Raw genomic sequence first — 72,089 nt, 5'->3', positions numbered from 1 at the left:
ATCAAAGGAGAGACTACTGTCCACCTGGGTCCCTAGGTCTCTTATCACACATTTGGCGTTAAGTAGGCTGCCATTTATGTGGTAGTTCATGGGTACAGAGTTTTTACCAAAGGTGATGACAATGCACTTTTTGGCATTGAGCTTGAGGCCATGCCTCTGACACCAGGTATCTGTCTCAGTGAAGCCCTTCTGTAGGATGTCCACACCATTTGGGGACTCGACTATGGCTCCTAGTTTGCAGTCATCTGTGAACTTCATTAGCCAGAGGCCTTCTGTGTTACCTTGTACTTCAGAGAAGTAGATACCAAACAGGAGAGGTCCCAGGACTGAACCCTGTGGTACTCCACCTGATACTGGTTTGAAGTCAGATTTGGAGTCTACAATTTTTACAGTGCGCATTCTGTCAGTGAGCCAGTTGACCAACCCATCTTGTGACATAGGAATTTATACCTAGTTTAGTGAGTTTAGCTATAATTCCAGAATGGGGGATGGTGTTGAAAGCCTTGGCGAGGTCAAGATAGGCTGTGTGAACCACCTTACCCTTGTCTACAGCTTTGGTGACTGCTTCAAAGAAGTCGATCAGGTTCAGAAGGCATGATTTGCCTTTCACAAACCCGAACTGGGTGGGGTCCAGAGTTTGGAGGTCACCAATGTTTTTGTTTATGAGTTCCATGATGATACGTTCCATAGTCTTGCAGACCAGGCTCATCAGGCAAATAGGGCGATAGTTCCCAGGATCAGTGGTGGCTCCCCCTTTATGGAGTGGGATAACTGTTGCTGTGTACCATTCAGTGGGCACAAAGCCTGATGTGAGACTATAATTGAACATGGTGTTTAGGTGAGGAGCCATTTCATTCTGAAGTTCATGAAAATGCAGCCTGGGATGTTGTCTGGTTCCATGGATGCTGTGTTTTTGGTTTTAGAGAGTGCAGCTTATACCTGCATAGATGTGATTACAGGGACTCTGCATTCTTCATGTATAGATATGGGCCCTTTAGGGGGTGAGAGGGGGGTAAATTTAGCACTGAGCCAGGATGTTGGCAATATCTGTTGCTTCTGTAATTTTCGTGCCGTTGTGCTGTAACTCAGAGCAGAACTGGGTGTTGCCATTGAGATTATTGACATAGCTATAGAATGCTTTGTGGTTGCCCTTAGAATCAGTGGCAATTTTGTTTTCATAGCTAGCTTTGGAGGATCTTATAAGGGATCTCAGCTTCTTACTGAGGCTGACCAGGCAGCTCCTCCACTCATGGGATTTTACTCTCTTTTGCAACAGTTTCTTCCTTCTGTTGTAGAGTTTGGTTATGGCAGGGGACCACCAGATTGGCTTCCTTTTTTTGGAGGATAGCATCTTGGTTCTGTTTGGGATAGCACGATCCATGCACTCATGTAAGTGCTTATAGAGTGCATTTGTGTAGGATTCAGCAGTCGTAACTGTATTGTCCATCTGCATGGTTGTCATGACATTCACCACTTCTGTCTTAAGAAGCATGAAGCTGGCTTTGGAGAAATCTTTTACCATGGTTTCCTTAATGGTGGGTGAGAGCAGGATGTGGATAGCTAGGGTGATTAGTTTATGGTCAGATCTGACCAACGAGGAGTTGATTTCAGGTGAGGAACACTGGTCACACATGTTGGTAAATAACTAGGTCTAGGATATTGTTGCCCCTGGTGGGGGTGTGGATAAGTTGATCCAGGGCATTGGAATTTATGAATTCCAGAAAGCGTTGATCAAAGGAGTTGGTACATGAGTAGTTTTCCCAGCTAATGGTGGGGTAGTTGAAATCACCTATTATTAGGATGTTTGGCTGAACCCTAATATTTTCCAGTATATCAAGAAAAGAGAAGTGGGAATCCTGGGGCATGGTGGGGGACCTGAAGCAAGCTATTTATTTATTTATTTATTTTACATTTGTTAACCGGGCTAGTCTAGCTGGATATATGTCCATTTTCAGTAGAGGCCCGGGGAGAAAACCTCCACAAAAAGACAATAATATAGAACACTTGTTATACAGAAGGAACTATTTTACAAATGGATAAGTAGTATATAACTATTTCATAAGTAGTATATAACTATTTCATAAGCATAATCAAGAAAATCCAATAGGTGCCTTTTTTTTGTGTCTATCTCAGTGGAATTAATAAATAGAGAGTAGAAAAACAAAAGTACTGTAGTAACCTAGTAAAGATTAGAAAGTTTAGGAAAAGGTAGAGGAGAAAAGAAAAGTTTAGTCAGGGTTAGTATAAGGGCAGAGCCATTGGGAAGTAAGCAAAGTTTTTAGATGCTTCTTGAAAGTTGGTAAAGAGGTAATTGCAGTAAGTTCACTTGGAAGCTTGTTCCAGATAGGTGCAGTACAGTTGGAGAACAGACTGTCTCCAGCTTTGTTGTTGGATTTATAGGAGGCAGCTAGAAGCTTGGTGGCAGAGCGTAAGGAAGAGATGTTTTTATAAGGAGTAATACGGGAACTAAGTATAGTGGTATTAGAAAGCTGTTGGATTGCAGTTTTGCCCAGAGTTAGTTGCACTTGGATAACCTCTGATGCATTATGCTGCTCAACTAGCCTGGAGGTGTGGATATCCTTAATGAATATGGACACACCTCCGCCTTTGGTGTTCCGGTCCAGGTAAGATGGCCAAAAAGTGTGGAATGCGTTATAGCCTGGTAATGCAGGGGTGCTCTCTAGAGCCTTGAACCAGGTCTCAGTCACTGCACAGACATCAATGTTCTCCATTTTAAAGAGTGCCTTGAGTGAGTGCATTTTGAGATTTAGAATTCTAGCATTGAGTAGCATTACTCTAAGTTTTTGCTTGCCTGTTGCTGTTACGGTGGTGAATTTGTCATTTGAACCTTGCCTAAAAAAGGCACTATAGGGGTGGCAAAAGCCTTAACCAGTATTCAGAATCCCAGGGGCAACAGGTGCAGGCCATCTCTGGCAAAGCATTGTGGTCTGCTGACCATATCATCCCAGGCAGACAGATACTGGATCCCCTTAGACTGACACCAGAAGCTTAGCCAATTGCTGAAGTCAATCATTTTGTTCTTGTACTGCAGTATCATTCTGGGTGATGGCAGGATGCTACTCAGGGCTAGGGTCATACCTTCCTGGGCTACAAGATCAGAGAGCTCTTCCATGTCTCTTTTCATGTAGTCCAGGGAGATACATTTCAGGTCGTTCACATCAACATGGACAATGACAGAGTCATATCTGTACTTTTTCTGGAGTGCCCTGAGTGCATGGGTTATGTGACGGATCCTGGCACCTGACAGGCAGCTGACAGTAACATTCTTCTTGTTTAGCCTGATGAGTGGGACATCAGTGTGCCTGACTATAGAGTCACCTATGACTAGTTTGTTGGGTAGTTCATTTACCTTATGGGCTGTGGTTTATTGGCACAATGAGTCTGTGGGCTAGGTATCATTTGGGTTGTGTTGGGAGATGGAGGTTGCTTGCCTTTCTGCTTTGGAGGTTTCTGTTGCTTGAGCAGATTATTAATGAGAGCCTCTGTGAATGTTTTTGTGTTTCTATGTGTGGATTTTGGTGGTGTAGGTTTAGTGGGACTATGTGATGAGTGTGGTGTGGTGCAAGTGCTTACCTTCTCCTCTTGACTGTCAAGTTCAGTCTTGATTGGAGAGAGCTTTACCTCCAGTTTGACTAGATAAGTGCATCTCTCACAGGTTGTGGTGTTGGGTGGTAGGAGGAGATGGTTATCTGTGTATGAGGCAATTGCTACATTGCCTCAAGATGCCCAGATTCATCAGATAGACAGGAGAGAACACTGGGAGCTGACTCTTGGGCATGCCTGAATAAAAAACTACTTTTTTCTAGACAAGTGAGGAAAGTGAGTATATGAGCTGTTTTTCTCTAAGCAAGTGAGGAAAGTAAGTACAAAAGCTGTTTTCCTCTAGGTAAAGAGGAAGGTTGAGTGCTGCAGTAATTTGTAGCTTATTTAGTGCTAACAACAAGTTCTGAACAAGTGCTGAGCACGAATAAGCAAATTCAAGTGCTAAAACTAAGAATATGTACCTGGATCTTGTGGTAGATAGGCTACCGAGTGCTTACCTCTCCCACTGATAAGCTAGATTGCTTCTCTCCAACATAGAAAGGCTTGGAGGCTCAGAAACTTACAAACAGTCCTGGATACAGCAAATCTGTATCTGGACTAGACTAGTTACAGAAAGGTGGGAAATAAGCTCAAACACAGGCTTTTAAACCAGAAAGTTGAAAGAGATGGAAAAACTGCCAAACGTTCAATAAACTACAATTTCTGGGTCAGAAACCACTCTTGTGGTAGATAGGCCACCTAGTGCTTACCATTCCCACTGATAAGCTAGAAAGCTTCCCTCCAACATAGAATGGCTTGCAGGGCTCAGAAGCTTACAAACAGTCCTGGATACAGCAAATCTATATCTGGACTAGACTAGTGACAGGAAAGGTGGGAAACAAGCACAAATGCAAGCTTTTAAACCAGAAAGTTGAAAGAGATGGAAAAACTGCCCAAACGGCCAAAAACTACAATTTCTGGACCAGAAACCACTCTTGTGGTAGATAGGCTACTTAGTGCTTACCACTCCCACTAATAAACTAGAAGGCTTCCCTCAAACACAGAAGGCTTGGGGGCTCAGAAGCTTACAAACAGTCCTGGATACAGCAAATCTGTATCTGGGCTAGACTAGTTGCAGGAAAGGTGAGAAACAAGAGCAAATGCAAGCTTTTAAATCAGAAAGTTGAAAGAGATGGAAAAACTGCCCAAATAGCCAATAAACTACAATTTCTGGGCCAGAAACAACTCTTATGGTAGATAGGCTACCCAGTGCTTACCTCTCCCACTGATAAGCTAGAAGGCTTCTCTCCAACACAGAAAGGCTTGGGGGGCTCAGAAGCTTACAAACAGTCCTGGATAAAGCAAATCTGTATCTGGACTAGACTAGTTACAGGAAAGGTGGGAAACAAGCATGTCATATAGACAAAGTCTGGAATGTAGGTGGAGGACAGAGGCTGGAACACAAGCCCATGTGAAACAGTGTTGTCATACACTAAGCAAGTTGCTGGTGTTACAGGATAGTCTACAACATATCCTCAGTCAGGAAAATGAAGTCAGAAACACAAATGGATGTAGCTATGTACTGATAGCAATCAACACACACATTACCAGTGATATATCTGACACAAGACCTGTGTGGTGGACAGGCAAAACATAACAGGCACACCTCTAGCCATCAAGTGGATAGGTACACAATTGAGACCTATGCAGACAGACTGCAGTCCATGTTAAACTAGTATGTGCACACAAACCCTGTAATGCTGGTGCTATGCAATGCATACAACAACACTACTTACACTCTGTTTGTAGTTCTGGAACCTCATACAAATATGTAACTGGCCTGAGTGTGCAAGTTCTCTTGTAAGAGGTATTGCAACCTGCTATCTCTAACACTGCTGCCCACACACACAGTAAGGATGTCCACCATACAGGAAAGGTAAAGAGACCATGCCCGCATGATGTACAAATTTATAGTAGTGGGTTGCCATGACAGTGGTAATTGGAAGTACTACACAGCATGCTGCATGCAGGTAGCAAGTGGAGGACACTGATTGGTGCAGAGGCCATCACCTGATCATGTGCATCACCTACAAAAGCCATGCTGCAATCTATTCCAAGCAGCTCAATCCATTTACTGGAGAGAGAGAGACAGAGAAAGAGAATGAGAAAGAGAAAACAGACCCACAACCAAAACCAGAGCCACAACCAAACCAAAAACAGAAACAAAGGAAGCAGGTTAAGGACCTAGCCATGGAGAGAAAAAACTCCTATAAGGACACCATTCACAACAGACCTCATTCCCACCACAGGTATGTGAAGTATATATGCATGTAACTGACTGTAGTACTTGGTCCATAATACTGAGGTAAATGATGTGGAGTGATATATATGTGCCATCAGGTGTTGCTGTTGTAATGATGTTCAGCTGAACAACTGCTATGGACATTAGAGTCTGTCCCTGTGGGTAGTGGGCCATACCCATCAACTGTGCAGAGCAGCACAGACTGACAAGATGTAAGCCAACATAGTGTGTGTTGTGCAATGGAAAGGATGTATATTACTGTGGCCAATAGCTGGTGGTGGAAGTAATGCCATAATTAGGAACACATGGGTTCCAAAGCCCACCACTTTCTGGGCACTCAGGTTAACATGTATTGTAGCATGCTGAAATGCCATAGGTGTGTAATTGGCTTACCTACAATCCGGCCCTATAAATACCCCCCTAATGTTAGTCTGTGTCCATATGTGGCACCTGTCTTTGTTGTAGCAAGGCAGAACAGTGCAGCTGTGCAGGAAGGAGAGTTAGAGATTGTGGACCTGATGTCTGAATGTGCCACATATATAGGTATGCATATGTGTATATCTATCCATCTATATATATATATATATATATATATATATATATATATATATATATATGTGTGTGTGTGTGTGTGTGTATGTATGTGTGTGTATATATATATATATATATATATATATATATATATATATATATATATATATATATATATATATATATATTTATTTATCTACATGTATGTCTACAGATATACAGATATCCATATGTAGACATACATATATAAATACATATATACAACATAATCTATATCTACACACACACGCACACACACACACACACACACACACACACACACACACACACACATATATATATATGTATCTATATATGTGTATGTGTGTGTATATGTCTACATATATACAAACACATACATATATGTATGTAAATACATGACCCCTATATTACCACCACAGTGCTGTATGCTATGTGTGAGGGAACAGCACACATAGCAATGCACACAGATATATAAAGCTGTAACTCTGTGCAACATGGACAGGTACATCACATGTGAACCCCTTGTCGGGAGCACATTGCCATTGTCTATGAAGTAGGGAATGGGAATATGGGAAAGGATAGCAGGTATATTTGTGGAGGTGGTTTGGGTTGGTAGATATAAAGGGCAGCCTACAGGAGTGGTATATGACACATGTGGTGGGTAAACACCCTGAATGGTGTGTGTGGTCTGTAATGTAGAAGCCCTTGAGCCCACATATGGAAACAATGGGAACAAGGCCCCCACCCATTGCTACTCACAACAGCAGCCCTGAAGATGCCTGGCCTGGAGGCTGAGCAGGAGGAGCATGTGGATCCTTTGAATGTGTACTGTGTGCCTTAGGGTGCTGCAGCACATCCCACAAGTGTCCGTGGAGCCCCATATGGAACAGACCCTGGACCTTACCTCGGGTGACAGGATCATATCTGTGTGTGCCCCAAGGGGGGGGCACCATCCCCTGAGGTAGTTCCACCTGAAGGTAGTGCTGGACCAGTAGATGAGGAGGCCCCAGGGTGAGTCCCACATGTGATGTGGCCTGGTAACATGGCCAGATGAGGTGGGAGAAGTGGCTTTGTTGGCAACTATTCCGTAAACATGCTATTGTGTCACTGTAATAGAACATATGTGGGTAGTAATAGTCCACACAATCCCAGAACATGTCCAACAGCATGCATAGATATCCCCCAATAACACAGAATGAGTGATGTGCAGCAATCACATAGCAAGCATATCACATGCATATATAGAACCATAGTGGCCCTGATAATGGCATGCAGGTGAAATGGTCCATAACAGGCCAGTAATGATAGTGTCCACACAGGGAATATGGCTACAAACATATAGCACAAAGTGTGGTACAATACAATATATGTCGCAATGTTAGGTAAGCTATAGCCATACCTATTGAGTTGTGTGAACAGTTCATTATCGCTGATATAGTGGGGGGTGACAGAGATGTGTATTAAGAACTATGGTAACCTTGCTGTATGAGTTGCTCAGACCTGTTTCCATCTTTATGTCTTTCAGGCAAGATGTCTCACGGCTGTCTACCTGTGTATTCAGTGGCAGAAAATGAGGTTGTGTTGAACCACCTAATACAGCCCTATCCGGTTCTGTTTGGCAGTGCCGCCCATGAGCAGCAGGAGTGGACCACCCTGCGGAACAATCTAGTCCACAGGGTCAATGATGGCCTGCATAACCACAGTTATGAGCAGGTCTGGCATCATAGTTCTGACCTGCTTCACAATGCCCGTCAATGTGCTGCTGCAGTCTGGGGGGATCACTTTGCAATGGGGGGGGCATGCTGTCCATCCCCCCGACACGTGTTGAGGAGCTCCTCACCAGCCTCATGGCACCTGCCTGCCCACACACCCAACAACTGGCAGAGACCATTGTGGAGGAGGGTGCTACCCAGACACTGGCTGAGGAGCATGCAGGTAATGCCACAGGGCACATCAGTAGGGGTTCCTATTGCATGATCAAAAATTGTAAATAGCGAACGCGTATTGAGCAACCTCGATTGGTCAAAACTTTGAAATGTTGCACGCGTAACATGGAAATCCCTGTAGGGAATATTTTCCCTTTACTTCAATGCAGTGCAATCTCAGAGTAGGAATATTTAAGTAGCGGGGTGTGGGGGGCACAGCCCCCCACATGGGGGGAGCAGGGGGGGGTTCCCCCCTGCCTACAGCATTTAGGTAAGTATAGTTTTTTATTTTTATTTTTTTATTATATTTTTGAAATTTCAAACATTGTTCATATGGTGTCAACCATACGGTGTTCGATATTTGAAACTTTCGAAAATATAATATAGACCCCATCAGTAGACCACTGTTGCATATGCCTCCACATCTGTACAGGTAGATCATGCATATGTGAGATGTTATTTTTATATATATATATATATATATATATATATATATATATATATATATATATATATATAGTCTGTTGCTGCATAGTAGTAATAAACAGATGTGCATAAGCGGTAGTATTGTGGACTTGTACTGTTGATGTACTGTAATGCTGCACCCACCCTGTAGCAATGCCACAGCTGTGGCCACTGACATTGCATCTCTCACACTCTTATGTAGGTCCCTCTGGTATACCATCAAGGCAGCAGCCTGTAGCTGGTGAGTATGGTTTATGCTGATGCTTGCCAATGCACCGGGCATGTAGTGGTTATGGTATATTCCATGCACACATCTGACACACCTACCCATAATGCATGCTGTACATGTTCATGTATTGTTGCTGTTAAATGCACTGCATCACAGTGGTGACCATGTTGGGGTGCATCTGAAGGGTCTGTCAGACACCTGCAAGATAACTAACATCCTGTCATTGTGAAATGTGTCCACAGGGATGAATATAGGTTCATAGGTAGGTACTAGGCTATCTGCCTGAGGGCATTTATAGGCCTAGCCAGAGTGTGTCGACATTCACCACCCATTGGTTAATTAACTGATCCCCTGTCAAGCAGAGCCAATGAAGTGATCCCAGGGGTGTATTTTCTGTTACCCAACCACTCGTCAAGGTTTCTCTTGAAGAGTGTTAGTGAGGGGCTCTGCCTTATGTAGTTTGGAATTTTGTTCCAAAGCATGGGGAGTCTCTGTGACAGGAATCTGTCCCTCCAGCATGTTCTATCTATTGTTGTGGAGAGGTTTAGCTCACTAGACCTTGTGACTCGCAGTGACTTGAATTTCTTTAGGTGAAGCATGTCCATCAATTCTGAGTTAGACATGACTTTGTAAATCAGGCAGAGATCTCTGAGTAAGTGATATGCTGTTAGAGAAATGTGTATTTGAATATATGAGAAATGCTAGTTTAAAAGCAAAGTAGTATATAATGCATTTTATTCTATTAATCATATAACAGTAAGGATTAATTCATGTGTAAATGTAAGTAGTTTTGAAACTGCAGTGTGGCTTGAAGCAAAGCTGATCTTTGACCCTGGCAGAATGCTAGCTTAGCAAGTTTTAATGTTTATGCTTTTCACAAGTGATAGTAATATTTGCACAAGAAATGGCTAGCAACCTGGCAGGGTTTACCCCACTGGGAGGTAGTCAAATTCTACTTTACGTAGATGACATCTTGCTAGCAGCCCCCACCCAGCAACAGTGCAGGGAGGATACTGTAGCATTATTGAAATTTTTAGCAACACAAGGACACAAAGTAATCAAAAGTAAGTTACAACTTTGGAGAAAACAAGTTAGATACTTGAGATATGTAATATCCAATGAAGGTAGAATACTAGATGAGGAAAGAAAAACAGCAATTTTGCAAGCACCTAAACTAGCAACCAAGAAGGAAATGATGTCTTTCTTAGGTACAACTAATTTTTGTCAGAGCTGGATACCAAATTATGCTTTGGAATCTGCTCCACTGACTGGCTTGATATATAAGACACCAATGGCAGCACAAGATATCTTACAATGGACACCCGAAGCAGAAACGGCTTTCTGCAGGTTGAAGCAGTTGATAGCTTCTTCATTAGTTTTAGGACTTCCAAATGATTACAAACATTTTTTTCAGACTGTAGATTGTAAGCAAGGATATATGACATCAGTACTGATGCAATAACATGGGGATAAGCAACGCCCCATAGCCTATTATTCATCACAGTTAGACCCAGTGGCGCGATCTTTGCCTCACTGTGTACAAGCAGTAGTTGCAGCTGCAATGGCAGTACAGGCTTCGGCCTCAGTGGTGTTATTCCACCCTCTCACATTGAGAGTGCCTCATGCAGTTGCAATAGTTTTACTGCAAGAAAAAGTGGCATACCTTTCCCCTGCTAGACATCTTTCGTGTATGACTATACTGCTGAGCCAACCTCATATGACAATTGAATGATGTACGACATTAAATCCATCAACACTACTCCCAACTCCTGCGGATGGCACACCACACAGCTGCCTGCAGGAAATTGAACAGTTAGCTTTACCTAGACAAGATCTCACAGATATGCCCTTGGATAATGCCGAGGTGACATATTATGTGGACGGCTCATGCAGAAGGGGTCCTACAGGGAAGAATCTGGTAGGGTATGCAGTAGTTACAGACACTGAAATTTTAGAAGCTCAATCCTTACCACACAACTTATCTGCACAAGCAGCAGAATTGATAGCTTTGACGAGGGCATGTACTTTAGCAAAAAACAAGTGTGTGAACATATATACTGATAGTCAGTATGCTTTTCTACAGTACATGTATTTGCACAACAATGGAAAAATAGAGGAATGATAACATCTAGTGGAAAACCTATTAATCATGTGCAATTTGTTTTGGAGTTATTAGAATCTATTCAGTTACTTACCAAAGTAGCTATTTGTAAATGTGTAGCTCATACAAAACAGCAGGATAAGATTTCAAAAGGCAATGCACGAGCTGATGCAGCTGCAAAGCAAGCAGCCTCAGACTCAGAAACTTTACTTTTAAATGAGGAATTACAACCCTCTGAGATTTTAGATTTAGACATGTTAAAAACAATGCAGATGCTTACTACAAAAGCAGAGAAACAAAAATGGGTAAAACGAGGTGCAATTCTTGAGAATGGACTGTACATTTCCAAAGAAAGAAAACCGATATTGCCGTCTAATTTATTTAGATATGCAGCTTTGTTGAGCCATGGGCAGTGCCATGTCTCAACAGGGGGGATGGTACAGTTAGTAAACCAAATATTCCAAACATATGGATACACAAACTACACAAAAAACTTTTGTGCAGCTTGTCATACTTGTAACAAGCACCATGCACAAGGAGCATTTAAAACCAAGCAAGGAAGTTTTCCTATACCACCATACCCATTCCATACTATTTGTATGGATTTCATAGAATTGAATAAATGTGAAGGGAAAAAGTTTTATTTAGTTATTGTAGACATGTTTTCTAAATGGGTAGAAGCTTTTCCAACCAAAAACCCGGATGCAGCAACAGTGGCGAAAGCCCTGATAAAAGAAGTAATCCCTAGATTTGGCATTCTGGAAAGGATTTATAGTGACAACGGCACACATTTTGTAAACCAGACAATCTACCAACTTGGTAGATTTTTTGGTATCTCCTTAAAGAACCATTGTGCCTACCACCCACAGTCAGCAGGACTGATGGAAAGGTACAATGGTACCCTAAAAAGTAAACTTAGGAAGTTAGTAGAGGAGACCCAAAAGAATTGGATATACTGTCTGCCTTTAGCACTGCTGAGTATGAGAACGGTTCCAAATGTAAAGGGTTTGACTCCCTTTGAAATGGTTTTTGGGAGAGCATATTATGTGCCTCAGTGGAAAGCTCTCATGCCTGCAGAGCAAGAGGCTGACAGTTCATTAGCTAGTTATATGAGGAAACTGTTAACAAATAAATCTGTTTTGCAGTTTAACTCTTTTTCAGATAAGGAACAGACCAGACCGGTGGAAGCAGTCTTGGCCCCAGGGTCGTTTGGCTGAAAGTGACGAAAAGGAAGACTTGGGCGAGTCCAAAGTGGGAGGGACCATACCAGGTTCTGTTGGCAATGCCTACTGCAGTTAGAGTGGCCGAGAGGATGTCCTGGGTTCATTTGACACATTGTAAACTGGTAAAGAACTTTCAACTTGATAAAAACTTTGCGACTGATACACAACCAGACCAAGATGGCCAAAAACAAAGCGAACAGAAATTTAGATCAACCCCAGAGATGTTGCATAATCATTTTGTTGAGTGTACATTTATTGACTGTAATTGTGACAATTTTCCTCTTGTTGTGGTTTATCCTACAAACAACCACACAAGTGAAAGTGGGAAGGCATGATGAAACGTCTATAGACTGGCATCCAAATTTTAACACATACCTAGCCATGAAACGTGTATATGCAGAGACTATGAACATTTCAAATTGCTGGGTTTGTACAGCTATACCAACAGCATATGGAGGACTGATAATGTCCGCTGTCCCTTTGGGGATAAATGAGACTTGGGAGAATTTACTTTTCGATACAGGAACTGTGAGATCACAGGACAAAATAGCTTTATTTTTACCTGTCACACAAAAAGGAGTTGTATGTTTTTATAAAAATGACACCCTCCAGGTGGGCTGGAGCAATTGTAATATAACCATATCTTACCAATGTTATATTAAGAATGGTAATGGCAATACTTTTTGCAATACTAATTATGACTCATATTGGAACTCATTGAAAACAACTATGAATGACATTCACAAAAATGCAGTTTTGTTTAAACAACTGTCAGTTATAGATCAGAAAATGTTTCATGCAGGGCTGATGCGTATTAGTACTAAAGTAGAAAACTGTTATTTTATTTGTGGGAAAAAGGCATATAAATGGTTACCTGAGAATTGGTCCGGCAGTTGTTTTTTGGGTTATTTGGTTCCGGCAATAAGACATACTGCAGAATTACCTTTGGGTAAGATACGAAACGTGAGCGAAGCAGCCCGAAAACCCGAAGGTCCAGTTGAAAAACCTGTGAATCCAGTTGGAAAGATCGAAGCTGGCTGGAAAAACCACAATTCAGTGAAAGACAAAAGCGAATTGACTCATATGGACTTGAGTGACAGTGTTATACCTTGGGCAGGAATATTCCCAGCCTATGGAGCAGTCAAATCGATCTGGGAGCTGAGGAAGTTGTCGAAACTTCTCGAAGTAATGAGTAATGCAACTTTTTCTGCCCTAGAACTGGTAACTGATGAACTGAATGCAATGAGAACTGTTGTGCTACAAAATCGAATGGCTCTTGACTTTACCCTAGTGGCGAGAGGTGGTACGTGCGTGCTTATCAAAGAAGAATGCTGTGCTTATATTCCTGACAATCGTTATGATATCAATAACCACCTAGAGGTAATTCAGCAAGTATCAGCCATGACTGAACCAGGCCCAAACCCACTGACGGACATTTTCCAGAATCTATTTGGGGGGTGGGGTTCCATCCTAATGAATATTCTGATTGCCATTTGTGTGGGTATACTCCTACTAGGAGCATGTGTTTGCTGTGGAATTCCCTGCATGAAAAGATTAATCAAAGATTTTATTGATGTATCTGTTACTGAAACTTTGTACCAAGATATTGAGATTGAAAGATTGATCTCAGATGACATTTTTTCTGAAGTATAGATTGAATGACTCACCTAGCTGAAAATCCTAAGTGGAAAAGGCTAGGAGATGAAATGACACTATGCATACTTCAAAATAGAATAAAAAGTATTACTAGGGGGGAAAATGTTAGAGAAATGTGTATTTGAATATATGAGAAATGCTAGTTTAAAAGCAAAGTAGTATATAATGCATTTTATTCTATTAATCATATAACAGTAAGGATTAATTCATGTGTAAATGTAAGTAGTTTTGAAACTGCAGTGTGGCTTGAAGCAAAGCTGATCTTTGACCCTGGCAGAATGCTAGCTTAGCAAGTTTTAATGTTTATGCTTTTCACAAGTGATTCTCTGCTGGGTCAGGAAATTAAATGTGTGAAATAATGAAATCTTCTGCTCTTTCCTGTTGGAATGATTTGGCCTTGTATATGTGTTACTGAGATAGCAGCTGTGTGAGAAAGTGTAACAGAGAACAAAGACGTGTATTAAAAGACTGAAGCTGCTATTGTATTCGAACTGATATGAATCCTTGAAGAAGTAACTTTACAGAAAGACATTATGTCTGACCAGCTGGATAGCAAGGCCGTATTGTATCTAGAGGAAAAGTTTTTTTTTAAATATACAGCATCAACAGCTTTAGGAATAACAGACTGTAAGCTAAAAGTGATGTAGATGCCCTGTGACATATCACGTCAGTAAGGTGGGCATAGCTTAAATGTTAAACCTATATAAAATTGTGTGCTTCCTGTTTCATGTCAGACAAAATTCTGTACTTGTACGTTTTTTGCCTCCTGGTGTACACTAGTAAACTTTTTAAACTGAACCTCCTGTGTATTGAAATCTTATTTTTATTTAACATATGCCAATGAGTACAGCTGGAGTTTTTTCAGTTGAGCTGCATAGGGCATGTGTTTGAGGCCAGTAATCCTTTTGGTGAGGTACTTTTGTGGTCTTTCCAGCTGTTGGAAGTGTCTTGTGAGGTACATCCCAAATGGGGCATTGAACTCTATGATGAGACTGAAGACTGACAAGTAGAGGGGCCCTATAACTTCTTTATTTCTAGATGCGAACACATTAGCAATTAGATGGTCCACATAGAAGGATTTCCTAACTACTTTGGCAATATGATTGTCAAAGGAGAGATTACTATCCCCAGATCTCTTATTACCTCTTCTATATTAAGGGGACTGCCACCTATGTGGTAATTCGTGGGTGTTTTGTTTTTCCCAAATGGGATGACTATGCATTTTTTGGCATTTAGCTTGAGGCCATGACTTTAACACCAGGTGTCTGTCTCAGTAAGACCTGTTTGGAGGATGTCTGTGTCAGCCGGAGAGTCAATTATGGTTCCCAGTTTGCAGTCATTGGCAAACTTAGTTAGCCATAGTCCTCCTGTGTTTGCCTGTACTTCTGAGAGGTATACACCAAACAGTAGGGGTCCCAGAACCGAGCCTTGCGGGACACCACTTGTTACTGGTCTAGAGTCGGACCTGGAGCTCGCTATTCTTACCGTGTGAGTTCTGTCTGTAAGCCAGTTGTCAACCCTTCTCATAACATAGGGGTTTATGTTCAGGCTGGAGTGTCTGTAATACCGGAGTGAGGAATGGTGTCAAAAGCCGTGGCGAGGTCAAGGTAGGCTGTGTGAATCACCTTTCCCTTGTCTATGGCCTTGGTGACTGTCTCAAAGAAGTCAACTAGGTTTAGTAAGCATGATCTGCCCTTAACAAAGCCAAACTTGGTCGGGTCAAGTGTTTGGAGGTTCCCAATGTCTTTGTTAATGAGTTCCATGATGATGCACTCCATAGCCTTGCAGACCAGGCTAGTCAGGCTTATGGGGTGATAGTTACCAGGGTCACTTGTGACCCCTCCTTTGTGGAGAGGAAAAACCATTGCTGTGCCCCATTCTATGGGCATATAGCCTGTGGAGAGGCTGAGGTTGAACAGCGTGTTTAGGTGGGGGGTTAGTTCATTCTGTAGTGCATGCAAGATGCAGCCTGGGACACCATCTGGCCCCATTGGTGCTGTGTTTTTGGCTTTTGAAAAGGCTGTTTTCACCTGTGCGTCTGTGATTTCTGGGGCACTACACTTTTCCGGTTATGTTGTGGGCCCTTTTGGGGATGAGAGGGGGGTGAAGTTTGCATTGAATCTATCTGCCAGGATGTTGGCAATATCAGTAGGTTCAGTACATTTTGTACTATTTTGCACTAGTTCAGTGCATATCTGCAAGTTGCCACTTAAATTCTTAACATAGCTAAAGAAGGCTTTGTGGTTATCTTTTGAATCCTTGGCTATTTTTTCTTTCGAAGTTAGCCTTGGATGATTTTATGAGGGACCTTAGTTTCTTACTGATACTAATCAGAGATGTCTTTCCTTCTTGGGATTTGCTTTTTTTCTGAACTAGTTTTCTCCTTCTGTTGTATAGCCTGTTTATGGCAGGGGTCCACCAAACTGGTTTCCTTCTCTTAGAGGAGTGAGTCTTGGTTTTGCTAGGGATGGCATGATCCATGCATCCTTGTAGGTGCTCATAGAGTGCATTTGTAAACGTTTCTGCATCTTGGGCAGCGTTATCCTTTAGCGTGGGGGCTGTGAAACTTAAGGTGAAGTTTGCTTTAGAAAAGGAAGGGTAGGTTTGCCCCAATTTTGGGGAAAACATCTCCCCAAAAAGGAAAAGAAGAAAAATCGAGTACTGGGTTAGGCAAAGAGTTTAACTCAGGGTTTGTCACCACCTACGATGGTCAGTCTGGTGTTGTGAGAAGGATAATAGACAGGGAATGGGATAATTTTTCTAAGGTTTCAGATTTGAAATTTATTTTTGATGAATCTTTAATACATATTTATCGTAGGGGGAGGACTACTAAAAACTTTCTAGAAAGGGGCTCCAACAAATCTAAGGAAGGAATGTCCACCAGGGAGAAGAAAGGGTTGTATAAATGTGGTAGGTGTAATTACTGTGCCTTCCTTAAAACTGGTGATTCCTATTATTTGGAAGCTAGAAGAAGGAATGTATTGTTACACACCTATGTTCATTGTAATACCAAGGGGATTATATATTTAGTTACCTGTAAGGAATGTGAATCCTTTTATGTGGTTAAATCTGAGAGAAAATTAAAACAGAGAATTTACGAACATCTTTATGATATTAGGAACAAATGTGAAAATAATGCATTGTACAAGCATAGTATGACATGTAAAACAACAGGATTTCAGTTTTTTGTACTTGAGGTAGTTCCCTTGGATCCCAGGGGTGGCATGTGGGAGACCTTGGTTGAGTACAGAGAACTATACTGGCAGCTAATTTTGGAAGCTAATAGACCTCCTTGCCTAAATGATATGATTTCTTTAGCGCCAGTATTGAAATTAAGATTTGCTAAACTATAATTGCCCTTTATTCCATGTTTATTATGTTTTTATCATTTTTAGAGTAATTATATATACTTACATATACATACTTTTAATATTTTTTTAGATACAAGAGGGAGCCCAAGACTACTTTATTATTTAATGCTTTAGACTAACTTTATTAGTGGTTTTTAAATATTTTTTAATATCTAGATATTTATGACAAGGATAGAACATTTATGGGAAATGTTATTCATTGTTTCAATACTGGTGTAATTTATGAATTTTAGTGTTTTATATATACAAATATATATATTTATTCATATATATTTTTTTAGATGAGAGGGAAGATCATTTGTTACCTATTAATTACTTCTGTTTTTTTATTGGATGTTTGATGGGATGAAGTAATATATAAAGGGGAAGTGTGGGATGTTTTAGCCATCTGAAGAAGTTGAAGATGAAAACGTTTTGTGTGTGTTATGCATTTATGTGGATTGCTTTCTTATTTTTATTAAACAGAGTTAGTGCATCCAACTTGGTTTGTGGTGATACGTTCCTGGTTATTGGTTTTTATCAGTATCATCGATCCTTTGTTTGGTTGCTTTAGAAAAGTGTTTTACTGTGGTTTCTTTAGTTGGGGGTGGTGGTGGGGTGTGGACATCCAGAGTGATTAGTTTATGGTCTGATCTAACCAGTGACGGGTTGACCTCCGGTGTGGAACACCTGTCGCCCATGTTGGTGATGACCAGGTCCAATATATTTTCACCTCTGTTTGGGGAGTTTACCAGCTGATCCAAGGCATTTGAGTTGATGAATTCCAGGAAGTGCTGGACCTGGGAGTTTGTACTTGAGTAGTTTTCCCTGTGAATGATAGGGTAATTGAAATTGCCCAATATCAGGGTGTTCGGTAGGACCTTCATGTTTTCCAGTGTCTCCAGAAAGGTGGAGTGGCGGTCCTGGGTCATGGAGGGTGATCTGTAGCAGTCCACAATTTGCATTGCAGATTTGCCCAATGTTAGTTGCACATGGATGATCTCAGAGGTATCATGCTGTGCCACTAACCTGGAGGTGTAGGTATCCTTGATGAATATGGATACACCCCCTCCTTTTGTGTTTCGGTCCATGTTCTGTGGCCGAAATGTGTGGTATGAGTTGTAGCCCAGTAGTGCTGGGGGGGTCTCTGGAGCCTTGAACCAGGTTTCAGTTACTGCACAGATGTCGACATTTTCCATACTGAGGAGTGCTTTGAGCATGTGCATTTTGAGATTTAAACTCCTGACATTGAGTAGCATAGCCCTCAGTTTTTTGTTAATTGTGCTGTTTACGGAGGTGGGTTTGACTATTGAGCCTTGCCTAAAAAGGGCACTATGGGGGCAGCAAGAACCTTGGCCAGGGGTGACAGATGCAAGCCATCTCTTGCGAAGCAATGCGGCTTGTTGAGCATGTCGTCCCAGGCTGACAGACACTGGATCCCCTTTGAATGACACCAGATTTAACCAATTGTTAAAATTGATCATTTTTTCTTTATACTGAGGTATCATTCTTTGTGAGGGCAGGATGCTACTCAGGGTCAGGGTCATACCAGCCTGGACTACATGATCAGATAGCTCGTCCATGTCTCTTTTCATGTAGTCCAGGGAGATATGTCTCAGGTCATTCTCACCAACATGAACAATGACAGAGTCATATTTGTACTTGTTCTAGAGTGACCTGAGTGCTTGTGTTATATGGCAGATTCTGGCTACTGACAGGCAGCTAACAGTAGCCTTCTGCTTGTCCAGCCTAGTGAGAGGGACGTCAGTGTGCCTGATTATAGAGTCAGCTATTACTAGTGTGTTAGGTATGTTAGTTCGCCTTAAGGGCTGGGATTGTGTGGCACACTGATTTTGTGTTTTATGTGTTGTCTGGTTTGTGACGGGAGGTGCAAGTTGTTTAGGTGTGTGCTTTGGAGGTCTCTGATGCTTTTGCAGGTTTCTATTTAGAGCCTCCAAGCATGATTTTGTGTATTTATGTGTATTTTTTGCCAGTGCTGTTTTAGTAGGTCTATGTGTGGGTGGAGGTGTGGTGCAAGTGTTAACCTTTTCCTCTTGACTGTCTGTTCCAGTCTTGGGTGGAGACAGCTTAGCTTCCAGTTTGGCTGTATAATTTTTTTATTCTGTTGTATAACAATCATTCTTTGTTTACGGATTTTATTTTTTCTGTTGCACAATAAATTTCTTAAATTCGTGGAAGTGATTGCTGGTTTTCGTTTACTACATACACCATTTCTGAGGTGACCGGACACTTATTGGTGACTCCTTGGCTGCAAAAGCATTTAGAGGAATGATACATTAATGACTGGTATTAATAAGTGTATGTTACCAAATGTAATGCAGGATTGGGAACTTATGTGAATAAACATGGGACTGTTTATAAAATCAGGGACAGGTAGGTATTAAGATGGAATGTGTGTGTGTGTGTGTGTGTGTGTGTGTGTGTGTGTGTGTGTGTGTGTGTGTGTGTGTGTGTGTGTGTGTGTGTGTGTGTGTGTGTGTACTGTTACAATGTTTTATGTTTTCCCCCACAGGTGGCAAGGTGGGTCACGGTCCCTCCTGCATGCAATCTGATGTTGGTGTCAATACAGACACCAAAGATCATTATAGTCCTGTTGAGGCACAGATGGGGTTGTCAGGGGCTGAAACTGCATCATCATTTGACATCCCCCTTTTAGCCACCCCAATGCCACACACAGTTACAGCGCCTATACATACCACATCACAAGTTGCCATAGCAGAGGGACAGTTGGCGGTTTGTGGCAGTGCACAGGACAGTGTGGTATCTATGCCTACTGTGTCTGTTCATAGCAGGCATAGCTGGATGTCTGGCAAGGCACCACATAGGCAGATGTACCGGGGTGCTCAAGGTAGGGCCACTGGTCATCATGCCCCTGGTAGAAGCGCCACAACTGGTACCACCATGCGCATGTTTCAGATTGTCATGGGGGTGCAGGCTTGTATGGAACTGTACATCAGACAGGGCCTGAGGCTGCAGAGGGCTGCTCTCACATATGTAAGCAGCAACTTCCATGAACTTCCTGGTGCCCTACATGATTACACCGAGGTCATGGATAGATGGTTGGCTGAAATGGTGGGGCTCATTGACAGTGGTTTGTGCGTGCTTGAACATGTGGTGGGAGTGCAGTGACAGCAGCGTGGATGTAGGTCAGCAACACCAACAGCTTGTGGTCAATGTGGATGTGCTATGACATCAAGGTGCTCCTGTAGTGGCAGTACCAGCCCCAGCACTGCAGAGGGGGGTGTTGTCCACACCACACCACAGCAGAACACGTGCACGTGGCCCTGGCCAGTCTCAGGAGGGGCCTGGTTCCAGCAAACATCTTTCATCATCAGGGGAGAGTAGCACATTGAGGGCTGTACCTGGACGTGCCCATGGAACCCCTGGCAGGCACAGTCCACGTGTCTATGGCTGGAGGCAGTGAACTGCACACCCTGCCAGGTATGGTCTGCAGCTGTCCAAGGAAACACCTGTATAGGGCAGCAACATGGCAGAACTTTGTGCATGCATACCCACACACTATATGAACACACCTAGGGCAACCCCATACCTACACACACCACATCACCATGCCCATTTTAACTAATTACACCCCTCACCCACACACATGGTGTCAAACGTATAGCTCAGCCTTGGTCTCTGCAAACCAACAACACACCCTGTGCATATGATGATACCTGTGCCACATCCCTGTCATCCATAACATTGATGCAGGGACAGGCTAATATGATTCTGATGCACATGGTGACTGTACTACAGTGTATCAATATACTGCAGTGTAACATGTTGTAAGGAGTAATGTTTAATGCATACATGTCAGGTAGTGCAGCTGTCTAGCAATGATGCATTATAGCTGTTAGTAACACTGGATGATTGTGGTCTCCATAATATTATCCATTTTTTGTCGTAGCTGTACATGTGTCAGCAGGACACACACACACGCACACACTCTCTGATGTGTACCCATTACACATGCCAGATGACAGCACCTTAGCATTAAATTGCTGCACTCTACTAAAGTCACCATATGCATCAGACCCATATTACCATGTCCCTGCATTGATGGTATGGATGGCATGGATGTGGCTCAGGTATCATGATATGCACAGGGTGTTGTTTGGGTTTGCCAGAAGCCTAGGCTGGGCCATATGGTTGACATCATGTGTGTGTGCTTGGGGGCTGTTCATTAAATGGGCTGTGCAGGGGTGGTGTGTGTGTGTGTGTGTGTGTGTGTGTGTGTGTGTGTGTGTGTGTGTGTGTGTGTGTGTGTGTGTAGGTGACTTATCTGATGGTGATGTGTGTGTGTTTGTATGCACACAGTCATGCCCTGTGGGTGCCCTACACAGGGGTATTTTGGACAGCTGTGGGCCATACAGGGCAGGGTGTAGAGTTCACCATCTCTGGCCATGGACACAGGAACTGGGCCTACCAAGGGTATCACTGGCACCACCAGGGCCAAGTCCAGATGCAGTACTACACCCCGATGGTAACTGCTGCCTGCTGGATCCATGTCCCTGTTGGGACCAGCCAGCATCATGTGCTATGGCCTACTGCATTGTGGCATGGACAACACACCCCCTTCAGTAGTGCTGGTGGTACTGCCAGTATGGAAACATGATGGTGCACGGCCACGTAGACCCTCAGCTGATCGTGGTGCTGCCCTACAGCCACATGGCTGCTGGCCATCACCTGCCAAATGCTCAAGCACAGATATTCCATGGTCAAGGAGTGCCAAGGTCACCACCCACTGTCTATCCATGACCTCAGTACACTCATGGATGGCTGCAGTGAGTTCACTAATATCATCATGGACACCAGGGACATGCTTATCCATTACCCTGTGTATATGTCTGGTATTACCTGGGCCACCCCAACACCCGCCAACTGTCCATTATCTACGACCACTAGTGATAGGGTATGTGTGGGCATTCTGTGTGCAGGGATGGGTTTGACAATAGTGAGATGCCAACCGATGACACATAATTCAGCCGCTGACAACCCCACCTGTGCCTCAATATGAGTATCATCATGGTCAGAATCTGCAGACACACTGACATCAGTATCAGAGTGGGTGGGACTGCAGCCACCATGTCCACCTGTGAGGGAAAAACAACATATGAAAATTACTACTGGAACTATAAGGTTTTCTGGCACACACACACACACACACACACACACACACACACACACACACACACACACACACACACACACACACAAACACACACACACACACACACACACACACACACACACACACACATACACACACACACACACACACACACACACGCGCGCACATACACATACAGGTGAGGTGCCTAAAAAGGCATTACACAGACCTCACATTAGCTGACTGGGGGCATTCATCATGCACAGTCAGACAATAACATACACACTCTGGACAGATCCTCAGCATCATGCAGTGCAGCCCTTTTCAGTTACTGGTACTACTAATATACATCTGGGATATGTGAGTTGTGTTAGTAGGTGATGGCCCTTCACCTACCACACACTGCACTCATGTAAATTATTGCTGTTGACCTGTATAGCACTGTGGTATCTCCTACAAAACATACCTCCCAACTGTACAGGGTTTTGCTGAATGTCTACATGTGTGACTCATATGTTTGGTCTGTTCTCCATAACTCATGTGCTTGTCTGATACCTTAATGGGTTGACCTGTGTATTGGTGCCACTAATTAATGTCCTAATTTGAGGTACAGACTGCATAACCTACAGTACATGTATGTTAAAACAAAGCCGGTTATGCAAACAAGTTCCCAAGCGTACTGTGGAGATAGTAAGTGTACACACACCTGTTAACATGCCAGGTTTTTGTGATATATCACATGAGACCTCAGAAATCAGGTCATAACATTGCCATCATTTCATATGACATATAATTTTATTTATTTATTTATTTATTTTACATTTGTTAACCGGGATGGTCTGACTGGATACATGTCCTTTTTCAGCGGAGGCCCGGGGAGAAAAGCTCCAACAGAGTTACATTGATAATTAGGTACAGTAAATGAGCTGAAAGAACTTAACAAAAACATAGGCTATTTACATACAAGTACAAGACTGCCATTACTATTTCTGAGATTACTACAAATGTAACATTAATAGCATATTAGCAAGGATGGTAGGCAGTATAATGACATAGAGTTAGACAGGATACAATCACAGTATACAAAGTACTTATCATCTTAGCTAGTTGTTTATGTTTTAGTTAATGGCACAGAGCTAGTCTGGGTTTGAGCAAGGACATAGCCAGTGTGACTTGAAGTGGAGTTTTAGACTATTTTTGAATTGACTTAGAGAAGTTGCAAGCGTGATGTTATTTGGGAGAGAGAGTTCCATATTTTACCAGTGGTGTTGGCAAATAGCGCGTCACCACCTAGGTTGAGAGATTTAGTTGTTTGGACAAGGAGTCTGTTTGCTGAGTGAAGGCAGCTTAGATTGGAGTAGGGAGTCATTAAGTTTTTTAGTGCTGGGGTATTCTCAGGTTGTTTAAGGATTTTGAAGGCCTCTATGAGTTGGGACTGGTGAAGAAGGTGTGGGAATTCTATCCATCCAAGCTTTTTCAGGTTAGTACAGTGGTGTGTTTTGTAGGGTAGGCCTGTAACGAACCTGGCAATGTGATTATAGCAGGATGAGAGCTTGGCCAGATCAGATTTGTTAAGGTGAGTGAGGACAGGAGAGGCATATAGTAGGGTAGAGAGAAGGTGTGAACGGGCTGTGGCTGCCCTGGCATTCGGGGTAAGGAAGGCTTTAATTCTATATAGGGTCCCAAGTTTCTTGTTGACTGACTTAATGGCTTGGTTGATATGTATATCAAATCTGAGTTTATTGTCAATGTTTACTCCTAATAGCTTTGTATAGGTGTCTGGGGAGATGATGGTCCCATTATTGGATTTTATAGTGAAGTTTTCAGTCGGAGATCTATTGGTTGGGTAGAAGAGAAGTAACTTGGTTTTGTTTGGATTTAAGATCAGGAGATGGTTGGCAAGCCAGTTTTCGACTTTGGTGAAGCTATGTTGGGTGGTAGTTAGTAGATTTGCAAGAGAGGCATTGGAACATATTATAGTCGAGTCATCTGCATATTGAATGCAGGTGGCTTCAGGGATGACTGTTTGGATGTCGTTTATGAAGACTGAAAAGAGGAGAGGTCCTAATATGGAACCTTGAGGAACTCCTATGGTATTTGGTAGTAGGCAGGAGAGCTTGTTTTGCCACATTACTGCTTGTTGTCTCCCAGTGAGGTAAGCTTGAAACCAGTCAAGGGCTGGAGTATCTAGATACAGGGTTTTTAAAGTATATAGAAGTAGCTGATGGTTTACCATATCGAAGGCTTTCGATAGGTCCAGGAAGAGAGCGGAGGATATTTTTTTATTATTCCGGTTAAGATTAATGTTTTCAGTAAAAGAGAGGAGGGCAGTGGTTGTACTATGATGGGGTCTGAATCCATGTTGAGATGCTGTGAGTAGTTTATTTTGGGTTAGATAGAGCATTAGTTGGTTGTGCATGCACTTTTCCATAATTTTGGCAAGTGGTGATAGTATGGCTATAGGTCTATAGTTGGTTAGTTCTGTGGATGAACCTCCTTTGTGGAGTGGAATAACATAGGATATTTTCCAAATTGAGGGGATTGAGGCCTCGGTTATGGTTCTGTTAATTAGGATTGAGATAGGGTAGGCTACGACATCTGCAGCAATTTGCAGGTATTCAGCCGGCAGAAGATCAGCTGAAAGGGTGGTTGGCTTCAGTTTTTTCAAAAGGGATCTGATAAAGGATGTGGACACTGGCTGGAAGTTAAAAGAGAGTGGTGAGTCACGTATAGTGTTTACAGAAGTGTGGGGAGGAGAAAGTTGGTTAGCTATTGACTGGATGGTTTCTGTGAAGAAAGTATTGAATGAATTGACTATATCTTCTTGGCTCTTGTCAGATAATGTTCCTGGGGTCAGAGTAGTGGATTTGCCTGGTTGGAAAAGTTTATTTATGCCTGCCCAGTACTTTTGAGGGTTATTCTGATGTTTATGTTGCAGATTGTAGAAGTAATTTTTCTTATCTAGTATGATGGCTTTTTTAGTCTCATTTCTAAGTTGTTGGAATTTGATACGATCTAGGGGTAGTTTGGTAGTGCACCATTTATCCCACGCTTTGTCTCTAGTTGTTATTTTGGTTTTGGTGTCTGTTGTTAGCCAGGGTGCTAGTTGAGTTTTAATTCTTGTTGAGCGTTTAGGGGCATGAGAGTCAAGTATAGTAAGGAATGAATTGTTAAATGATGACACTGCCTCATCAAGGGGAAGGAACTTTAGTTTTGTCCAGTTACATGATTTGAGTTCAAGTTGAAATTTAGTTGGGTCAAAGTTTTTCTTGGATCTGATAGACCTATAAATAGGTAAACTTGTACAATTAATTTTGTCTTTCATGATGTATGTGAGCAGGTGATCACTAAGATCATTAGGGAGAGTTCCAGACATATAGTTCTGGGGATGACTGTTGGTGAGTATCCAGTCTAGTATACTCTCTTTTTGGTTATTGTTACCTGTACGTGTGGTAGATGATATTATCTGAGAGAATCCATGTAGGTTAACAGGGATGGGGTTGGACTGTGCTGTGCATTGGTTCCAGTCAATATTAAAATCGCCCAGGACAATGGTTTCTTGAGGGTAGTTGGTGGCTATCCAATGTAGAATGACCTCTAGTGTTTCTACATTGTTCCCAGGGGGAATATAGGTGACAATTAGGTTAATGCCCTAATGATTATTTAGTAGAATTTTTAGAGCTAGTATTTCAGCGTTAGAGACCTGGGGTGGTTGTATAGGTTTAGTTATGATGTTAAGTGTGCTATTATATAAGACGGCTATTCCACCTCCTCTTTTCTTTACTCTATCTGCCCTAAGTATATTGTAACCAGGAGGCAGGATCTCATTGTCTTTGGCTGATGGCCGGAGCCATGTTTCAGATAGACACATTATGTTGGGGAGGTATGTGGCTAGTACAGCATGCAGGCTATGTATCTTATTGTTTAGGCTTCTAATGTTTAAGTGGCATATTAGGAGGGAGTTGACCAGTCGGTGGGAGAGTGGTGGGCTGGTAGGATTTTGAGTTAAGGTTGGGCCTGGATTAGGATGGATGTCCCCATCTTTGGTTATGTTTTTTCTTAAATACGCTAGTAGTCTAATAACTTTGAATAGCAGTTTTAGTTCATATTTGGATTTTGGTGTTGATTGGAGTGGTTTTTTTAGAAGCAAGTGGTTGGAATTTATAATTTTTGGGGTAGTGTAGTAGTGGGCAAGTTCCACAGTGGAGGTAGAGGGGTCTTGGTTTGGCATTTTGGATAAGAGAAACCTACGAATGTGAGATTTTCATAGCTAGTAAGAAAGTATGGCAGAATTAAGAGTGGTAAGATAAGAGGAAGGAGTTTATAATTATTTATAGACATGTTATATGTCATCAATGGGTGGGGTCAATGTGCTTCAGAGGAATAGTAGTGGTTAAACAGTAAAGTGGTGGGGGAGGAAATTGGAGAGGAAGTTGTGTAGGTTGGAGAAGAAGTAGGCCTGTGGCGTAGTGGCTATATAAGCAGACGGAGTGGGGGGCGGTGGGATAAGGGGCAGGGAGGGGAGAAGCAAGCCCGAGCGAGGGCTTAAGCGGGGCTAACCCAGTCCCAGTTTTTGGTCCTATGAGTGGGGTAAATAGTCTGATAGTGTAAGTAAGCAGATTGGAGTACAGGCTTGAAATTCAACATAAACATATACAGTTGTAAAATGTCTAGTACAATTCAACATAAATAGGCATTTACAGTTGTAAAACACTTACTGGAGAGACACTGAGCCTTCATGGGGCCTGTAGCAGAGTGGATTGTAGTTTTACAAATGGTGCCTGCCACAGGTAATATTTATTAACTCTGGGATTGTCTTAGGGTAATAAACAGGGAAGGGGAGGGGAGAACAAGGGTGTGAGCAGGCAGTTCTTTGTACTGCTGCTAATGAGCCAAAGCAAGACAAGTATGTGTTAAGAACAATCACAATTGACCAAGGACTGCTCTGAAACTGTAAGTCTTGTCTTAATTTCTCAGGTGGAAAACCAGGATATCCTTGTATCAGTAGGCTACTGTGGTATAGTTTAAATAAACAAACACACAGTATTGATCAGTTATTGATACTATTTGCTAACATAAGGGAATAAGAGAAAGTGGAAGATGTGTGTGTGTGTGTGTGTGGTGGTGGTGGTGGGGGCTGCTTACAGCCAAAGCACAGTGCTCTCCAGGGGAAAATGAAGATTGGCTCAAACAGTTAGACACATACTCAAAGTTAACTGTAGCTGTTTGCAGACAGTTCAGACCCGGACTGCACTTTTCTTATAGGAATGTTAAAGGTGGTACCGGAGTTGAATACTTAAGAGTGGTGTTAGGTTCAAAGTTAACTGTAGCTGTTTGCAGACAGTTCAGACCCGGACTGCACTTTTCTTATAGGAATGTTAAAGGTGGTACCGGAGTTGAATACTTAAGAGTAGTGTTAGGTTCAAAGTTAACTGTAGCTGTTTGCAGACAGTTCAGACCCGGACTGCACTTTTCTTATAGGAATGTTAAAGGTGGTATCGGAGTTGAATACTTAAGAGTGGTGTTAGGTTCAAAGTTAACTGTAGCTGTTTGCAGACAGTTCGCCAAACATATAATCTATGCAATCCAACTGAAGAACATACACATCAGTTACAGGTAACATATGGGTTGCATGAGTGTGCACACCCTTAAATTAATACTCTGTTAAAGCACCTTTTGATTTATTCACAGCATGCAGTCTGCTTGGGAAGGTGTCTATCAGGATGGCACATCTTGACTTGCCAATGTTTGCACACTCTCCCTTGCAAAACACCTCCAACTATGTCAGATTGCAAGGGCATCCCCTGTGCAATGCCTTCTTCACGTCACCCTGCATATATCCTATTGGACATAGGTGTTGGCTCTGACTCTGCCAGTGCAGAATGTTGCATGTGTTCTGGAGAATCCATTCTTTTGTTGATTTGAATGTATGGTTTGGGCCATTGTTGTGTGGAAAAGTGGAATTCTTCACCATCCACAACTAAGTGTCAGACACCAGAAGGATTGGAGCCACAAAGGACCAGTGTTTGGAAATGTTCATAATCCCTCTCTAACTTGGCTACAGCCCCAGTTCCAGCTTGTGAACAGTAACCACAAACAGGACACTGCCATCACCATGCTTCACCATGGGGGTGTTGTTGTTGTGGTGATGTGCAGTGGTGTTATTGCGCCAAACACACCTGTCAGAATTGTGGCCAAAGAGTTCAGGCGTGGTCCCATATTACCATAACACATTTTTCCACTTGCTTCTTGAAGACCTGATGTATTGTTTTCAGACTTTCACCAGGCCTGGATATTGTTTGGTGTGAGGAACTTCTGCCATCTTCCAACCCTACCCTATAGGCAGGACATATGGAGACCATGGAAGATTGTTGTGACATGTAGTACACACCCAGTACTTGCTGGAGATTCCTGCTACTCCTTCACTGTTGATGTAGGGCTCCTGTCAGCCTCCCTGACCAGTTTTGGTCTTGTATTCTCATAGACTTTAGTGGGATGCCCACTCCTTTGCAATGTCTCACTAGCCCCATATTTTCACCACCTTTTGATGACTGTCTACACTGTGTTCTATGGTATGTGCAATGCTGTAGAAATGTTTTGGTACCCTTCTCCAGGCTGATACATCTCAAACAAGTGGTCCCTTAGCAGCTTCGCATCTCTATGTGAACCATGGCTGTTGCTGTAGCAGGCAACTGGATATATGGTAGGATAATCCTGGTAGGACAGCTGACCATTATTTGCTGTTAATCAAAGAATCTCTGTAATTGATGGCAGGTGTGTACCCAATAAGATGTACTGCTGTAGTTATATCGAAAGCTGCCTAAACACAGTACTAGCTTCAAGGCTGTGCACACATATGCAGCTAAGTTGTTGTACTATTGTTATGTGTCATTATTGTTCCCCTAACAGATTTGTTTGCTTTACAATTGAATTGTACACGTGATAGATCACATGAAAGGTTGGCACTATTTTGAACTTGTCTATTGTGCTGTCGTTTTTGTATATCAGAAATACCTGGCATTCTAACAAGTGTGTGCAGCATTTATAGGTACTGTATACCACTAATTTATACAATATAACCCTAATTTTGGGACTTTGTCCCCCCATTTTGTCAGTCTTTGTCCAGATATCCTGCAATGACAGGTTGTGAGGTATGGTACAGATATGTGACATCTCCTGTAAATATACCCCTGTGATGACCACCGTGCTGCAATGCAGTAAACACCACCATGAGTGAACATGCAGATATTGCCAAAAGGCTGGGTGTAACAACTGTGTGCATGGTGTGAGGTCCAGTCGCTCCCAAAGGTAACCTGCAGCACAATGACCAATAAGTATCACAGTCAATTTCCACAGATAGCACAGAAGAAATGGAGAATACCACGAACTAAAATTCCATACCGTTTATTAACAAATGAAGCACACAAACACGTACTTGACCTAGGTTTCGTCCGTACACCACAGACTTCTTCAGAATAATATGATGTAAAACATAACCACTTAAATACTCATTGTATCATTCAATTAAGCACTAAATTGATAATTAACCAAATTCATTGACTGACATCATCATAAAGGTATCCACGCCATATAATACATCCATAATAAAAGTGTTCATAATAAAATTGCTGGTGATGTTGCCCTGTAACATATAAATATTCCAGTGCATGAATAAATATAATATAAAACAAATACAAAATATAATATTTAATATATAATGTATAATATAAAATGTATATAAAAAATGTATGAAAATTGTATGTATATTTATATAGATGTTAATTATTTTATTTTAATTATGAACACATATCTGTAGATATATGTCTAAGAAATATATATATATATATATATATATATATATATATATATATATATATATATATAAATTTGTCATGAAATAAAAAATGTCCACATGTAAATAAATAAAAATTATTATATATAAAATGAGATGTATATACTGTTGCACAAACAGATTAATATTGTTGAATAGTGTAAATAATAATGATGTAAATATGAATGTATATGAAATATATATATACATATAATACATATTTAAGGTCCTTTGGTGTGTCTCAATTTCAACAAAGGCTTAATACTACAAAATTCATTCAACCCGGGTTGATATTGTGCATTTAAGTAAATTTGCCATTTTAATTCACTTACATCCAAGTCAAACTCAATTGTTTTACCTTGAGAATCTGTTATGACTTGATTCACTACACAAAACCTAAATTCATGATCACCATGGTCCAATGTATGCCTTGCCAGAGCATTTGTGGTTTTAAGATGTTTAATGTCCAACAAATGCTCCTTGATTCTATCCCTGAAATGTCTACTGGTCTTGCCCACATAAAAGGCCTTACACTTTTGGCACAAGGCCAAATAAATCACATTAGATGTGTAACAATTATAATGGCCTTTAATTCTAATGTGACATTGATTGACAATGAAATTGTCACCAGTAGTATAAATGTATGGGCATGTCAAACATCTACCACACTTAAAATTACCTTTTGGTCTGTTTGTAATAATGATGCCACCATATTTTTCATTTTCAAAAATGTTTTTAAGAGATGCATCCTTCCTATATACATAATTTAGTTTGCCCCAAAATATTTGTGCCATTTCATTATTCAATTTAAATATACTCCAATTTTTTGCTATTATATCTTGTATATGATAAGAAATGTCATTATAAGTGGTAATATAAGACAATTTCATCCTATTTAATCATTTATCCCTCATTCCTATGCCTTCCATTTCTTCAGATGTACATCCATCAAAGATTAATATGGCTTTATATGTACCTATTATTCTCTTGTGTTTAACTTCCTCTAATATTTGAGAACACAACTCATGTGGGTAACCTCTATTTAAAAACAAGGTCATTATAAAGGATAATTCGTTAAAAAATTCTTCATCCTTACTGACCATTCTGGCCGCCCTGACCATCTGGCCCTTAACAATGGCCTTCTTCTGATGGTCAGGGTGCCAACTCCCATAATGGAGATAAGAATTCGAAAATGTGGGTTTCCTATATATATTGGATTTTAGTACTCCATCAACATTGTCAAAAGTTAACCTCACATCCAAATAAGTTATAGTTTCATAACTAAATTCATGAGTGAATTTCAAAAACTGTGTGCATGGTCACATGCATTAACTTTAGCATGCCTGGGGTACTGGTGAGCCACAACAGGAAAATCTCATACTTACTGGCTTCAGGCTGCTGTCCCATGTGCAGACCAGTGGGACCTATGTAGTGGCTGTTTTGTGTAGAGATAATTTAAGCTCTAGAGTACATTGCATGTATATAGCAATACTGTACAAAGCCACTCCAAATAAGCCTTGCTGCTCAGTCACACTTATCATTTGGATAATAATACTGCACAGTAATAATTGGACACCCTTTGGTAAGGGCCTTTTTGGTAGCTGATAAGTAAGGGTCTTGGTGGCAATGATTACTACCTTATAGCCTGGACAGAAGGGGCACAGCTAGTGAACCTGTGCCAGCCTTCCCTAGGAGTGCCTGTGTGGTTGCAAATAAATCATATCTCAAAGTGTGTATGCATATGTGTGTGTGTGTGTGTGTGTGTGTGTGTGTGTGTGTGTGTGTGTGTGTGTGTGTGTGTGTGTGTGTGTGGGCCCATCCCCTGAGGTGGTTCCACCCAAAAGTAGTGCAGCACCAGCAGACAAAGAGTTCCCAGGTTATGTCCCAGATGTGCTGGGGCCTGGTGCCACAGCCAGTTGAGGTGGGAGAGGCAGATCCGTTGTGATCGGGCTTCCCAGTCGTGCTATGGTGTTGAGATTTTACAACATATGTTGGTTAGTCATGAACAACACATTCCATGATTATAGCAACATGCATGGGTGTTTCCATTAACCAAAAACAACATATCTGAAACAGTTGCATAGCAAACAGAACACATGCATATATGGAACCAGAGTGGGAATTATAACAGCATGCAGGTTACACTGGCAGCAATAGGCCACCAATGATAGTATTTGAACAGGGAACGTTAATAATCAAATGTTTAAATATTTGTAGAACAGCAGGTTTGGTGAAAAACATACCTGTTGACTTATGGGTTTAGATTATTGGCGCAGATAGGGTGGGGAGAGAGACAGATGTCAATTAACAACTGCATAGGCTTCAATTGCTCAAAACTTTAATGATTATTGCTCTAATTATTACTCTAAAGGTATTACCTCACTTTACATCGACCTATGACCTTGGGTTGGGCAGTGGTATCTTTGTACACAGTGTATAAGTACAGCCGTCTTACAACTAATTTATACCTTTTCTTACCTGACAGACCTGTGAAGGAAATTTCTGTTAACACTACCTGACGGTTTCTACCCATATTCACATAGCAAGGTTACATATGTGCACCCATAATGTGTGTGTGTGTGTGTGTGTGTGTGTGTGTGTGTGTGTGTGTGTGTGTGTGTGTGTGTGTGTGCTATTGCCATACTCCTCCTTGATTTCTATCAGTCATCCTGGGTGTTGGTGGCAGTGACCACTAGCTGTGACAGTGTGACAATTGAGGGACATTTCATGGAGAAGACTACTTGGTGTATGTACTTACCTTGCTGTCATTTGCAGCCTTGGGTTTGGACAGTGGGTGTTGTACACAGTGTATAATTATAGCCTTCTTACAACTCATTTATACCTTTTCATACCTCTTGGACCTGTGAAGGAAATTTCTGTTAACAATACCTGACTGTTTCTAGCCATATTCACATAGTCAAGGTTACATATGTGCACCCGTACTGTGTGCGTGTGTGCGTGTGTGCGTGTGTGCGTGTGTGTGTGTGTGTGTGTGTGTGTGTGTGTGTGTGTGTGTGTGTGTGTGTGTGTGTTCTACTGCCATACACTTCCTTGATTTCTATTGGTCATCCTGGGTGTCGGTGGCAGTGACCACTAGCTGTAACAGTGTGACACTTGAGGGACATTTCTTGGAGGAGACTACTTGGTGTATGTACTTATCTTGGTGTAATTTGCAGCCTTGGGGTTGGACAGTGGGTGTTGTACACAGTGTATAATTACAGCCTTCTTATATCTCGTTTATACCTTTTCTTACCCGATGGACCTGTGGAGGAAATTTCTGTTAACAATACCTGACTGTTTCTACACATATTCACATATTCTTAGGTGAGGTTATGCAGATAGCTTAATACCACTCCCAGGATTTGAAGCATGCCTGTTAATGCAAAAAGATACAACAAGGTTGTGTTGGATCAGAATGAGCTATTGGGGAACTGCTGTTTTTTTCTTGACTGTTTTCTGCATAATATTCTCTTGTTTGGACAATCTGCCTTGTAATTCTGACATTCATGCATGGCTGATAGTTTTTATACTGTGTATTCATACCTTGACATATTACAGTATGGAAAACAATGGTTAACACAACATTACTATTCAGGGATCAGATCTAGGTTCATGGAACATTTCTTATAGTTAATCTGTTTTACAACTCCACAATCTTTGTCAGATGAACCTCAATTAATTAATGCTGTCAGAGCCATAGTTGCTGTGCAGAACTTGTACACATTTAGATTCATACTACCACTACCAAAGTAAACACAACAGTCTAGGGGTTTAAGTTTTATTGACAGGTACTGACACTTTTATTGATATGTATGCTATACGTCACTATTACTCTGCTAATGTCTTGTTTATTCAGTACAAACAATACACATTCTAACTACTGGCAGCCTTTCTATTTATTTGCCCTGACTACTGCAAGCTAGATTTGTACTCACTAGCCTCACGATGCAGCCTTAGCAGCCTGCTGGCATGAGCATCCAGATTCGCAGCCCTCTCATTTGCAGCTGTACAGAAGATAGAGAAACATTTATGCATACCTAGTCATCTCATACGTAGGCTGGGCTTTGTTACACAATAATTGATACTGATACTTACACACTGCTGGGACAATCTGTCCATGAATGTCTTGGATCCACTGATCCAAGAGGTCCCTCTTCCTACTCTTCAGGTCAGCATAAAAGTGCTGGACCTGGTCACCAGTCCAAGAGATACCAGTAGCACTGGTGAGGTCATGTGCGAGATGGTTCCATGGTTCCGCTTTGTATTGAGAGCCCTGGTACTAGTCCTGCAGCAGTCTCCCATCATGCTTTTTTATGAGGAGACCAACCATGACCCTGGACTCCTGAATGCTCCAACACTGTGCCCGAAAGCACACACCCTGACCAACACCAGCCTTAGTGCCTGCAGTGATCGACTACTACTGGTTATGGTTGTATTCCTGCCTGCGGGGTTTAAATAGGGCTGGGATTGGCCAATTTTGAATATGCTGAGCTAAGCTAAGTGATGGGCAAACCTGCTTAGCAAAGGTAAGCATTGCTTAAAGGGGTAGATGCTAAGCACTGCTTACCAGTGCGCAAATCCCTTTAGCTACACTAATTATTGCTAAGCATTTAGATTTAAGCAATACTTACACTGGCTAAGCAAAATTTAGCATTGTTCATCTTTCATTTTATGGACCACCAGGATTGTGAGGTTGATTCCTTATTAATGACATCTTATGATATGTATATTTACCTTCCATAACATCCCCCTATGTGCTTTCATTATATTATATTATTTTGTGGCTATACTGTATTGGACACTTGTGTTTCTATGCAGGTTTCACATCTGTACTACACTGACACCTCACATTTGGACCGGCTACACTACCCTGGTTAACAAATATATATTATTCACTACTTATTTATAAAAAAGATATTTTAGTGCTGCTTTCACATATAAAAATGAATAGGCTACATTGGGGCTCAAACCATGATTAACTGAATGGTAAGTGAAAGTACTAACTGCTATGCTATCTCTCTTTGGCTATTTTAGCTGTATATTTCTATTTAACTCCTTCAGATGTTTAAGCTATGCTAAACACAGCTGCACAACATGCGTACCCACTCAGCTATGCTTAAACTTTAATGGTGAGGGGAAAATATGAATATTTGTTTTATTTTTCTTAGTTTAGGGATATGCACATAGCTAACAGTCATACCTCTCCACCTCTTAGAGCATAACTGGACAAAGCCTAACATGATGGGGGGACAAAAAGGGACAGATTTTAAATAGTGCTCTTACAAACTTAGAAAGTTGATAGAATAATAGGTTTTGCATTAGCATGACTTATTTGAAGGATGTGAAGTCTTAGAGTCAAATTTTTGTCATTATTTAATGACTTCGAGCCTCACCTCTTTGCTAGGACAGTAGGAGGAACACACCTAACATATAAGGCACAAATCTGGACATTCTGCGAATATTTGTTCAGTTGAAAAGTATGTTTTTTGTTTTCAAAGTGCCGTATGACACTTCCTGAGTGCAGTGGGTGTGCTTACTGTGCAAGCACTGCTCGGACATCTCCCCTGCACTCATTCACAGATCGTGCCCATGCAGGTTATACAGCAGTGCACCTTCATGAATATGCAAGGCGCACTGTTGTGCTGCACTGGCATGATCCGCTCTGTGCAAGAATAGACTTATTCTTGCACGGAGCTTTCATGAATCCCAGGGTGTCACTTAATAGGAGGTGGTTAACCTTGGAATAGTTTTTAAATGTTCTGAGGTAAAAAGGGGACTTGAGCTTAATATTTATTTAGAATTAGACAGCTTTGTGGTCCAACCTGTTTGATAAGGACTTTGCACTTGGGGCAGTACATTGTTCCCTCGTGTTTGTGATACTCAGTCAAGGATATACACACCCCTGGTGGGCATGCAGATTAGCTTTTCAAGGGTGTTTGTGTTAGCAAAATTCAGAAATATTTGGACCTGCATATTTGAAATTGTATATGATTCCCAGTTAATGTTGAGGCACTTAAAGTCACATATGGATATGGTGTTGGGTTGAATGGGGTCTGTCTCTAGTACATTCAAATAAATGGTATGAGTTTTCTCAGTCATTGAGAAGGCCCTATAACTTTGAAGGATATGTTATGGGTTTTTAATTGTGGTAAGCTGGATGTGGAGAAGCTCAAGTGTCCCATACTGTCTGACCAGCATTGAGGTGTGTTTTATTTTGATGTAAATTGAGACACCTCCACCTTACCTGTGCAGTAATACATCTAAATGTGTGGAAGGCATTATAGATTTGCACTGCTGAGGTGCCTTATGTGGATTTAAACCAAGCCTCACTAACTGTGCAGATGTCTATATTCTTCAGGATGATGGAAGTTTACAGCAAGAGGAGTTTCTTGTTTAGACTGTTGGCATTTAGCAGTAATGCTGCTAGATTATTCTGAGCTGTTTTAGCAATGTCAGTAGGTTTATCAGGTTGGGATTCCCTAAAAAAGCACTATGGGGGTGTACAAGGTTTTAGCTAATATTCAATAACCTATGGGGTACCGGCTTAGGCTACCCCTGGCATAGCAGCTACAAGGTTTTAGCTAATATTCAATAACCTATGGGGTACCAGCTTAGGCTACCCCTGGCAAAGCAGCATGGTCTAGCTACCATATTATCCCAGGCAGACAAATATTTTACCCCCTTGGAGTGATATCAAAATACAAGCCAGTTATTAAAGTCAATTATATTCTGCTGGTACTGTGGCAGCCTCTTTGGAGAAGGTAGAGTGCTGCACAGTGCTAGACTCATCTGGGGATGCATAGCTGGATTGCTAAGTTGTGCCACTCTTCATATAGTGCAGGGAGGTGTGTCTCATGTCATTTATACCCATAGGGATTATGACAGTGTCATACTGGTACTTGTGGTGCAATAACTTGAGTGTATCCTTAATTTGTCAGAATCTGGTCCCTGACAGGCAGCTGACTGTTACTCTCTCCTTGCTCAGCATGGTGAATGGGACATCTGTGTATCTCAGATTTTCCTATGACTAAGATATTATGTTGTGTGGTGGTTTGCCACAGGAGCTTAGAGGTTGAGGCCTTTTGTGAAGACACTGTAGGTGTCTTGGTGCATGTTGTCTTAGTAGAGTGCCTTAGAGGTTGCTGTGAATATTTGCACTATGTGTGACATCTGGGATGTCTTTGAATTTTTTGGAAGATTACATTTTAAGAGCCTCAACATTTAAGGATCTATAGATCTGGTTCATGCAGTGTGTAATAGATACAGTATGTGGATCACTGATGAAGTTTGGTGTTGTTTGTTTTGGCGAGAGTCTTGTCTCCAGTGATATTGTGTAACTACATCTCTCACATGTTATAGCAGTTTGCTTTAGAATTATGTAGTTGTTAGTAAGCATGTGACAATTGCTACATTGCCTTAGGATGCACAAACCACCAAGCTCATTGCAGAAATAGTAGGAAAGTGCAAATCAATGGTTACTGATCCTTAATTTATGAATTTTTATTATCGGATGATATGGCAGCGGTTAACAGCTGGCTACTAGCTTGCTACATGTACTTGCAGGGCTGTGTTCCTCAACACTAATGCCAGTTATTCTTTGTGCAGCTAGATACATGGGATGGCAGGAAGACTTCTGAGGTGGTCAATTATAGGGAAAACGTTTATTCAGGACTAGCGTGCAGTGAGGACACCAACAAGATGGGAACTCTATGAAAATGAGCTCAGAGTGGTACCAACATGCTGACTTTATAGCAGTACAGAAACTGCTAAAATAGATAAAATGGTCCTCTGGCCAATTACCAATCATACTAGAGGCTGACCAAAGTGATTCCCACCTGATAGACAGGAAAAGGGTTAGAGTTTTGAGGAAACTGTGAGCTGCTGTAGTAGCCAGAGAAACCAGACACTAAAGATTGTAGACTACAGGGTATCCAGTCTGCAAGCTGGTCTTTAAAGGAAAAAATAAATTTAATCTTCCCTTCCTTTTTAATTAAAAGCTTGTTTCTCACAGTTCAAGGCCTTCCACACTTCACAGAGTCTTGAATAAAAGACAGTGTGGAACTCTGTGACTTCAAAACCTATAGCAAGTCACAGTTCTCTTAATCATATAAATCTGGTCTGTAGGTTAGTGACCCCAGGTAGGTTAGAAGTTCAGTAGATTTAGCTTTTACGGTGGTGATGGGAAACTAATTAGTGTACACACATCAGGAAGCAACTGGAAGAGCAGTACTTAATGTATCAGTGGAGGCTGAGCCAGACACAAGAAGAGGAGAAAAACAGTAACAATGTAACAAAAGAAATGCACTGGAATGCAACTTTAAGAAGGTAAACAATAAGCAGACTATTTGACTTTAGTAGCAAAAGTAGAATGTAAGCAACTGTAGAAACATAGAAGCACAAATCACGCAGAATAAATTACATTCCCGTATTGCAGTCGATTCTCCAAGAAAAGGAAAAAACAGTGCTAAGTTATATAGTTTGGCACTATCCTTGCAGTAAACCAAATGAAAAAATGCCAGACCAGGTGCCAAATAAACTCCAAATCAACATCCACAGCACCCTGGATACCAAAACAAAACTACCAATAGGTCCAAGCAGTAAAAGTTTATTGAGAACGACACCACATAAATGCACTTAAAACAGAAATATGTTTTCGTTGATTAAAGATTATTTTATGAGAAGAAAGATAATTAGAGGATACATATAAAATGAAGAGATTTGCTAGCCTGTCAGTCCACATTTGATGAAGTAGGAGATGAAAACGTATTTCTGTTTTAAGTGCATTTATGTGGTGGTGTTCTCAATAAACATTTACTGCGTTCCTTGCAGTCCTTCAGGTTCAAACTCCAGCACTGTCCTGGTGCCAACCACTACAATGCAGTGATTCTATTTTGGTCATCCAGGCCATTCCATGACTTGCAACTTGTGGTTTCAAGCTCGGGGGGGGGGGTATACAAATATAGCTTGTGGTTTCTCTTGTAAAGTCTGTGAATGATTCCAGAGGAGTGTGGACTATGAAAATTGAAGCAGAAGCCCAAAGCTTCTATAAGGAGTTTAGACCAGTGGATTACCTGGTACATCACTGGTTAAACTTGGACTACTGCCAGAGATTTTTTCGGGAATTTTACTTTCATTCATCATGAGTTATTAAAGGTACTGTTAAACATTTTTCTGTTAGATGACATATATTGTTTATGTTGGCAAAATCAGACTTTAAGTGTGACTTCCATACACTTACATTTTTTCAGTCAAAGTCATGTGCTAGGTGCTAACATTGTGCTATCTAATCTCTATCTATCTATCTATCTATCTATCTATCTATCTATCTATCTATCTATCTATCTATCTATCTATCTATCTATCTATCTCTCTATTTCTCTATCTATCTATCTATCTATCTATCTATCTATCTATCTATCTATCTATCTATCTATCTATCTACCAATCTATCTAAGATTGTGTATGGAATGTTTGAAAGCTAAAAATGCTGAATACAAAATATTGGCAAAAACCTTTTTGAAGATTCACCTTACCAGTATCAATAAATAGTGAAACTATGAAAGATCACAAAAGGAAAGCAATTTCCTTTTGCAATCTTTCAATTAAAACCCTTCCATAACACTAAGCCCTAATATGGCTAAATGCTGGTGTATTACAGAAATGGTTTCTGTATGGTAAGGTGTAGGGTTAGGGTTAGGGGTAGAGGTTGGGTTAGGATTAAGGTTAGCAGGCATTACTAAGGTTTGCCAAGGGGTTTAACCGTACCCTTTACCTTAGAAAGTCCTGCAGGCATTACTAAGGTTTGTCCAGGGGTTTAACTCTACACCTTACCATAGAAAACCCTTTCTTTAACATTACCACTATACACAACAGCTAGGACACATACTACATACAGACATACACGCAAAGACCCACACTGCAGTTATCCCCTTACCTAACCCTAATTATAACCCTAATCTGCAAAAAAACATGCATGAACTTATCCCTCACACAAATCAGCTTACCTGTTTTGGCAAAACAGCCATTTGGCAATACAAACAATCTTTCAGTAAAATGATCATTTGGCAAAATATCCCCCTTTACATTTTTCAAGCAAATGAACATTCAGTAAAGTGCATATATTGCCACAGTGCATGGGCAGACAGTAGGAAGAAGGTAGTTCAGAAAAGTCTGGTAAGCTATTTTGTGGCCTGAAGCCCCAAAAGTACACAGACAAGAAGGAGTTAATGTTAAAATGGCTGAACTTTCAGAACCATCATGGCATGAATTGGCTAAGGCTACATTCAATGAACTACTAGGATAGGGTAGAGATGTATTTGCAAGCAAGTTTATGATTCCTAGACATTTACGTTTGGTAGCCTTGAACAAGAACAGGAGCATTAACCCAGTATTGTGAAGCCTCAGGGAGTTATCCATTTATTTATTTGTTTATTTGTTTATTTATTGATTGATTGATTGATTTCTATTTGTTCACTGAGGGAGTGCACTGATCTCAATGGACCATTTGCAGGCACAGCACGGGTGAATAAGATCACAAAAGAAATGGGCAAAACATATTTATAGATAAAAGGATATGTTAAGAAACAAAAACATATTTATACCAATTTATAGATGGATGAATATGTTACAACATTTAGTTCAAGAAGCAGTTTACAATGTCAGAACATGGATGAAAAAAAATGGAATTATGCTTAGCAGTGCATTATGGATAAATAACCATAATGACAGAAATGGCTTATGCTACAGGGATAGCAGCATCACATTGTACAGACAGGTATGAAGACATTGGATGAAGCAAGTGAGAATAGCTGCAGGAAAGGATACCATGGGGAGAAGACAGATAAAAGATGACAGATACATGCAGAAGGAAGAGAAATAGAGATGAAGTGGTGTAAGAGAGCTGCAGGGCTCATCTAATGTGAAGAGAGTGAGTGCAGCTGCACTTTGTTTGGGTAAAGAGATGTTTCTTGAACTGTTGTCTGAAGTCTGAGCACTTTTGAATGTGTCAGACTGAGAGTGGAACGGAGTCCTGTAGTTTCAGTACTAGGATGGAGAATGCATTGTCAGTGCAATAACGTTTATTTTTTGGAGTTAGTAGGGTGGGTTGAGATTGAGAGATACCCCTGAGATTATATGTGGGGGTTTTGGCGAAATGTTCATGAATGACAGGGGATGATGCCTCAGGAGAAAGGGCTTTGTCAATTAGTCATCTTAGTGAGAGGTTGGCTCTCAAATGTACTGGGAACCATTTAGATTTGGTGAGAGTTAGGCAGTGGTATTCATTATTGGTGGAGTTAATAATGAACCAGCAGATTTTATTGGAAATGGTTTGTAAGGTGGTCAGTGGTAGATTTAGGCACAGGTGCAGGGGCACACACCTCCCCATTTTTAAACCCTTGTTCTTTATTTTTTTTTTTAAATCAAAATATGTACTGGCAAAATGGTACATGTTCCGGTTTCAACTTTCATTTTTTTAACTGTTTCAGTGAAACTCTCATGGAGCTGTGGAAAAAGAAATGTGCTGTGTTCTGTAGAAAACAGAAAATGTACTGCCAAACAATACATTTTTTTGGTTTCAACTTTCAGTGTAAAGTGCATTTTCTTTTTCTCTAAGTGAATCCTAGATGGAAGCTGTTTTTAAACATGCCTAACTTACTGGAGATGCAATTGGAGTTTGCAGTCAGGTGATTTATATAACAAGCCTCAATTCCTTCTCCAACTGAGCTTCTGTTGCAGTTGAGTTAGACACGTTTGGTGACAGCTTCGATTTAGGATGCCTGAAAAAAGATAATCTAATTTTTGTTGGACAAAGTTTAAAACATCTTTGCAGTTTCTCTGAGAGTTAGTCCAACTTGAACTTCTAGCACAGGGAATATCTGCTATTCTTATGTGAGTGAGGGATTCGACCCCAAGGTATATTTTTTTAAGTACTGGTTTTAGCTCACCCAAGTGGTACAGTTGAGAGAGCACCTCATTTGGCACTCTAGTCAAGGAAAAAAACATAAATTCGTATCACTGCAGAAATTCACTTGATTAAACCCTGTTATACATCTTGATTAACAAGCTCTGAAATTCCTGGTAAAATATTGCCTTTTTATTTACCACGTTTACTTAGAAAAATCCTGTTAGTGTGACAGATAAGCTAATAAACTCTGAGGTTCACCTTTTAAATAATTTCATATTTATATTTTATCCAGGGAACTTTATTCAGGGCCACACATGCATATCTTCCTAGTCAATGCAGTTAATGTGAAAAGTAGCTAGCAATAGCTGCAAAACAGTGCCTCATACTTCATGTAATACATTTTTCCATAATTGTGCATGCTGTGTATGCAGTTAGATTCCTTCTTCTCAGTTCCCAGTGTTTATTTCATCTTACTTAAAACCCATTGCATTACATCCTTCCATACCACCCATAGATGATGAGTTAAGAGTGAAGAGGTGTGAATTCCCCTTTATACTTGTCTGCCTGCTTTTTAATATATTTCATGCTATCTTTTATCCAAAGGCGAATTGCTGACTATTACATATGCCTGTCTTGGGAGTCTCCCAAAGGGCATTTAATTTCAGATTTCTCATCTGGATCACACATCACTCTTAGTACCCACTGCCTCCAGGTCATCCTTTGTCACAGCCAGCTTGTCTCTATATTTGGTAGAGATACTCATAAGGAAATATTTGAAATGCCCACACCTCTCCTCAACTTTTGTAAAGAGTAGAATTATAATTTGCCTTCTTCACTACCACCTCCAGACCCCAGAGACTGGATAATCCCGTCTAGTTCTTTATTTCATCTCTATTACTCACTCAGGCCATGAAAAGACAAGTTTTACATAAGAGTGCTACCTCACTGTGTATTTTAAGAATTAATCCTGTTCTGAAATGTATCCACTGGGTCTCACCCTTGCCATCTGTAGTCAAAACTCTTCCATTCTAATCACCTTACTCTTTGCCTCTCACTACCACTTATTTCACTCCTCTTATCTACTGCTTTTAACTTTCATCTCTGTACCATCCGACTAACCCCCCCCCATGTTTTTTTTTACCTTACCCAAACTTATCTTGGCCATTCTCTATAATTCCAGAATCTAAAGCCCTGCAGTAGCTAACTATTTCTCTTTTAAGATCCTTCGCTACCATTTGCAACTCCACTTTTGTCTCCCTTTTTCATCTAACCATCTCTGAGTCCACCTCATACAGGCTAAGGATTCAACTCATTTCTACAGGTTTAGCACAAACCTTTACTCACATACGTATCACTACGCCCCATTACCTTTCTCCCCTTCATACTAATGCTACATGTGTAACTGAACTACTGCTGGTTCCTAATGCCACTATTTACCACCTGGCCACCATCCCTTTCACTTCAGTTTCTATATCACCTGTATACTAAATGTCAGTCTACATCCCCCACTGGGCCACACATTTATATCTTCCTAGCAATGACACACGCTTTCTGACAAAAAATCATCCTTCAACCAAAGTGTGTTCTTCCTTTCTTAATATTCCTTCAGTTTTTCTATTTCCTTTCTTGCACCCCTTTCTCCTACACACCTATAAAAACATTTTACTTTTCTACATCATTATACGTTCCCCACCCACATGCACATATTGCACCCTTCAACTTTCCTTCCGACTCTTATCTAGTTTTTATAAAAGCTGATCTTGCTTCTCCTCCAAGTAAACCTATTGCATGACTTTTGTAACTCCCTTATGCTCTTGCCTGTAGGCTAACTACAGTATATCTTGCTAAATGAATTGTATGCAGTAAACCTGTACTGCTTACTATGTCTGTTCTTTCCTCCAATGATGGTACTCAAGTCATTCACCTCTGCAGTAATTTACTAATGAGTTCCTTCATATTTCACAATGTCTAACCTCTATATCCTCCACGGTACATAAGCATTCAATCCTAAGTACTTTTCTTCCAATCTGCTCAAGACAAATCCATTCTACCCTTCAGCTCCTTCATATTTGGATCACTGCCAACTTCTTGGGGTTAAAACAAAGGGCCAATTCCTCCCCAAACTTAACAGCAATATCTAATATCTCTGGCAATTGTTTCTCTACATCTTCAAACAGAATCATGCAATTACCTGCAGAACAGTGTTTCTCCCTGTGACTCCCTCAAATATTGGTGTCCTAGTATTATTATCCTTATTCTTCACAGTAAACTCTCAGCTAGAATCATAACTACCCCAGTGACAAAAGGCACTCTTGTTTTATCCCTCTTACAAACTGAATCCTAGCCAACCATCAGCTATTCATAAATATATTTATCTGGGGCCTTTTATATAACACCTGAATAAAATTCTTCCATTTCAGTCAATAACAAACTGCTTTAGCACATGCTACCAACCAACACTAGCAAATGCTTTCTGTAGATCCAACAATATATTCTGTTTTCTCCTTACCCTCTCTTAATGCCCATTCTACAAAATTAAGAAGCATCCTCCAATGGTTAATCTCCATCTCAAAAAACTCACTTGGCCCACTGCTATCATATTCCCCAGACAGCTTTTTAACTTAGCCACCACCTCAGTAGCTAGTTTTGTATCACCACTTCAGTAACTAGTTTTGCATCACCAGTTCATTAACTAGTTTTGTATCAACACCTCACTAACTAGTTTTGTATCACCACCTCAGTAACTAGTTTTGTATCAGTATCATACAAATATAATTTGCAAGGTCTTGCACCTCTCTCTTATCCTTGGATAAAGCCATGGCTGAAGTGTCACACAGAGTCTGGCATTCCCCTCTAACACCTCATGAAATATCAACTTGTCTTCCCCTTAATTCTATCCCTACCAACTTTATAAAAATGAATGGGAGATTCCTCTGGCCTTTCCACCCTCATATAGCTAATGGGATTTCTAATTTCCCCTGCCTCAATTTTACTATCCACTCCCACTATCTCTTTCTCTGTATACACACATACACACACACACACACACACACACACACACACACACACACACACACACACACACACACACACACACATATTCCTTCTCAAGCACTGCACGTTTACATTCATTAAAATCCAAACCCCACTCTCTATCTCTCTGTATGCATAGCCACCCAGAAAATGCTTGAAATACTCTTCTAATATGCATATGTCTATTAACTACACTCCCCCTCTCTGATGATCTCAGTGCCATAATCCACACTGTTCCCCCTTGTCCTTCAACTTCCAGGTATTTTGGTTTATATTTCTTTTACTATGACCTCACTACTGTACCCCTGTTTTAGCAAGTTCTGCTTCCACTTTAAACTCCTTTATTTTTGCATCTGACCTCTGAGCATCTTGTTTTCTTCTTAGAAAACATCCCCAAGATTTTAATCTACTTCTACAATCTTTCTTCTAGCTCTCACAGTCTATGCTCCATCTCCCGCCTGTTCTCCATCAGTTTCCTTCCCCGTGTGGCCTTTACCTGAAATCGCTCAGTTATTCCTATTCCACCATCTTCAGCTCTATTTCCCCTCAGTACCTGACCACTTCATTTGCCCCTACCCCCTCCAGTGATTTGGATTCCACCTCCAACCCTTTTCCATCCCCTTCTTTTTCTCACAGTCTACCATGACCAGTCTGTGATCAAGGAGATCCCTTTTCTCTAACCCCTGTATCCCCATTTCTCCAGTTGTCATCTCCTCCAACAAAATTTGATCCAACCTGCTTATGTGTCTCTTTTTATCCACCGAGAAAGTAAATGCAGCTTCATCTTCCTACTTTGCCCTTCATCTATCATTCAATCTCTTCAGTGAATAATTGCTAGCTCCCCATATCAATCTCATATGTTCCAAATAATCTATTCCTCTATGAATCTAATACAGTATTAAAACCTTTCACAGAATTATCCTCTCATTATCCTGTCATTCTTCTGCCTAACCTCCTTTATCTTTAAGCAGTCATCCACCATGCCATTCTGATATTTCTTCCCTTCATAATACATTACAAGCACCACTTTTCATGCTTTTCTCAACAATCAACCCACCTTCCATCACTGTCCATTTCCCAGTACTGTTACATCATACCTCCCCCTCCCTTCCTACCAGGATCTGTAACCCATTTCCCCCTTAAGCCAGCTTAGCCTGAAATAGTAAAACACTATTTTCTAACTTTTCTGGTTATGTTTACTTAGTTTCAGTTCCTGAGACATTGTCACATCCACTTTCTCACTAACCTCAGGACTCTCTCTCTCTCTTCCATTTTTTTCAAATTTCTTTTACCTCTGTTCCACATAGCTTTACTCATCACTCCTCCCACTTCTCTCCCATATCTCCCTGTTTCCCCTCTGGAGCTAGGCCCACTGGGATGTTGGATAGGAAGCCCCACCCCCCAAATATGTTTCCACCTGACCAATAGAGGCTCCAGACATCACCAGCTTCTTATTCAGAAACAGCAATCCTAGTAACCTTTAGATGCATATCTAATATTCAGCTTAACTCTCTCCCCTTTGTTTACTATTTAATCTCCTCCTTCTAGTCATATTATCCCATTGGCAATAGGTAACACCAGCAAATAACCTTTTTCCTGTAGAGTTAATAACAATTTACAGTCACCAATTCTAATCAGAAGCACTTTTTAATGACTACCTCAAGGCCAGTTAGTCATTACCATCCTTAATTTCAATATGTTCCCAAAGTCTCTTTCTTACCTACCCAAAATGTTCAAATTGCTCTATGCTACCATCACCAGGTATTATTATTAGTCTGGCCTAAACAACAGTCCCTCCCCCATATCAACTTTCCCACCTATTGTTTTACACCGTCTGATCAACATATCCATCTCTCCACACTTCTAGTCTACCTCTATTACCTTTATCATGCATTGATACTGAACAGCCTCTTTATCTAGATCCCTATTTTTATTCCTACATACTCTGAATCCTACCTTAATGGCTTCCCTAATCTTCTTATGTATATATATATATATATATATATATATATATATATATATATATATATATATATATATATATATATATATATATATATATATATATATATATATATATACACACACACACACACACACACACACACATACACACACATACACACACACGCACACACGCACACATGCACACAAAAGCACTTACACACACACACACACACACACACACAGACACACACACACACACACACACACACACACACACACACACACACACACACACACACACACACACACACACACACAGACTTATTGCTCATCACTGTGTGTTAACAAATGAGCAATACAACTTATACAAATTAAGGTCTTTCATACAGTTCTACATCCTGTATCCCTCTAGCAATAAATGAAAAACGTAATGATATTTTTCTAGCAGAATAATTCCTTCCCATACAAATTATCTTTCTTCTTTCCTGCACATGTGCCCAAACCACTGTAATCTGTTCTCTTTGACCTGCTACACAAGTGAAGCTACTGTGGTTTGTGCTCTGATATAATTTCTTCATCTGTCTCACAGTATGTATCCTACCACCCATCTTGGGCACTTTATTTCCATCAACTCTAGCTTCCTTAACTGATCTGCCTTTAGTCTCCAGATCTCTGTACCATACAGCAGTACTGGTCATGCTGCTGTTTTGCACACCTTGTTTTTCAGCTCCTTTGGCATTCTTCTGTCACACATTATCCCTGACACTTTGTGTCAGTTGGCTGCAACACGTCTGATTCTAGCTTTGGTCTTCTCATTCAGACTTCCTTTCTCTTCAACTAGCACTCCCAGATACTTGAAGCTGTTAACCTGTTCCACTATTTCCCCTTCTATGCCAGTTTTCAGCTTCTTCTGATTTTCTCCATTTGCTAAAATGACAATTATCTTGTCTGTACTCAGTTTCATCCTACCTGTCTTACGTTTTTTATTCCATTTCTCTAATGTGACAAAGTTCCTGTTCAGAGTTTGCTTGTAATCCCACACTGTCTGCATGCAACAATTTTGGTGATCTCTCCCCTCCATCACCAGTATGAACACTACTGGGCTCAGAACTGAACCCTGATGCATACCTGCTACAATGGCAACCCTTCTGTGAGTCTGACTTGTGTCATTTGGGTCATTGTTCATAGCATGACCTAATTATACCAATGTTTGTAGTTCTACAAACAACACATGACTACCCTAATTAGCTTTCTTAGGACATTGTCATATGTTTTCTCCAAGTCTAGGAATGCCTGTTCCCATACCATGAGTTTTTTTCCTCATCTCCATCTTCTTCTCAACTAGCTGTCTCACTGCACACATCGCGTCAGTTTGCTGCATCCTGGTCTTAATCTGAACCGCTCATCTCCCATATTACTTTCAGCTACTCTGCTTATTCATTTATCAATCATCCTGTCCAGGACTTTCATGCAATATGGAAGGAGTTTAATATCTCTATATTCCCCACAGTTGTGAATGTTGAATTGTTCTTGTACACTGGCACTAGAATATACATTTCCTCACTCTAGCAAGACAAAAAAAAAAAAACAAGCAGAAGAAAATGTTTTGTGAGCAGGTCATCAGTTAAACATGAATAAGACCCCCATACTCCATTTTTACACAAATTTGGTTACTGTACTTCCGCTTCCTACAAAGCATGACCCACTTCAACTCCTTTTTGGCCTATTTGCCCATAGGACACTTTTCTTTGGTCTGATATTCATTTATGTTTTTCCATACCTCCATCTGCAGTTCTTCCCTTTTTCCCTCTCATTAATTTTGACATTTAATCGCTAAGATTATGAATATCCAGGTCTTTGCAAGTTTTCCTCATCAGTTCAAGGTCTCTCCCCCCCCGCCCCCTCTTATTGTTAATTATTCAGTATAGTAGGGCCTTCCTCTCCACAGGCACCATTAACACCTGGCAAGTCACTGTTCACTTCTGCTTCAATTATATCATTTGCTTGACCAACCTTTTGACTCGCATGTCCACCTACTGCTGGTTCCATACCATGGGCCTCTTTCCATCTCTATGGATGCTGCCCTGTACTCTGACTCATGGGCTCATCTCACTCCTCCCAATGCAACCTTCTCCATCATTAGGTCCTAGTGACACCATTCATCATTTTTTCATTCCTCTCATCACATTATGATATATGCTTATTGCATTCTCCATCATGCATACCAAGTACATTTGTCTTTTCAACACTACCTACAAATTCACTGGGTATAACAATCTCACATTGGCCCCTTTCTTCCAAACATTACACACAGCTGGGGTTTTCAGGTCTATATCACGTTATCGAACTTTTAAAAGTTTGAATGTCATATGGTCAACACGATATGATCGAACTTTTAAAAGTTTGAACGTTTCAACGAAGATCTCTGTACCATGCGGAATGGGAAGATTTCCCTTTCCTGCACTCTAGTGCGATCTCAGAGTTGGTATATTTAAAGAGCAGGGGATGTGGGGGGTGCAGGGTGGCTTGCCCCCCTGCTTACAATGTTCAGGTAGATTTTTTTTCTGTCGTTTATTTTTTTTTTATTAGATTTTTGAACTTTTAAAAGTTCGATCATATGGTGTCAACCATATGATGTTCAAACTTTTAAAAGTTTGATCATCTAATATAGACGAGGGGCTTTCCTAAGTCACATTGTGTAAGCCCATGAGGAGTAATCTTCAAAATGTTTTACTCTCTTCCCCTGACATTACAAACTCCTTCTGCAAAGCTCCTTGCTATATCAGCTACTCTTTACATTGGTAGCTCTATAGTTTAGTAATAAATTTGGTGACCACTACCATCCGCTGAGGTCTATATTACATTATCGAAGTTTCAAAACTTCGAATCTGATATGGTCGATACCATATAATTGAAGTCTTGAAACACTGAAAATGTAATAAAACACAACAACCTACAAAATCAAACCATTTAAATGCTCTAAGTGGGGGGGGGTCAAACCCCCCCTGCACCCCCCCCGCTACTTAAATATACCAACTCCGAGATTGCACTACAGTGCAGAAAAGGGAACTCTTCCCTTTCCATGCTGTATGGAGATCTCCATTAAAAGATCTGAAGTTTCAAGACTTCAATTGATAAAAGGCAACTAACAATTCAAACTCCTGGCATGTTGTAACACAATGGTGATAGTGGTCCAGTACCTGGAGTTGGGGATTACCTGAAACACTGCAGAGCACATCAAATGTTCATATTATCATTAAGCCCTGGTCGCTATTCAGCATTAACTTTCAGCTGCCAGAACAGTTTCTTAACTTCGAGCAATGTATCACTGTCCTCAAAAAAGTCCACTACCTGTTCGAGAATGAAAAAGTGGAAAGCTGTGAAGTCTTTGCAAGAAATGTTGTGTTTAGTCAAACATTTTTGCAGTCATGGTTTCTGACAACAGCAAGGTGCTCTTTAACTCTGTTGGATAGCTTTCTGGATGTTTCACCTATACCTATATAGAAGTTAAAACAGCGCATGCAAAAATAAAACATAACACCACTTTTGAGTTATTACAATCAAAAGCATTCTGCAGGAGGCTTTGAGGTTGCAGTGGGAGAATATAAAGCAAAAGAAATAGATGCAAGGGACCTCCCTCTCAGCTTCCAACTTCCCATATCCAGAGACATGGTCCCCATTAGGAATATCATAACCAGGAACTGGGATACTATCACCTGCACCTGAGAGTTAGTCCATATCCTAGGAAATGAACACAACTTCAGCTACAAAGAAAAAAAAAAAAAACAGGACACTCCGGTCTGCATTTGAAATTAACAACCAGTCCCTGTTTATAAAAAAAACATACCAAAGGGGGCATTCTACTCAGTGATATGTCTGATGAATGCCGAATACAGTGGAACAACAACTTCCTTGGACTTAGATGCCATACCTTTGTTAATAAGGTATGCAACACAGAATGATTTCCTCACCACTGTAGACACGTGATGAACAAAGGCTAGATTACTATCTATGTGTGTCCCTAAGTCCCTGACTACTGGGTCAGCTCTAAGGGGTGTGTTGTCAATATGATAGTTACCAGGGATGAATGACTTCCCAAAGGATACTATTATGCATTTCTTGGCATTAAGTTTTAGTCCATGACTCTGACACCAGTTGTTTGTCTGTGTCAGCCCCTCCTGTAGAACATTTGTGTCAGTGTAAGATTCAATGGCACCTCCTAATTTGCAATTATCTGCAAATTTAGTCAGCCAGAGACCACTGACATTAGCCTTGACTTCTGAGAAGTAAATGCCAAAAATTAGTGGTCCAAGGACTGATCCCTGAGGGACTCCACTTGTGACTGTCCTCTTTGTAGAGATAGACTCCCCAATTCAAATTTCCTGGGTCCTGTCTGTGAGCCTGTTGGTTATCCAACGGGTGACATATGGGTTTGTATCTAACCTCTTGAGTTTGTCAGCAATGCCCGAGTGGGGTATTGTGCCAAATGCCTTGGCCAAGTCAAGGTAGGCATTGTGAGCAATTTTGCCCTCATCCATTGCTTTGGTGACCTTCTTAGAGAAGTCAACCAGGTTGAGTAGGCATGATCTGCCCTTTATGAAACCAAACTGGGTTGGGTCCAGTGTCTGGAGGTTTTCTGTTTCTCTATTGATCATCTCCATGATAATCTTTTTCATGGCTTTACATATAAGACTAGTGAGACTTATGGGTCTGTAGTTTCCAGGGTCTGTAGATGGCTCACCTTTGTGCAGAGGTATGACTGTTGCCTTTCTCCATTCACGAGGAACGAAGCTTGTTTGGAAGCAATAGTTAAAATGATCATTTTGGAGGTAAAGTTAACCAACATTTAACACACAAAAAGGGCATGCACAAATGTGAACAATGTAACTTTTGTAGATATATTCTAGAAGGGCCCTATGTTATGTTGGAACACATTAAGGTTACCTTTGAAGTTCCTGGTTTTGTTAATTGTCTAACTAGGGAGTTAGTTTACATTAGTTTCTGCAGTGGCTGCTCTGCATTTTACATTGGTATGACTACACTTACCTTATGAGAATGTATTAGGGAGCATATTTATAGCATTAAGATTAAAGATCCTAAAACCTAAAAATGCCTTGTGTAAACATTCTTTGGAATGTATGAAATATAAGAAGTTTCTTTTCACCATTTTGGAAGTTGTTGAAATGGACCTGAGAGGTGGAGATTTCAAGAACTTTCTTGAACAAAGAGAAACGATATGGAAAATTAAACTTGGGGCTGACAAGAAGCCTGGGTTAAATGAGGCTCTCAATATTAAATGCTTTTTAAAATATAGAAAGTTGAATCTTAACAAAGATGCTGATCTAATTGCATATTTAAATTAAGTTAAAGTTTTTGTTTGTATTTCTATGTATTTTAGTGGTTTGTCTTTTTAAATTTTACATTGATGGGTTAATTGTTTAATTGGATCGAGTATTTAAATGATGTTTTTAAATTTGATTGTGTTTCTGATGAAGTCTTTTGACAAAAGCGTTCAATAAATTGTGGTACGCTAATTTAGCACCAGTCTTGCTTTTTTGACCATTGGTACCAGATTTTGTTGACCTTCTTAGAGAAGTCCACCAGGTTGAGTAGGCATGATCTGCCCTTTATGAAACCAAACTGGGTTGAGTCCAGTGTCTGGAGGTTTTCTATTTCTCTATTGATCATCTCCATGATAATCCTTTCCATGGCTTTACATATAAAACTAGTGAGACTTATGGGTCTGTAGTTTCCAGGGTCTGTAGATGGCTCACCTTTGTGCAGAGGGATGACTGTTGCCTTTCTCCATTCACGAGAAATGAATCTTGTTTGGAAGCAGCAGTTAATAATAATTCCAGAGGGCCTGATAGATCATGTTTCATGCTATTTAGAAGGCATCCAGGGATATTGTCTTGGCTCATTGATGCAGTGTTCTTGGTCTTAGAGAGAGTGTAGTGTGTGTGTGTGTGTGTGTGTGTGTGTGTGTGTGTGTGTGTGTGTGTGTGTGTGTGTGTGTGTGTGTGTGTGTGTGTGTGTTATATATTGTATAAGGCTTCCCAATAAGTGGTCAAGTGTCAAGTTGATGGGTGTTGCAACTTGTTGATCACAGTTAGATAAACTCCAACACACTGACCTCTTTCAGCTTAAATAAAAAAAAAATAAATAAATAAGATAAAATCATTAATTTCTGTTGCAACACTTAATGATGCATACTTTTTGTTGTTGTCTAGATGAAGCTTTTGCCATTTATGTTTATCCAGGTGTAGCTTTGTCTACAGATAACTTAACCATTCATAGTGAAATGATATTTATTTTATTTATTTATTTATCATTTGTTGACCGGGAAAGTCCGACTAGGTTCCACAGATCCTGTTTTCAGCAGAGGCCCGGGGAGAAATGCTCCAGATGCATGTCTCTGGAATGTGGGAGGAAACCGGACTACCCGGAGGAAACCCACGCGAACACAGGGAGAACATGCAAACTCCACACAGAAGGCACCCCAGCCGAGAATCGAACCGGAGAACCTCTTGCTGTGAGGCGACAACGTTAACCGCTGCACCACTGTGCCGCCCATGATATCTCATGATTTGTTAAAATGGTCATTTTAAGTTAAGCGTAATGCTACACATTGTATGCCATGGCATTTTTTACCATTCAAAAGATGCTTTAATAAATGTGCATTTTCAGCCTTGGTGTCACAGTTAGCTCTGCGACTGTTCATATATCTGTTTGGCTTATTCAGTGGGCTATCATACCCGGAATATTTAACAAGACTGCTCTCTCTCTCTCTCTCTATATATATATATATATATATATATATATATATATATATATATATATCTCTATATATATATATATATATATATATATATATATATATATATATATATATATATATATATTTCTCTGGACATCTGTTGTTCCTTTTGCAAAGTTCTTTCTGCACTATAGCTCATCTAGAAAGTGCAGCTAATGTCTCTTTTCAACTCTTGAAGATTGCACTTCTCACATTTTTTGATATTTATATTTATTTTATATATCAATTAACCAGGTAAACCTACTGAACGTAAGAGGCCTTTTAAAATGTGCCCCAGAGGCACTGACTAGATATGCAACAATGGAAATGGAAGAAATATGAAAGTCTGTTAGCTGGACTACAGGAAGCAGTTCATTAGTTGCTCTGAACCTTAACCCTCTGTGCTACCTGTCATTCTGAACTTCAACATATTTAACTTCTGCATATGTCTACAATTTCTTGTATATAGCTTTCCATTTTTATCACAAACTACACAGGATCTTCCTACACCTGCTTTAGTTACTTCTTCCGCTTGCCTTCAGGCTGTACATTTTCCATAACTTCTTTTTACTCTTAACGTATCTACAGCTTGTAAATCTGGTAGTCTTCTGCAGATGCTATCATATTAGCATTTCTTTCCTGCTGATTTCTTTCTGTCTAGACTTCATTTATTTAATACTGATTTTCAGGCATCAACATTATTGAAAAAGTAATTTGCTTTCCAGTTTTTTATCATTAACAGCTGAGCTACTAATAGATTGAGTTCCTCTAGTGGAATATTACTGCATTCAAGATGGCAGCTCACATAGCTTGTATTACAACTCTTTCTCGTGAGGTGCATCAATGTCTTGATAGTCCTTTAGACTTGTTCATTAGCTATATAGAAGTTAAAACAGCGCATACAAAAATAAAACATAACAACACTTTTGAGCTATTACAGTCTAAAGCATGTGGGTAGGACATGATTTTTATATATCTGAATTCACTTTAATACAAAAAATTTCTAACATCTGTGTTCTGAATCGTCAGATAAGAGAATTACAGTAGACCATGTTGTGGAAATATAGACTTTAATGCAATTTCACATTTGCACTTGTGTCTATCATTTTGATTTCTAGGGTACAAGGTATAATTTACATGTATAAGATACATTACTTCCTTGAACTTAATAAAATCAGTTAGGCATTCATATTAATTACTGGCCACAGTATATTTCTTCCAAGAAAGAATAAAAAGACTGAATTGCTTTCACTGTTGATGATTTTTGCAAATGCCAGTCTCTCAGCGTTAATACATTCAGTGATTGCATTTTAATAAGTGTCAGTACATCCGTGGAATTGGTTTGCTTTTTCTTTTCCATTGGTAACTGAGCTATTATTAAAAGACTTTCTTGCTCATATTTGAATAATTGTTTATGCTACTATGGTAAATAAGCTACCCATAGCAATATCAGCTACATGCCTGTTCTATATATATATATATATATATTTTTTTTATTTCTTATTTTTGCATATTAAGTAACTTCTTCTTCTGGTGTTTCTGTATTTAAGCGCTGTTGTACACATTGTATGTCATACATTGAAAAAGAGTTTGAACTCAAAAGCTTTGCTGCTTTTATCAGTGGGTGTGCTTATATTAAATCTTGGACGCTGGACGTCTTGGTCTCTCATTTGTTCTGCAAGCTCTGAGATGACTTGTACTGAGACATTTTGAATCTGTTTCTCCAAAGATTTAGGTCTGTTTCCACATAATCCTCTTCATTTTAAACATATTTATGAAATTTATCATATTCATCCACTCATGCTGACTGTGCCTTTTCTATTTTTAGCACACTTTTGAGTGACTGTAAATTCTCCTGACCCACAGGCAACATGTCTATTTTCTTGCAGAAAGACAGACCCTTGGATTCAATAACCTCCACGCAGGAATAATGCTATTCCTGCATGGAGTGGCTTGTGTTCATGTATCCATAGCAGTGCACCTTGCATATTCATGAAGTTGTGCTGCTGTTCAGGCTAAATGGACACAAACTGTGAACGAGTGCAGGGGGCATGTTCAAGTAGTGCACGGACATTGAACATGCCTCTGCACTCAGAAAGTGCTGTACGGCACTTTCTAATCAAATACGGCATAATATTAGAGAATTTCTCTAATATTATACCAGTATTTCAGTGTCTGCGGACACTGAAATAAAATAAATGATCATTTCAGTATCTGTGGACACTGAAATACATATGGCAGCAGGAAAGAAATGCAGAGGCTGTGTGACAGGTTCTGTGACACACCCCCTGCATTGTAAAAGTGCAGTATGACTCCTCACAACCTGCTAAAGCAGGAAATGTGTACAAAAGCACAAATAATAGGGGATAAAGCCCTAAAAAGTGACACATGTTAAATATTGCCCTCACAAACTTAGAAAGTTGATAGAAAACAACTCATGTATTAGCAGAAATGTCCGAAGGATAGAAGTCTGAAAGTCAAATGTATGCCATTATTCCCTGACAGCAGTCCATGTGGACAAAGGCACACATAATGGGGGGACAAAGCAGTAAAAATGGACAGTACTGAAATATTGCCCTCACAAACCTGAAAAGTTGATAGAAAACAGGACATGCATTGGCATGAATTTCTGAAGGATAGAAGTCTGAAAGTCAAATGTATGCCAATATTCCCTGACAGCAGTCCATGTGGGCAAATGCACAAATAATGGGGGGGACAACACATTAAAACCAGGGACACTACTTAAATATTACCCTCACAAACTTAGAAAAGTGGATAGAAAACATGATATGCATTAGCATGAATTTCTGAAGGATAGAAGCCTGGAAGTCAAATGTATGCCATTATTTTCTGACTGCAATCCTCAATGACTTGTCAGAAAACCACAATACTCACTATATAACATAATAATATAACACTAATATAATACATATATATATATATATATATATATATTTGTACATGCTAAGAAATGTTTAAGCATAGATTAGCAGGTGTGCACATTATGGCCCTCCGCTTAGCATTGCTTAAACATCTCATAGGAGAGAAATAAAAATATACACCTGAAGCTGAGATAGTGTAGTTGTTAGAGTCCTAGCTTTACATGCAGGCATTCATGGTTTGAGTGCCAAGAGAGATAAGTTATTTTTATATGGGAAAGCAGTGTTAAAATTATTTTTTACACTTAAATTATGTAGTAATTGTTTTTTGTCAAACAGGGAAGTGTAGCTGGTGTAAAATGGAAGTGTGAGTGCATATAACATGGGAAATCACCCATGTATACACAAGTGTCCCATACAGTATAGTCACACCCCTTGCTAATGTAATGAAAGCACATAGAGAGATGTCATGTAAAGTAAATCATATATACCTACTAAATGAAGCCATCATCCTGATATTTTTTAAAATTAAAAGTAAGCAATGGTTAGCAATGCCCAGCTATGCTTACCAGGTTTAAGCATCATTTACACATGATTGCTAAGCAGCAGGTAGCTCAGCTAAGTGGATTTCCCCACTTTTAAGCAGTTCTCATCAATTACCCAATTAAGCACTGTTCAACCCAGCTTAGTAGGTTTGCGCATTGCTAAGCTGTGCTCAGCATTTTTTAAATGGTTCAATGATGGCAAACGGTGAGAATATGGCCTTATTTAAACTGTGCAGGTGAGAATACAGTCATAACCTGTTTAGTTTGATCTCTGCAGGAACATGTCTAGCATTGGAGTGGGAGCGCACTTTTGGATGCAGCACTAGAGCATTTAGGAGTCCAGGGTTATGGCTGGACTCCTTGTCAAAAACCATGACAAGAGACTGCTGCAGGGTCAGCAGAGCTCACAATACAAAACGGAAGCCTGGGACCATCTCACATGTGATCTCACCAGTGCTATTGGTATCCCCCATACTGGTGAGCTGGTATGGCACCACTATGCTGACCTAATGCGGAGGAAGAGGACACTCTTGGCCCAGTGAATCCAAGATGCACAGGCACAGAATGCTCCAGTAGTGAGTAAGTATCACTATCAAGTAGGTTGTAGCAAATACTAGCCTCAGAATGTGATAGATAGGTATGCATAATACTTGTTTCTCTCCTTTACAACTGCAGGAGAGAGGGCTATGAACATCAAAGCCCATGGTGACAGACTGCTGAGGCTGTGCCAACAGGCTGATGAGTACAAATCTAGTTTGCAGTATGTTGTTTAAATAGCTAAGAAGAAGTACATTGCTTACTGCTAATAGGTATACTGTTACTGTGTGAACTGAATAAATAAAAATGTTTGACAGACTAATACTGATGTGCAATAAAACTACCCAAAACAAACTGTTGTGTTTATTCTGGTATGTTGTTGTAGGCATTTAGAATGTATAAAAATACTTCACAGCAAATGTGGCTGTGACAGCATACATTAACTGAGCTTCTTCTGTGAATCTGCTGTAAGAAATCTGTAGATGGTGGAGCTATAAAACAAGATATAACTGAAATGTGAAATATATACTTCACTAAGCGCTGAACCCTAAATAGAAACATGTAAAGGTTTAAAATGAGTTCCATCCAGCATTGCCTTGTGTTAACCTTTGCTTTCCAGACTGTAGTACTCCAAAGGATGAATTCACATTACAATAATGATCTGTCATGCATGCATCACAGGATTACAAGTTCAGACTAACCAAGAGGCTATTAGACAGAAACCAGTGAAACTAGAAACAGAACTTCCCCAGTAGCTCAGTGTAATGAGACATATCTTAGTTGTTAATTTTGCACACCCAGACATGGTTCAAATCCAGGGAGTACTACTAAGATGTGTGCATATCTACACACAAGGAATCAGGAATAAATGTAAAAACAGTCAGATAGTGTTAACAGATATTTTCTCCACAGGTTGTACAGGTAAGGAAATGTTGATAGTAACTGTATAAAGGGTATACTAATAAACTGTGTACAACTGTTCAACTATCCCTCCACATGCCTGCAAATGACAGCAGGATAGGTACATACAACATGCATACTTCCCAGTACATGTCTCTCAAGTGTCATGCTGTCATGGCTAGTGGTCACTGCTGTCAATAACCCTGGACACAGATAGGAAACCAGTTGAAATATGCCAGTAGCACACTCACATAACAGCAGTTTAGGGTACCTCACCTGTACCAGGTATGTAACCCTGACATATACGAGTACCCACTAGTCATGTACCCAGAGTTGTCACAGTTTGTCCAATACTGGTCCAGACTGACAGTTTAATAGGTATGTTTGTGTTACAGAAGCTATGGGCCATAGGCCAATGTAAAGTGAAGGCAGACCCATAAAGTATTAAGCAATACTATTGTGGAAAATAGAAGTATAAACAGTTGTTAATGGGCTTTTTGTCTCTCCCCCCACCCCTCATCTGGATCAATACTAAGATTCATATACTATGAGGTTGTTTTTCTACAAACCTAATGCTGGGACTTGTGTTATATTATTGTTCATATATCTGATTGTTTGCATGTTAACATACCTTGTTCAAATACCATTGTTGGTGGCCTGTTGCCATCAATGTTACAGGCATGCTGTTATGATGCATACTATTGTTCCATTTATGCATGTGTTTGTTTTGCTATGCAACTGTTTCAAATCTGTTTTATGGGATTAATTGGAACACCCATGCATGCTGTTAAAATTAATATGGAAATATGTTGTTCATGACAAACCAACATATTCTTTAAAACCTCAACACCATAGCACATTTGGGAAGACAGATCCCAGCAGATCTGCCTGTCCCATCTCATCTGGCCATGGCACCAGGCTCCAGCATGTCTGGGACCAAACTCGGGCCTTCCTTATCCACTGGTCCTGCACCACCTTTGGGTGGAACCATATCAGGGGACGGGGCCCTTCCCCCGTGGAGCGGGTGTGGACAAGAGCCTGTTACCCGCAGTCAGGTCTAGGGTTTGGTGCACAACACCATCTGAAGAAAGTTGGGTGGGCATCTGTGCCAGATTGAGGGCCGCCTGGTGTACTTCAAGGGGCAGGCTGCCCCTCCTGTCCAACCCCCAGCACAGCCACCTTCGGGGCCGTGAAGGAGCAGTGGTGACTGCCCATGAGTGGGGACCTCAGTCTCACTGTATCCATATGGGGGCTCATGGGCTTCAGATTCTCAACCACCCTCCCCATCAAATGTGTTTATCCCCCTTATGTGTCATATGCTGCCCCTGTCTGCTGTCTTATCTGTCTGCAAATGCAACCTGTCCCACCCAACCTACCTCCCTAAACATACCTACAGCCCTTCCCCAACATCCCACTCCTCTCACCTTAAAAAAAAGGGCATCTGTCCGCAAAAAAAAACATTGCCCCATACATAGTTCTACATTTTGCCCCTATGTACAGTGAAACTAATCAATCAACCCACTGATTACTCTGTAAATATCTATTGCCAACACCCCTCTCTGTGAGGTGTGAGGCTGTAAATTTCAAATTCTATACATATAACGCACAGCTGTTGCTGCTGAAGAAATGTAGAGCTATGGCCCTTTCCTACACCTGTCCTGCACATCCCTAGCTGCTTTTCATAATGTTTTACCCCCTGCTTGCCAGCATTTCACCACTTTCCTATCACCCTTTTTTCTTTTTTTTAAAGAAAATGAATGCAGGTGTAAATGGGAGTAAGCAGTGCTAAGTTAAGTTAAGAGGGTTTAACCATCTCTTAGCAATACTTATCACCACTCAAAACCTTGCAAACCTGCTTACAACTACTTAAAAGTGCCTTAATCACTCTGTCTCCATCAGCCCTTGTTCTGCCTGGCAACAAAAACCATCAGCCTTGCCAAATCTCAAACCCAGGATGTTGTGCACTACAATCACAGAAATTTAACACTACACCATCTGAGCTGCTGGAGTCTGCAATGAATTTACAAACATATCATTCATTCTGGTCATTTAACATTAATAAAGAAAAATAATCATTTCCTAGTCTGAAACCCAGGACACTGAGCACAACAATCACAGCAGCATACCTCTACACCATCCAAGCTGTAGAAAATTGTAATGTGTTTATAAACATTTCATGCACAACAGTCATTCAACATAAGAGAGAATTATTTATCTATACTACTGTTATGGACAGATATATGTGTATGCACATACCTATATATATATATATATATATATATATATATATATATATATATATGGATCTAAGAAGTTTGCTCGACTGAGCAAACGTCCAAATCCATAAAATCTGAACACACTTTAACGAAACTGCTTTTATTGAAAAAGCACTTTTGTTAAAGTGTGTGACGAAAAAAAAAGAAACACTACATTTACATTTTAGCAGGGGGCTTGGCCTCTGCATCCCCATGTGGGAGCTGTGCCCCCTCTACTTTAATATTCTCCCTCCGAAACTGCACTACAGTGGGAAAAAGGGAAATTTCCCTTACCCGCACCGTAGTACAGACTTGGCAACAGTCATACTTATGCGAAAGTGCTTCTTCGGTGAAAAGCACTTTCGTGTAATATCTTGCCCGTTGATTTCGGTCATTTGCTCAGTCGAGCAAACGTCCTAGATCCATATATATATATATATATATATATATATATATATATATATATATATATATATATATATATATATATAAAAAATATATATATATATATATATATATATATATATATGTGTGTGTGTGTGTTTGTCATACAGAGATATATAGACAGGTAACCAACCTCTTACTACAACATATCTGCAAAAAGCCTAACAAACAGAGGGATAAAGGCTAAGCAATAGTGATATATTTGAAATATGGCTGTCATATGTGCAGAAGTCTGCTAGAGTGGCATGGTGTGCTTTTACATACAAGCTCACGGTTTAGTGAGTGAAAGCGCTTTACTTTATGGAATAAAACAGATTTTATGACTCCTTTACCAGGTTTTTTTTGCCAGTGGTCTTGTGGAACACATCATTTATTCGTGAGGTTATTGGTGTATTGTAGCGTTCTGGACTTCGCCGTTTGGACAATACAAGTATATTGAACGCTACTTTTTGGTTCAGTTCTTTTACATACAATGTCAGACAGATTCCAGGTCTGAAACACAAATGAATGTCAAAATTTACTGATATCAATGCTCAAATCATCCCAGTTATTTCTCAGAAACTCACAACTGTTGTGGCCAACAGACAATATATATGTGCCACACATCAGGACAGTGTCTAGACATCTGGACAGTGGAGAAATATGACCGCAGTCATGTAACAGAATGGAAAAATCCATGACAGCCACCAACCATGTCACCCAGCATCTTCTGAACCACAGTAAGACCAACATGATACTAACCCAAATCAGCTCTGGCCAATTATCCATGTATATCCAAATATATCATGCACTACAGGGATGAAACCATAGGGAAAATCAGATAGTGGTGCATAAATGTCCACCCACAACCATGTGCACCACAGTCACAACAACATACCAGTATCCCAAATGAAGTCTAGAGTAGAATGACTATTTGAACAAACATATGCTGATTCCCATTCACACAATACACTGACAGATACTGGCCTAGCTCACATTGTACTGGGAATCCTGAGGTGTTACAGGACCTTTCTCAGTCTGCCCCAACAAACATACACACCTGATAGACCACCAGCAGTCATAGCAGCATGCACAGTCAGATAGAAAAAGGATCTGTGACACTCACATCTGCTACTCTCCCTACCCAGCCAAACAAACATCTACACACAACAGTGCTACACAATCTTGGCAGTTAATTCACAATGGACAGCCATTCATAACTCTCATATGTACAGATTTGCACAGAATGTCCATGGTTTGAAACCATGTTCATGGCCACTGCTGCATACCACTTCCAGGAGTCTGTTAAGTCAATGGGATGAGACCTTAAGTGCAGTCAATAAATAACAATATCACTTACCCCTGACCCTCTTACTGCAAGATGTCTGGACAAAGAATGACATACTTGGGGGCCAGAAAGAGGGACATATCTCACATAATAGTGTTACAAACTGAAACAGTTGACAGTGTCACGGGCTTTGTTGTAACATAACATCCCTGAAGGATATGATGTCTGAAACATCAATGGATGTCAACAGTTACTCTGACCACAATCCTCACAGTATCCCACTGCTTCCACAAAAACAGATGTTGTATGTGGAACAGACCAAACATAACAGGCGAACCCCCTATTTAGTGTGTGGACATCAGGACAGTTTAGAGGTATGTCAGAGACATATTACTGTCAGACTTCAAGTCACACAGAAAATGCATGTCCAGATGAACCCTGTTAAATTAGCAACCCTCTATGAGTATAACAGCACTACTGAATTACAATCTGTACCCAGTTCTGGAGCTTTGTTCCCCATGTTGCTGGGTTGTCTCCACATGTCCTCTCCTGAGAGGTATTCCCACCTACTGTCTGTGAAGCTGTAGCCCCCACACCTCCATAATGTCCTCCACACAGGGAAGGAAAAGGGGCAAGGCATACATGAAGGCTTTAATTATAGCACTGTGTTGCTATGGCATTGCCAAATGGAAAGACAACACAGCTGCTCTGGATGAAAGTAGCAAGTGGGAGACACTGATTGGTGCATAGGCCATCACTTGCTCATGAGCAGTACCTACAACAGGCAAGCTTCTCCCTATGCAACACGGGTCTCAACCCATCTATACAAAGATAGACTGTGACTACACAAACCTAACCATTTACATTGTTGTGAGGGAATTCCTGAGCGCTATAACAGGTATGTCAATTATGTAAGCATGTAATGGAATGCAGAAAGGGGGATGCATTGATGTCAAATGGGACATTAGACACTTGTCCGCAACAAGACCTGCTGGACTCACATGCTGCTGTCCAGCATCTATGGCCATTACTGCTTGCCCTGCCTGCATTAATATGGAGCACATCTCTGGCCCCAGGGTCACCCCAGCAAAGGTCAGTTCATGTATGACTACTACTGGGTCTCTGTTGTCCAATACTGAGGGAGTCACTGGTAGGCCAGCTACTTGGGATGTTGTAATTACTCATATGTCACCTGTGAATGCTACTCTGATACATATGCTTGTCTTACAAATGTAAGAGATGTACATAGGGTATGTGTATACTACACAACAGATGCAGATGTGTGTGCTGAACTGTATGTGGTATACTGAGCCCATACCTGACAACTGTCCAGAGTATTGCAGACTGATCGCATGTCTTCCTTATTTTTGTTGTCAATGCCTCAGACAGTTGAGTATTGTCTGGCATATCACTGGCAACCCATTAAAGTCTGAAGTCATAACAGATTAGCATACATTTCATTGTCAGATGTCATATTCTGCAGAGTACACCTGTGAATGTGACACCGTCTTTGCTGGCAATTACATGTGTTTCAGCTAGATTCATAAAGTGACACTGTTTACTGGCTTTTGTCCACCAGTGATGTGTGCCTTTGTGCAGATGTCTTGCTCTGACAGGACCTAGCTGTCTTACCATGACACCCATGTCAATGCAAACGTACCTTGTCCTTTAGGATGCTGACATTTGTGCAGTCACTGACACCTGCTTTCTAGCTGTGGAGAGCACACAAACCTTGCCAGGTCACTCATCCCATTATACATGTAGATCCCAAGTGGAGGCCTGCAAAGCCACAGTAGGTGGAGTGTTGAAAATTAGCATACACATACACACCTCTAGGCTGGACAAATAGTATGTTGCATGGGTGACATCCCGAGTGCAGTTAACAGTTGATCAAACACCTACTCAATTTATAGCTAGCTGCAGGCCTCCAAACATGACTATGGACACCTTCCACACCCGTTTTAGACCTGCTAGAATCTTTCAGGATTCAGTTGTCTACCCTGCTCCTGGGTGACTTCAAATACCCAACCATAGTGTGCCTGACCTATGCCACCGGAACATGAATGCACATAGATTCCTTGGCTTTGTCAATGGCAATGCATTGGATCAGCCGGTCAACACTCCTATGGTAGGTGGGAATCTCATGTATCTGGTCCTAACCAGCATGAGTAGTCACTGTAGTACTCATACAGTGCCATGCTCCTTGGTAATATCTGACCACATAGCCATCACTGTTCAGGTCACCATCTCACCTGCTCCCCCCATTACAGTGTCAAACAGAATGAACTGTACACAAATAACCCCCTCAGAGTAGGTACAGCCAATGTCCATTTGTTGGAACTAGCAGCAGTGTCCAGGCCCACACCACAATACTATGTGGGCACCCACATAACTGTATGGACGCAGCAGTACCTGACAGGACAACATCATCTCCCTCAAAGTAGGGGAAACACCTGTGGTGGACAGCAGCAATACACAAATGCCATAATAGGTGGAAATAATTGCGGGATGGGCCAAGAAGGAACAGGTGCCTCATCGGAAGCAATGTCACCTTAGTCTGTACAAGCAAATAATGGCACAGGTGATGTACCCTAAGGCTGTCTTTGAGTGTAAATCTGAGACATCTACCAAGGCAAATCACTAGGCCTTGAAAGCACAAGCAGGTCTACCACAGGATAAAAGTCACAATAAGGCTAAGACCACGAGCAGTTATAGGAAGCAATTTAATCCACAAATCCACAATTCAATGACTGAGCGCTTTCACCAGAAAACCTGGTATCATCAGAGTCTTACCAGGTACCAGGTTTTCTGGTGAAAGCGCTCAGTCATTGAATTGTGGATTTGTGGATTAAATTGCTTCCTATAACTGCTCGTGGTCTTAGCCTTATTGTGACTTGTATCCTGTGGTAGACCTGCTTGTGCTTTCAATTGTTGTGGATTCCTGTTTTGGGGTCCTTTCTACCTTTTGTTCAAATCACTAGGCCTCCCACACATGTGCCTGCAATTCCAGAGGCAACACACAAATCTGCTCTGTAGTGGTGGTCAATAACACCACATGCACATATGGCATAGACATAGGCAACCAGCTGTAGACAGGTGAAGTGTAAACACCACCCCTGTCCCCCCCCCCCAGTGGTACACATGTGCATGTACAACACCTGACCCCCTCCTCTCATCATCAGGAAGTAGGTCTATAATGCCCTCTCAAAAGCAACACACAGAGGTCTCCATATTCATGATACCAGCCATGGCTGCATCCCGCATGACCACAGGCATGAGATGTCAGATCCATTCTGCACTGTAGTCAACCACAGCCTGAGCATCGGTGTCATCCCACCTGCACAGAGGACAGCCACTGTCATCCCTATACACACAGGTGGAGCATTCTACCAACCCAGCCAATATGATGCACATCAGCCTAAGTAGCCTGCTCTGCAAGGGCATGGGAGGTGATATCAAGGACATTATGAGCAGGGACATCGGCAACATCAAAATGGCTGGGCACACACACCATGGTATTGTCAAAGGGAGATCAGGCCTGTGAAACCTGATTGACCTCTCTGCAGTGATCAACAAACACAGGGATGAGGGGAAGATGGTGAACAATGCCTACCTTTACCTAGCCCAATCCTCTCACACTAATCCCCAGGTGGACAGGATACATAAGCATACACAGCTAGGCACCAAAGTGTAGGTTACCAGATGGGCAGCTAAATGGCCCAATGATAGTAGCCACTCAGTCAAAGTAGTAGAGCCCACATCTAATAAGTACATTAATCCACAACGGTGTACCCCAAGGATTGGTTTGGGGGCCTCTACTGTATGAGATATATGTATGTGAGGTACAGGACAATAGCCCTGTTGGTGCTGTGAAGGTTCAGTCGTGACTGGCCACAGGTGGGGATGTCAGTCCCACCGTATCCATATGGGGGCTCATGGGCCTCTGATTCCTGAACACCCTCCCAACCAAGATGTTTACCTTCAACATGTCACACACTGCCCCTGTCTGCTGTCCTGTGTGTCTTGTCTGTCTCCCTAACCAACCTACCTCCTCAGACATACCAACAATACTTTCCCAACATCATACTCTCACCTTAATGAAAACAAAAGGGCCACCTGTCCCCCAAAATATTATTGCCCCATAGAAAGCTGTCCATTTTGCACAGGTGTTCACTGGACACATAATCCAGTCCAATTGGCTTGACAACACATTTCTGTGGTCTTCACTCCTCTCTCTGTGATTTGAGTGTCCAAATTCACCTCCAAATTCTGTACCAATGCACAGCTGTTGCTGTCTAGGAAATGGACAGCTATGGACCTTCTCTATACCAGTCCTGCACATCCCTAGCTACTTGTCATATTATTTTTCCTCTGCATGCCTCTTTCTGACCACTTTCCTATAACTCTTTTTTCTTTTCTTTTAAAATAATTAGTGCAGGTGTAAGCAGCAAAAAAGCCACTTAAACCTGCTTTAACCACTCTGTCTCCATCAGACACTATTCTGCCTAGCAGAAAAATAATCAGCACTGCTAAGTCTCAAGCTCAAGAACCTGCACCCTACAGTCAGAGTAATGTAATACTACACCCTTGAGCTACAGGAATTTCTAAAGCTTTTTCAAACATATCATGTACTAGAGTCATTCATCAGTAGGGAAAAAGCTCTGTGAAACCACTCAGTTTTTTTTATATGTACCTATACAGATATATATGTATGGAGATATGTGTATATGCAAACTATATTAAAAAAAATATATAGATATATATATTTTATATATATATATATATATATATATATATATATATATATATATATATATATATATATATGCTCATAACATGTAGTGCACTCATATCTCTGTACCATACCTCCCAACCTGTTAGTGCAAGAAATCTGGGCCATGGCTGTAAGAATGGGGGGACAATGGACCACAACTATTTCAAATACTGTCCTTAGAAATGTAGAAAGTTGCTGGAGTAACAGGGTTTGTTTCAGCATACATGTTCTGAAAGATATGATGTCTGGAACTGAAATTATGTCATAATTTACTGACAGACATCCTCAAATCATCTAAGTGATTTACCAGAGAAATTAGAATAAATCATGGGACAGAGACAAAATATGAGCAATAAACCTGGATGTTCTGCAGCAATCTGGCCAGTTGGGAGGCATGCTCAGAACCCCTTAGTTCAACTAATCTGGACCAAGCCTGACAAAGTGGGATGAGAAAGCCATGACAACAAGGGCATATCTGAAATACCTGACTAGATAAGCTGAGACAGTTGCTACAGTAACATCATATGTTCTGACATATATTGACTGAAATAGCACAACTCCAAGACTCAATTACTTCTCAGTAGTTAGTGCCTGATATCTTCACACCATCCCATTGATTTGTCAGACATACAAAATGATTATGGGGACCAGAACAAAGATATAAGCCAGACAACTGGACATCCTATGAATATCTAAACATATCATGACAGTAGGGAATGTACACCCAGCTGCTTAGTATATCACCAAGCACTACCAAACTACAGTCAGACTGACACAACACTACCCCAAGTCAGCTATGGGGAATTACACATGCATTTGTAAATATACCAGCCACTACAGGGATATAACAGTAGTGAAGAACAGTCACCGGTGTGAGCCTGCATATCCACAACCAATTTCAACACAGTCACAGTGACATACTGGTAAGCCAAATGAACAGTAGGGTATAATGACTGTGTGAACATAAATATCATGTTTGACACTCACACAGCACCCCTACATATACTTTCCCAGGTCACACAGTGTAGTCTGACCCCTGGGGTGGTACAGAACATGTTACAGTCTGCCTCTACAAACATATACAGCTGATAGACCACCAGAAACTGGAGCAGCATGCACAGTCAGATAGAAAAGGAGCCAAGACACTTAAATGTATTCCCCTCCCTATACAGCGCAACAAACATGTACACACTACACTGCTACACAGTCCTGACAGTCTGTTAACAATTGCTATACATACACAGACCCCCAACTGCACAGATTACCACAGAATGTCCAGACTCTATCCTCATATATATGGACCCTTCCTCATAACATGTCTGGCAGTCTGCTACATCACTGGGATGATATAAGGAAGGAAGGCACTAACTAATGATATACCATACCTATCAACCTCTTACTGCATGACATCCGGACAAAGCCTGACAAAATTGGGGGACAAAAGCCCAAACACAGTTACAATCTGAAAAAGTTGCTGGTGTTGCAGGGTTTGTTGTAACATAGCTTAACTGAGGGATATGAAGTCAGAAACAGAAATGGAAGTTAGCATTTACTGACTGCAATACCCAGGGTATGCTACTAATTTGCCAAGGACAACAACTGTTGGAGGAACAGACCAAGCATAAGAGTCCAACCTCTGGCCATTCTGCAGATAGCCCTACAGTTGAGAGTTATGTCAACCACATAACACTGTCAGACTAAGACCCATGCAGAATATCCATGTCCACACAACCCCTGTTAAACTAGCATGAATCCAGATGTATAACAGCAATACTTACATTTTGTTCCTAAGTCTGGAACTTTCTCCCCAATGTCGTTGAGCTGTCACCACAGTTGAAGTTGTAAGAGGTATTTCCTACTGCCCTCTGTGATGCTGTTGTTCACACACATCCACAAAGTCCTCCTCACAGGCAAGGAAAAGAGGTAATGCCCACATGAAGCACTCAATTATAGGAGTGTGTTGGCATGCCATTGGCTATAGGAATAACAACACAGCTGTTCCACATGCAATTACCAAGTAGGGGACACCAATTGGTGCACAGGCCATCAGCTGCTCATGAGCATGACCTACAAAAGGCAAGCTGCTGCTTATGCAAAACTGATGTATACCTTACATCTGAGACACACACACACACACACACACACACACACACACACACACACACACACACACACACACACACACACACACACACACACATGCACACCATGAATAAAATAAAAAGACTCGGAAACTATACTTGGAAAAAAAAGTAATAGGAAGTTTAACAAATATGTCTCAACAAGACTTGCTATACTGATAATATTGCTGATCAGCAACTACAGCCATAGCATCTGGATCTGTCTGCAGTGACATAGATCATAACTCATGGACCTGAATCACCCCAGGAAAGGATGGCTCACATATGACTACTACTGGAGTATCTGTTGGACAATACTGACTGTGACACTGCTAGGCCAGCTACTGGGATATCGTAAATATCCATATGTTACTTCTGAATACAGCTATGATAAACATGTTTGTCTCACAAGTCTGAGAGACCTATACAGAGTATGCGCATAGTAAACTACTGTCGCAGATGTGTCTGTTGAACTGCATGTGATACATGTGTTGAACTGCATGTGATATACTTAGGTCATACCAATCAACTGTCCAATGTTATGTATACTGACCATATGTGTGTCTCACATTTGCAGTCATTTACTCATAAGAGTTGGGTTATGTCCTGCAAATCACTGGCAAATCTGTGAAGACTGACATTAGAACATATTAGCATACATATGAGTGTCAGACGTCCTCCAGGGTATTTCTGTGTATGCAAAGTCTACTGTGCTATCAAATCACTTAAGTGTGCTACAGCAATATTATCAAAGTGTCAATAACTTTGGCCCATTGCCCCTTATATGTGTGACATCCTCTAGATGTCCTGCTCTAACAGGTCGAGAGGTATCACTGAGCAGGAAGAGTGTAAATACAGTGTGCCATACTGACATAGAACAGAAATGGATATTAGGTATTACATGTGCACATGTATGTATGAGTAGGTGTAGCTGGAAGCCTCAAAACAACAGACACAAGATGCAAAAAGTCAGGTAAATAAGCTATACATGTTGTACACATGTGTAATCTTAGTTTCAGTGCATCCAACAGACATAGATTTCCACAGCTACTGGTTGTTGCAATGCCCTGACACAAACACGGGTACTAGAATAAGCATGATTATCTGGTTGAAATTAGAGATGTGTCCAACTGTGTTATGACGTATCCATGATTAATACAAACAGCTATATAAGCACCTACATAGCTGTATGGACTCAGCAATACCTGACTTGTAAAATCTGCCTCCACCATGGTGGAGTAATCCCCTTTGGTAGATAGCAGCAATACACAAACCACATAATCGGTCACTTTATTGGCTGTACAAGGACAATTAGGAGCAGGCACCAACTTGTAAGCAGGTCAACCTTTGTCTAAACAAGCATATAAGGTCACAGGTGTGTCACTTTAAGGCTAACATCCACCAAGGCAAATCACAAGGCTGTCTTCACATATGTTTTCCATCTCAGAGGCAACAACCCAACCCACCCTATACTTGTGGTCATTCACACCAAATACACACACAGCATAGCTATAGCCATCCTGCTGCAGACAGGTTAAGGGAAAACATCACCCCCCTATCCTATCAGTATAGGTGAATATGCACAGCACCCACACACCTCCCCTCATCATTAGGAAGCAGGTACATAATGCCTACTCAAAGGCAACAAAATAAGTCTGCATGGGACCTGAAAACATCCCTGTCTGCATCCTACATGAACTCAGGCATATGCTCCCAGCTCCATTACACAATCTATTCAAGCAAAGCTTGAGCACCATTGCCATCCCATCTGCAAGGAAGATGGACATTGTTATTCCTTGACACAAAGGTGAAAGATGAATGTTGGATTATGCAACTTACTGGCTCTCATTCAGGGAACATGTCACATCAGGACCAGGATTGCAATGCAAGTTCATACTGTGCTGATAGATGACGGGGGTATGATGTGGTTGTACATGGTGGCTAATGATAAAAAATGTTGATGTTTAGATTCTGTAAAGAATGTTGACCAAAGTATGAGGTCCTGTAATGTGTTTCCCTGTTTACGTCTTCCAGGTGACATGCCACGTGTCTGTCAGCCACAGTACTCTGCAGCTGAAAATGAGGCTATCATTAACCTAATCATCTAGCACCATGGGGTGATGTTTGCCCATAGGCCACAGGATCTGTGAGAGCAGACTGCACTGTGGGATGAGCTGGCACACAGAGTGAACAACATTGGCCACCATGGCCGCACATACGATCAGGTCAGACATTATGCATCTGACCTGATATGTCATGCCCAGCAAAGGGCTGCTGCTGTGGCCAGGGACTGTAAAACTACAGGTAGGGTTTCTGCCGCACAGACCCTACTTACAGCAACAGATGAACTTCTTGCCAATCTTGGGGTAGCCCCCT

The sequence above is a fragment of the Protopterus annectens genome, chromosome 2.part1, assembly GCF_019279795.1.
Source record: "Protopterus annectens isolate FY-2018-M chromosome 2.part1, PAN1.0, whole genome shotgun sequence".
NCBI lineage: Eukaryota > Metazoa > Chordata > Ceratodontiformes > Protopteridae > Protopterus > Protopterus annectens.
This window is presented reverse-complemented; position numbering follows the sequence as displayed.